Below are 72089 nucleotides of genomic sequence, written 5' to 3'. Positions count from 1 at the left end.
AAGAACAAGGCTTTTAAGCCCGACCCGAGTAAGCTAGTGGCCCATGAGGCTTGACTGAGGCTCGGCTAGGCCGGCCCGTAGGCCTAATAAAAATATTTATTTAAAATATATAAAATATAAAAACTATACTGCCTCTAGCGATGGAAATTTAGAATCGGATCTTTACTTAGAGGAACCAAAGCTTGATCGTGAAAAGTTTCAAGAGATGGATGTTGTCATGTATTGGAAGGACCATTCTAGAAAATGTCCGAATATTTCAATGACGGTGCGTGATGTACTTAGTATTCCTATTACCACTGTAGCATCGTAATCAACATTTAGCATTGGTGGGTGTGTTCTGACAAGTACAGAAGTTTCATCCATCATGAAAATGTCCAAACACTTGTTACTACTCGAAATTGGCTACACGACTTTTCCCAAAACCAAACTGGTAATATTTTTTATGTGAATTTGAATATTATTAGTTTTTAAAATTTGATTAGTCTTAATATTTAACTAATTAATATTGCATATGAATTGTAAAAGTGGATGAAAGTGAAGATGTTAAGACTACCTTGTCACAAGCGGATTCAAATAGAGATTCTCTTGAATAGTTTGTTTTGAGTTTTGACTTTTAGTGAATGAAATATAGTCTTCTCTTTTACTTTTTTAGTGTTTATTGTGATATATTGGTACAGTATAAAAAGTTATTAAGTTTTGCGAAATTTTTCTAATAAGATATTTTTTAACTTTCAAATAAAATGATAGGTCGGCCCGTGGGGGCCGCGGCCCACATAGGGCTTGGGTGGGCCCACCATTATAAGGCCCATCAAAATGATGGGCTAGCCCAGCCCAGCCCAGCCCGTCAATTACTAAAGGCCATATGGGCTTGGCTAGGCTAACCCGGCCCAGCCTATATTGACAGCTCTATCCACATGGAATACGTCGAGCCACAACGCTCACAATTAACAACCATATGCATATCAATAACAAACACGCGAAGTGCAGGACCGTGACCATGGTGAAACACAACACAATATACCATAAACAAGGAGACTATAATCAAGGCGCAATTCATCTATTCAACTCCCCAAGAGCCACCTCGCTCAAATTTCGCGACAAAACCCAAACAGAACCTCATCATGTGTGTAAATAGTCAACAGTCTCACAACTCATCGTAGCATAGAAAAGCAATTCATGGAACATATCAGAACACGAATAAGATCAACTCTAGCCGATGACACACCCCTCGAAAATAGCTGCGTAGAGTAACTAAATTCAATCCGATGTAGAATACACATTCTCATTAGGCCTACCAGTGGCCTCGAAATCAATTCTGATCCTCCCCAAATAGGAAGATAACCTCCAAAAAGTCCATAATAACATATCCATAACACATACAATAAGATGTCAACCTCAGAACATACCTTCACCGTGTGCAACAGCGGAATAATTTGCCTCTGAGAACCCTCCTACTCTTCTAATCCCTAGAATACAAATAATCTTTATGTCTGATCCCGACTCCGGTACTCAAATGACTGACTTATAATCGTCTCATGTAAAATATTTCTATAATTCTTCTGTTCCACGTAGAAAAATCTTAACAATAGCAGTTGGTTAACCAGGCAATTATCGTAATAGCAGTCAAGCATTCGTGAGTCTAAACACAGTGCGCCTTCTAAAATGCGCACCCTCCTCAGGTGATATGAGATAGTGCCACCATTCTTCTACTGAAACCGTCCAATGATGTCTAGAACTCATGACCTTTTCTTCGAACGGAACCGCAACTCATACATGCAAACCTCAATCCACACGTCGCACTGCATCTATCATGCCATCATATGAAAATACGAGAATCTCATTATCAACTCTGAATCACAAGTAGGATAGGCACCCCATCAACCAGGAACCCTTCTCACTTATCCCCATCTGGGAGAGAAATCACAACACGCAACAAACTCCCATGCCTTTCAAAACATCCCAAACCATGGTCGAAACGATCGAGAGCTCTTTGAAACCCATTAGCACAAAACCAAGCCATCAGAACTGAATCCCTCTAACTCAAACAAGTCACGCAGATCACCCAACCCAAGAGTATTGCTGCCAAAACACCTATAGAGTCTCACCACCAAAGGAACCGATCACTTCTATTACTATGTGATCCAAACCATTACCAAGCTGACCTGTTTCTTCGAACCCCTCTCGAGTTGCTTTCAAGTTAACACTTCTCGTTGCCAGTACACTATGATCCTTAATCCAAAGCTCACCCCATGAGATCCTAGCATGAAACCGCATCGTCTCAAGGCCCATAAGCTATTGTATTCCCTCTTAAGCACTCGATAGTACTGCAACCGAGATACCCACTCTGAAGATACCTTCTGTGAACTTGAAGTTGTTTTTTTAACCTCTCTGATAAAAAAATGTAGAATTACTAATGATACAGAAATACCGCAACTCTCAGCACCATCTAATCCAAATCTCAGATCTTGAAAATATACAATTCCGGGGAACCTTCAAATACTACATATGAATTTTGTAATCATTAGAACCTTCCCTAGAGTCATCCACTCTGCTCTAATCTCTGATGCATCACCAAAACGATCCAAACGACTTATTCTCCATAAGCACACAAACACCTAAAGAAGTAACCCCACTTTTCAGCAACCGAGTCAATCCCTTCTCCTAGCACACTACATCCACCATGAATTAACAACCCGAATCATTCCTAGATTTCTATATAGCCATAAAGTATAATACATCATGTATCCAGGAATTTCCTAGCTCGAATCATCCTCGAAATCAACCTCTTCAAGTTATAATCGATCCTCAAGTATGCCTCAGTCCAAAACTAATATCGCACATGAGCATGCAATCTAATCATTGATAATAGACTCCCCAACTTGGCTCGAAGCCATAGAAGATAACACCTTATAACCCACAATACCCTTACTCCATAACTGCCATGAACCCATACTACAATTCAACTAAATCCTTCATAAACTCATGCAGCGCAAATCATAAAATACTTCAATTCATCTGCTAAATGAATCTACGTTCGTGTGACAGTCATATGAACTCCTTCAAGAAATCCAAACTCAAATTGTAGCACATACACACCCCGCAGGTAGAAAGGAAACTCTTCCCAGAGACATCATAGGGATCGTACAACCTTAGAACATCCCGCAGAAGATAATCCACCTGCTTAGCCTCAAACTGACATTTCTCTACGCCCTATCCTGGTCATAACCACTATGCAATTGCTAAATCCTCCCGAGTCTGAACTCGTCAACATGACATATGAATCTACTTTATTCCACAAATAAACAACTGAAAGATCTCTAACACACTCATACTCAAGACCATACCACATATCAAGATAGAGATCAAGCATCCATAGTTCTTTCGCATCCCAAGCGATATTCTTCTCGTCACATACAAATCATCTACCCATAGTCCCCAGTCACATAATACTCATCATATCGAGATCCAACAACTCACTGAGCCATCAATCCTACTACTAGGGACACTACCAGACATATGAGTCCAAAAACACATACCCCCACAACTGAAACCACCGAGCCCAAGTTGTAGTCTGATTGTGGCCTCAAGTCCGCTAGACTGGCCTATCTCCCAACATAGGGAACACATCTCACACCTCATCCATGACATCACAAGTCATCGATGCACAGCTGATACCAAGTGCTCACATAACATATGAGTGGATGGAAGGGAATCAAAGGGATACGCTTTAGCTGAATCAATGTCGCACGATAAGGAAAGAAAGATGGGAGGTTTCTTAGATGCCTTGTAGTCTCTCGAAGATAGGTATGTACGTCATCATACCAATTCGCAAAAATCTATTAGACACTTGCTCATGACTCGTAGAACCTATGAACCTAGTGCTCTGATACTAGCTTGTCACGAACCAAAATGCACCTAGTCGTGATGGCACCTAACTATCACGACCCGGAATTCCCAACCTAGGATCGTGATAGCGCCTAACATCCACTTGCTAGGCAAGCTGACGTTAATAAAGAAATTAACCAATTTTTAACACTAAAATCAAAATAATGACATTAAATGAGAAATAAACTCCAAACACACTGAATAAAAGTAACGCGATGCCAACTACTCCCAGAAATTCGGAGTCACAAGTACATGAGCAATTAGAAGACTAAAAGCATAGGTTGAAATAAATACATTGTTCGAATACAATAAAGATAGGAAATGGAAGGGGACTTCAAGGTCTAGAACGCCAGCAAATCTACCTCAAGTCTCCAAAGTGAACGTGATAAGAGCTGACGCACCTTTAATCACTATTGGGACCAATACCAGTATCTGCACAAGAAGTGCAGAAGTGTAGCATGAGTACAACCAACCCAATGCACTTCGTAAGTGCCGAGGCTAACCTCGACGAGGTAGGGACAAGGATATGACAAGACACCTACATAAAAACCTTGTACAAATATATTTAAAGCAGCAAAATAGCAAGTAGAATGATAAAATATTAACTGGAGTGGACATGAGAAGGGGAAAATATCGTAGAAATGGAAAGTATGAAATCACCAAATAATATTTTTTGAATCAACAATATAACCAAGTAAATCACTAAAATCGAAAATCAAACAAGGCAATGAAATGAAGATGGCACGACATCACCCTTCATGCTTTTACTCTCGTCCTTACCAAGTAATATCATAAATAGAATTGCACGGCATTGCCCTTCGTACTTTTACTCTCAAATTCTCTCAATATATGATAATGAATGCAAATAAGGCACAACAACATCCTTCGTGCGTTTCACCCTTCCTCGCCAATCAACAATACAAATCCAAATAATAAAGACAAGGCGGAAAATAATTTCACTTAAATTATAGTGCCCGGATATTAAACTCAACATTCAAAAATTCTCAACATCTTCAAAATAAATAAATAATATGAGACGAATAATCAAAAGTAATAACCTAACCTAAGCACGGAGAAACAAAGGCAAATAAATAACTTAGAACAAAGAAACAACTTACACTCGCATGCTTTAACCCAATAATAACGCATATGTACTCGTCACCTTACATATACATCATTCCCACACATAATTCACGTAGCAAATGAACTAACAAGTCCTAATCCCTCAAGTCAAGGTTAACCACGACACTTACCTCACTTTGCAACCAAATCAATGCTCAACCGCGACTTTTCCTCTAGAATTAACCTCCAAATCAATCAAATCTAACCAAATATAGTTCAAATAATTCAAAATAGGCTTTAGAAACTACACACGAGTGAATTGATTTTGGAAAAAGTCAATTCACTCCCGAAAAAAGTGCTACTTCAGCCTTAACTACAACTACATTACGCAAGCCCCGCCGATACCTACCTATAGAGTAAAATTAAAATAAAAAAGTACCAGTGACAACGACTTTCTAGGTTTATGGATTCAGTCAGCTAAACTCCATCAAACTCCTACAACGGTACGCTAATCAATAAGATTAATGAAGTAGCAATTAATGCAAAAATAGCCAATTGGAAAGCAAGAGTCATGCTTTTAATCCTCCAAGCTACCAACAAATGAACTATATACTATTTGATCCCTCTATCAGCCAAAAAATATTAATTGTGATAAAATATGTCATCGAAGGATTTACTTTATCATGAATCCATTGATTCCATATGACTTATTACTACTCCCCCTTTCTCACTTTATTCGTACATGGAGTGGGGGTTATGTAATTAATTTCAAAGTCCAACCTCAATTTGAGGTCTAAATCTCAATTTCTCAAATTCCTCAATTTTTACCTAGATCTCTAATTTCTACCATGAAAAAGCATAGGTTAAAGGTTAAAAATCAATGGGTGTTTATGGAATGTAAGAAAACAAGTTAAAATAAACTAACCTATGAAAGTGGGATCAAAAATCTCTTCAAAATCACCTCTAGGACGAGCTCAAACTTGAAAATGATGAAAAATGAGAAAAACCCTAATTTTTAGAAGTTTTTAAAACTGGGCGTCAGGTGTTCTTCGAGTTCGCGAAACACCTGACGCGTTCGCGAAGGAGACTATCCATTTGGCCTACGCGTTCACTGTAAACACTTTGCGTTCACGACGGCTTATCCCCCCTTGCCTTTGCATTCGTGAGCTAAGGCCCGCGTTTGCAATGAGTTTCAGCCCAGCTTTCCCCAGAACCCCATAACCCATCACGTTCGCGTGGGTGTGTTCGCGTTCGTGAAGGGTAATCCCTCCACTGCTTTGCGTTCACGTAGAAGGAATCTTCCCCTTGCCCAATTTCCCCTTCGCGGTCGCGAAGCACAAAACACTAGATACAACTGAAACCAACTATCTCTTAAGTTAAAAAATGATCTGTAGCCTATCTGAAACTCACCCGAGCTCCTCGGGCTCCAAACCAAATATGCACACAAGTGTAATAACATGATACGAACTCACTCACGTGATAAAAACACCAAAATAACACCTAGAACTACGAACCGAACATCAAAATGTATGAAATTTTCAGAGAAACTCAAGAACTTCCAAATTCACAACCGAGCGTCCGGATCCTATCAAATCAACTCTGGTTTGCACCAAATTTTGCATACAAGTTTCAAATACCAAAATGAACCCATACCAAGTCCCACAATTGAAATTCGAACCCGGTATCCATAAAGTCAACCTACGCTCAAGCCTAAAAAATCTTTAAACCTTCAAGTTACTAGCTTTCGACAAATAAAGTCAAATAAAGTTAGGGACTTCTGAATTCAATTCCAGGCATATACCCTAGTCCATAATCACGCTAGGGCTCATCAAGATCATCAAAATACCGATCCGGGGTCGTTTACACAAAATGTTAACCGTTGTTAACTCAAGTTATTTTTAAAGCCAAAAATCATATTGTCACGACCCCAAACCACCCCGGTCATGATAGAGCCTATCGCAGTACTAGGCCAGCCGATTCAACACTTAAAACATAAAGGTCTTTTTCTTAATTCATTTAAATCACAAATCTTTCATTTTAATATTTCAAAATAAGCAGAAACAAATACGCAAAACATCAAACATTGCCGATCCCGGTGTCACTAGTCATGAGCCACTAGAATACATTCTGATACTGTCTACTCAATACAAAATGAGTCTGATAAATAAAATACTAAAAGAAGGAGAAAGGCAGGGCTGCGGACGTCGTACATCTACCTTGCTATCTCCGGAAAATACTCTGAAGGCAAGGATCAGCTCTCACTCGGATGCTCTGGCACCTAGATCTGCACACAAGGTGCAGGGAGTAACGTGAGTACACCAACTCAGTAAGTAACAATTATAAATAAAGGCTGAGTGCAGTGATGAGCATTTAAAATCATGTACATATCATAACATAAAAACCTCAGCGAGAATAACAAGATCAAATCAGTAATTAAATTTTGAACATCTAGTAAAAACTCCAGTCTCAATGAAAAGTTGTTAAAACATTTTGTTCAACATTTTCAATAGAGGCTCAGTATAAAGAAGAGTGAAAACAGTATTTTCATAAAACAAGACCCTCGGGCAAAGTATCACTTATATATATATCTAGCCCCTCAGGCAAGCCTCTCAGTCACTCGGGACTCAACTTTCACCAATCAGCACTCACGCTCAATAGGTATCTCATAATAACCGCTGCGACGTGCAGCCCGATCCATAAATACAGTCGATTGCGCTCACTGGGGGTGTGCAGACTCTGGAGGGGCTCCTACAGCCCAAGCGCTATATCACTGCGGCGTTCAGCCTATATATATATATATATATATATAATGTTGCAGCGTGCAGCCCGATCCATAACTATCCTCACGATCTGGCCCTCGGCCTCACTCACTCATAAACCTCACAAGCCACTCGGGCATCTCAGTGCAAACTCAGGGAACTCAGCCCAAAACACTTTCATAAATATTAAAATAGAGTGAGGAACAAGATTTAACAATAAACATGTATAAACCATGACTGAGGATAACACTTTCTATCAAAAACAATGTGAGGATAACAGTAAAATACCCCTGAGGGCCCAAACAGTATGGAACAAGGCCCCAAACATGGCATTCAGCCCAAGTTAACAGAATCATTTCTAAAACACATAGATATCATATGGAGTTTATCAAAATATGCAACTCTACAATTGCCACTGAACGGACCAAGTCACAATCCCTATGGGTGCACGCCCACACGCCCGTCACCTAGCATGTGCGTCACCTCATTATCAAAATAGTACGAAATTCCGAGATTTCATACCCTCAAGTATAGATTTACAATCGGTACATACCTCGAACCGGGCAAAAATCTACTCCGCAATGCCCTTGCCTCTTGAGTCGGCCTCAAATCACCCCGAATCTATCCAAAATCAGAATCATAACATCAATACATGCCAAAGGAACAAAGCGCACGCGAAAAGTATCAAGTTTAATCAAAATTCCCGAAATTGGCTAAAACCGACCCCCGTGCCCACGTCTCGGAATCCGATAAAAATCACAACACTAGAATCCTTATCCTCTCACGAGTCTATTCATACCAAAATCATCAAAATCAGACCACAAATGATCCCTCAAATCCCCAATTTAAACTCTCTAATTTCAAGCCCTAATCCCCAAATTTTCACTCTTAAATTCCACAAATTTCATGCTTAATCAACTAAAAATCACCATAGAATCGAGTTTTAGGTTCAAAAACATTACCTCAACGAGTTTCCCCTTGAATCCCTCTTCAAAACCCTCCAAAAGCTCCAAAAACCGAGTTGAAATTGTGAAGAACACCGAAAATTCGCGAAGGGTTTCTTTATATACTTTCTGCCCAGGCATCTCGCACCTGCGGCTCCCTTTCACGCTTCTGTGGAGCGCTTCTGCGGTCAAATCAACCGCACATGCAGTTTTCACTTAAAGTCCCCAAGTCCGCATCTGCGCCAAGGCACCGCACACCTCGGGATGAATTTGGGTGGCTAACGGAGAGTTTGGATTTGCGGTTCTTCTCCTGATGGCCAACTTCCGCATTTTCGGTCTCCACCACGCACCTGCGACCTCGCACCTATGGTCCCCAATCCACGGGTGCGGAAATGGCAGAAGTGTAATGACCCGACCGGTCGTTTTGAGATTTTGCACTTTGCTCGCCAGTTCTCGGGCATGACTTGCCCCGTGTAGTATATTATGACTTATATAAATTGTTGGTTTTGGTTTTCAGGGTGATCAGAATGAATTTGGAAGAACAGTTCTCAGTTTGAAGCTTGAAATTTGAAAGGTTTGACCAAGATTTGACTTGTTAGTATATGAGCTCGTATTGGAATTTTTATGATTTGGTTAGCCCCGTTAGGTGATTTGGGACTTAGGAGCGTGATCGGAATGTGTTTTGGAGGTCATGAATAGATTTAGGCTTGAATTGGCGAAATTGAGTTTTTGGCGTTTTCCGGTTGATAGGTGAGATTTTGATATAGGGGTCGGAATGGAATTTTGGAAGTCGCAGTAGCTTCGTTATATCATTTGTGACGTGTGTGCAAAATTTCAGGTCATTCGGACGTGGTTTGGTTGGGTTTTTTATCAAAAGCGTAATTTGGAAGTTCTAGAAATTCTTAGGCTTGAATCCGATGTGTTTTGGTTGATTTGATGTTGTTTGAGGTGTTTTGAAGATTGGTACAAGTTTGAATAAGGTTTTGGGATACGTTGGTGCCTTTGGTTGAGGTCCCCGGGGGCCTCGGGTGAGTTTCGGGTGGTTAAACGGATGAAATTGCATATTGAGGTGTTGCAGATTTTGCTTCAGGTCTGTTGCAGACCTTTTGTTCTATGCGATCACGTATAGAGGATTGCGATCATGTAGACTTAGTTGAGGGTTGAGGCAGAGTTGCCTTACGCGATCGCGTGGAGTGGGTTGCGATCGCGTAGGTCTGTGTGTTGTATCTTCGCGTTCGCGTGATCCCAGTTGCGATCGCATAGGTTTGAGTGCTAAGGCTTCGCGATCGCGTGCTGTTTTGTGCGATCGTGTAAGGTTAAATGGGGGAGTCAGCATTTTGTGCTTCGCAATCGCGTGGCTTTACCCCCGATCGCAGTGAAGGAAGTTTAATAGCTGGGCAGAAGGTTTTAAAAGCTCATTTCCGCGAATTTGAGGCTAAGTTCCTCCATTGTTGGTCGATCTTGAAGCTTTTTGAAGAGGATTGAAGAGGGATTCAAGGGGAATCGCCTGAAGGTAAGATTTTTGAACTCAATACTCGATTATTATGTGAATTCCACCTAGTAAATCATGGAAATTAAGCCAAAAGGTGAAGAACTAGGGCTTGGAAATTTAGATTTTTGATTGAAGATTTGATGGACCATTTGAGGTCGGATTTCTGAACTTTTGATATGTATGAACTCGTGGGGAGATGAGGAATCTATTGATGTAAAAATTATTGAATTCCGATACGTGGGCCCAGGGGTCGGATTTTGGTAATTTCGGGATTTGTGTCAATTATTGATTGTTTTCGCTTGGGCTTCATTCCCTTAGCATATTTTGACGTCCTCGTTTTGATTGTGGATAGATTCGACGCGAGTGAAGGCCGATTCGAGGGGCAAAGGCATCGCGAGCTAGAGGTTTGACTGGATCGAGGTGAGTAATGACTTTAAATGTTGTCCTGAGGGTATGAAACCCCGGATTGCACATCGTGGTGCTATATTGAGGTGATGCACACGCTAGATAACGAGCGTGGGGTCGTGAACTATTGGGGATTGTGACTTAGTACATCCCAAATAATTTTTTTACCGCGTATTTGATTGAAAACTATTTGCTATCACTAGGTTTTGGGCTGAATGCCATATTTGGGCCTTGTGCCAGCTATTTGGACCCTTAGGAAATTTTTACTGATATTTCCTTACTATTTGACTTTATTCTTGTACTCAATCATGTTATATACCACTATTTTCATAACTCAGCCATGCTTACTCTATTTAAATACATTAAATGATATTTTTAAATGATAATTAGGTTGAGCATCATGTTTTACTGTTGCCTGAGTGGCTTATGAGATTCTGACTGAGTAAGGCCGAGGGCCTGTGTGTGTGAGGATACGCTGATTTATGATTTTGAGGTCGAGGGACTAAGATATTGTGCGCCACGAGGTGGCTTGTTGATTATGAGGTCGAGGGCCTGAGATTTGTACGCCACGAGATGGTCTGTGATTGATATGAGGCCGAGAGCCTATTAATGATGCCACGAGATGGCTTGATATTGCGCTTGGACCGTAAGGGGCCCATCCCGGAGTCTGTACGCCCCCAGTGAGCGCGGGTACCCAGTGTGATGATTCTGTTTATAATGTGAGGCCGAGGGCCGGATTGATTATGCCACGAGATGGCTTGTTATTGCGCTTGGGCCGTAAGGGTCCCCTCCAGGAGTCTGTACACCCCCCAGTGAGCGCGGGTACCCATTGTTATATCAGATTTAGCCCGAGGGGCTGGTATTGTTCCATGTGTTTGCCTGAGGGGCTGGTATTGTTCCATGTGTTTGCCCGATTGTTCCATGTGGTTGCCCGAGGGGCTGTTTCTGTTGGTATTGTGCCCGAGGGGCTAATTCTGTTGATATTGTGCCCGAGGGGCGGTTCTTATGTGTTATCTTTTCTAGTTGCCTGTCATTTACTTGCTTAACTGTTAAAAAGGCATTTTGAAGAAGCTTAAATTGAACTTAAGGGACTTTACATATTTTCACTGTTTCACTGCTTTTACTGGCTTTTACTGCTTCTTTATAGCCTGTTGATGTGCCTTTACGCGATTTCTTATTACTCAGTCTGCATTTATTATTATTACTCACTGAGTTGGAAGTACTCACTTTACTCCCTGCACCTTGTGTGCAGTTTCAGGTATTTCTGAACCCGGTAGCAGGTATTGGTTGCTCAGAGGCAGAGTCATCGGAGTTTAGCAAGGTAGCTGCCCGACGTTCGCAGCACTGCTTTTCTCCCTCCTGATTTCATGAGATTGTATTTAGTGCATTTTCAGAATTTTCCGTTGTATTTAGACCTTAGTAGATGGTCGTGACTTGTGACACCCCGATGTCGGGCCATGTCTATTCCGCAATAGTATTATCTACCTTATTTTGGGATTTATTATTATGATTTAGGCTTAGTTCTATTATTTAATTGCTTAAGAATGAAGAGGGAGTGTGTCGGATGGCCTTGTCTTCACGAGAGTCGCCATCAAGACCGGGTCTGGGTTTAGGATCGTGACAAGAAGCAGTAGATTCGGCAACACCAACTCAAATCCAAACTCTCTGTCAACCACACAAATTCGTCCCGAGGCCCTCGGGACCTCAACCAAACATGCCAACAAGTCACATATCACCATTTAAACTTATACCAACCTTCGGAACACTCAAAACAACATCGACCCATCGAATTCAAGCCTAAGGATTTCCAAACTTCCAAATTCCGCAAACGATGCCAAAACCTATCAAACCTCATCCGAATGACCTAACATTTTGCACACACGTCACAAATGACACAACGGACCTACTCCAATTCCCAGAATTCCATTCCAACCCCAATATCAAGATTTCCACTACCGACCGGAAAACGCCAAACTTCCATTTTCGCCAATTCAAGCCTAAATCTACCACTGACCTCCAAATTACATTCCGAATATGCTCCTAAGTCCAAAATCACCTAACGAAGCTATCCAAACCATCAAAATCCACATCCGAGACCTTCTACTCATAAGTCAACATCCGGTTGACTTTTCCAACTTAAGCTTCTAAATAAGAGACTAAGTGTCTCATTCCACTCTAAGACTACTCCGAACACAACACAACCAACATGATATGATGAAATACCGCTGAATAATACACAAAGAAGCAGAAATGGGGGGAAACAGGGTTGTAACTCATGAAACGACCGGGTCGTTACACATATTTTCTTTAAATTTTCACATAAAATCTTTTCGGGAAAAAAGACACGAACTGCGCGCAAATCGAGAATTAAATGGAGCTAATAAAGGTCTAGGGATACAAAAATTAGGTCTAAGAACTCAAAACGACATATTGGGTCGTCACATTATCCACATCTAAAAGAAATGTTCGTCCTCGAACAGACATAAAATAATACCTGGAGTGGTGAAAACGTGAGGGTATCTACTTCTCATATCGGACTCGGACTCCCACGTAGTTGCCTCGATCGGCTGACCTCTCCACTGTAGTCTAATGGAAGGATAACTCTTAGACCTCAACTTCCGGACCTGCCGTACTAGAATAGACATCGGATCCTCCTCATAAGTCAAATCCTTGTCCAACTGGACTGAGCTGAAATCTAATACAGGGACGGATTACCGTGATACTTCCGAAGCATGGAAACATGGAAAACCGGGTGAACTGCTGATAAGCTAGGTGGCAATGCAATCTTGTAGGCCACCTCACCAACTCCCTCAAGGATCTCAAAGGGTCTGATATACCTAGGGCTCAAATTGCCTTCTTCCTAAACCTTATCACATCCTTCATGGGTGAAACCGGAGCAAAACCCTCTCTCCAACCATGAATGCAACATCACGAAATCTCTGATTGGAATAACTCTTCTGCCTAGACTGTGTCGTACGAAACTGATCCTGAAAATCATCTTGATCTTTTCCAAGGCATCTCGAACCAAATCAGTACCCAAAAATCGAGCCTCTCCCAGCTCAAACCAACCAACTGGAGAACGACACCGCCTCCTATATAAGGCCTCATAAGGATCCATCTGAATACTCGATTGGTAGCTATTGTTATAGGAAAACTCCGTAAGCGGCAAGAACTGATCCTATGAACCCCCGAAATCCATAACACAAACGCGAAGCATATCCTCAAAGATCTAAATAGTGCGCTCGGATTGCCCGTCCGTTTGAGAGTGAAATGTTGTACTCAACTCAACTCGTGTGCCTAACTCACGTTGTACGGCTCTCCAAAAATGTGATGTGAACTGCGTGTCCCGATCAAAAATAATGGACACCCGCACACCGTGAAGATAAATTATCTTGCAGATATAGATCTCAGCCAGCCGCTCTGAAGAATAGGTAGCCGCCACCGCAATGAAATACGCTGACTTGGTTAACCTATCAACAATGACCCATACTGCGTCAAATTTCTTCAAAGTCCATGGGAGCCCAATAATGAAATCCATGGTAATACGCTCCCACTTCCACTGGGGGATCTCAAGTCTCTGAATCAAACCGATAGGCCTCTGATGCTCGTACTTCACCTACTGGCAGTTAAAACACCGAGCCATATACTCTACTATATATTTCTTCATTCTACTCCACCAATAATGTTGCCTCAAATCCTGATACATCTTGGTAGCACCCGGATGAATGGAATATCGTGAACTGTGGGCCTCCTCAAGAATCAACTCACGTAACACATCCACATTGGGCATACAAATCTGACCCTGCAACCGCAGCACCCCATCCTCTCCAATTGAAACCTCCTTGGAATCACCGTGTTGCACCATGTCCTTAAGGACAAGCAAATGGGGATCGTCATACTGATGCTCTCAGATGTGCTCTTACAACGAAGACCGAGAAACTGTGCAAGCAAGAACCCCACTAGGCTCTGAAACATCTAACCTCATGAATTGATTGGCCAAGGCCTGAACATCTGATGCTAGCGGTCTCTCACCAACTAGAATATATGTAAGGCTACCCATAATCACAGCTTTTCTACTCAAGGCATCAGCCACCACACTGGCCTTCACGGGATGATACAAAATGGTGATATCATAGTCTTTTAACAGCTCTAACCACCTTTGCTGCCTCAAATTTAGATCCTTTTGCTTGAATAAGTGTTGTAAACTCGGATGATCTGTGAATACCTCACATGCAAGCCATAGAGATAATGCCCCCAAATCTTCAATGCATGAATAATGGTAGCCAACTCTAAGTCATGAACAAGGTAATCTTTCTCATGAAACGTCAACTGTCGAGATGCATAGGCAATCACCCAGCCATCCTGCATCAATACTGCACCAAGCCCAATACACAATGCATCACAATACATAGTGTAGAATCCCGAACTTGTAGGCAACATCAACACTAGAGCTATAGTCAAAACAGTCTTAAGCTTCTGAAAGCTCAACTTACACTCATTAGACCACCTGAATGGGGCACCCTTCTGGGTCAATCTAGTCCATGGGCTGCGATACATGAAAACCCCTCCATGAACTAGCGATAATAACCTTCCAAGCACTGGAAGCTCCGAATCTCTGTAGCTGAAGTAGGTCTAGGCGAGTTCTGAACTACCTTAATCTTCTTAGGATCCACTTTAATACCCTCGGAAGATACCACATGCCCCAAGAAGGAAACCGAACCCAACCAAAACTTACACTTTGAAAACTTGGCATATAACTACTATCCCTTAAGGTCTGAAGTACAATCTGAAGATATTGCTCATGCTCCTCTCGACTGCGGGAGTATACCAAACTATCAGCAATGAAGACGATCACAAAAGAATCCAGATAGGGCTTGAATACTCGGTTCATCAAACCCATAAATGTTGTTGGGACATTTGTCAAGCCATATGACATCACTAGAAACTCATAATGCCCATACCGATCCGAAAGGCTACTTAGGGACATTCGATGCCCTAATATTCAACTAGTGATGGCCAGATCTCAAATCAATCTTCGAATACATATTGGCATCCTGAAGCTGATCAAATAAGTCATCGATCCTTGGTAAAGGATACTTGTTCTTGATAATGTCTTTGTTCAACTACTGATAACCAAGACACATCCTCATCGTACCATCCTTCTTCTTCACGAGCAACACCGGTGCACCCTAGGGCGAGACACTAGGTATAATGAATCCCTTATCAAGCAAATACTGCAACTGTTCCTTCAGTTCCTTCAACTCAGCCGGGCCATACGGTATGGTGGAATAGAAATGGGCTGAGTGCCCGAAGCCAAGTCAATATAGAAATTGATATCTCTGTCAAGTGGCATCCCCGACAAATCTGCAGGAAACACCACTGGAAACTCACGCACGACTGGTACTGAATCCATGGAAGGAACCTCCGCACTAGGATCACGAATATAGGCCAAATATGATATACATCCTTTCTCGACCATATGTCGAGCCTTCACATAAGAAATAACCTTGCTAGTAGAACGGTCAGGAGTCCCTCTCCACTCTAATCAAGGAAACCCCAGCATTGCTAAGATAACATCAAAGTCCACCATATCAAGAAGTAGGAGGTCTACCCTAGTCTTAAGGCTCTCGATAGAAACCACAAACGAGCGATAAACACAATCTACAACAATAGAATCTTCCACGTGCATGGACACATATACAATAACACTCAAAGAATCACGAGGCATAACCAGATATAAAGCAACATAGGATGACACATAGGAATAAGTAGAGCCTGGATCAAATAGAACTGAAGCATCTCTATGGCAAACTGGAACAATACCTGTGATGATGGCGTTACATGACTCTGCCTCAGGTCTATCTAGAAATGCATAAAAATGGGGGTGGGCCCTACCACTCTGACCTCCGCCTCCCGAACGCCCTCTAACTGGCTGACCTCCACCTTTAATGGCCCAACCTTCACCTCTAATGGCCTGACCTCCACCTCTAGCAGCCTGACCCCTACCTCTAGCTGGTTGAGCGGGCGGTGAAGCAACTGGTGCTGGAACTATGGCAAGAGAACTCTATTGTGGCATGCCGCCCTTTGACTTAGGGTAAAATCTAGCAATGTGCCTTAGGTCTCCACAAGTATAACAAGCCCTCGACTGTTGTGACTTCTGACCCTGGAACTGGCCCTGTCGACTTGGATAACCACCCTGATAACTCTGGATCGGAGGTGCACTAATAGGAGTTGATGGTGCGGTGTAGGCTAGTTGCTCAAGATAAGACCCATAAGAACCACGACTACCCGAAGTACCGTGGGGATGCTGAAATGCTGACTGAATCAGCCTGGGAGGATAGCCTCTACCAAACGAACCTCTGCCTCCAGATGAGACACCACTGAAACCACTGAATTGACAAGGTCTCTTCTCAGATACTGTCGCTTTATCCTGACCATAAACCATCTCGATTTGTCTAGCAATCTCTACGACCCTCTAGAAAAAAAATATCATCTCCGATCTCCTTGGCCATTCGTAGCCTAATACTAAAAGTAAGTCCATCAATTAACCTCTTCACTCTCTCTTTCTCAGTATGGAGTAAGATAACTACATGGCGAGCTAGGTCCAAAAATCAGGTCTCATACTAGGTGACAATCATGCTACCCTACTGAAGGCGCTCAAACTACGGTACTCCTCTCTCAAAGTGAAAGGGATAAACTTCTCAAGAAACAACGGCAAAAACTGATCCCAAGTGTGTGGCGGTGAACTAGCTCGTACGCTCCGCACATGATCCAGCCACAATCTCTTGGTGAACCGATCATCTGAAATACTGAAAAGTCTATTTCATTGGACTTAACAATACCTATGTTACTCATCACCTCGTAGCAACGGTCTAATAATCATGTAGGTCCTCAAAAGGTGCACCACTGACGTGAATAGGAATGAGCTTTGTGAACTTATCCAACCTCAATCATCCCTCAAAAGACATCGCAGGCCTCTCCCTGGTCTGTGTAGTAACAACAGGCTCAGCTACTCCAGCTGGTTGGATTGCTGGAGTTTGATATATGGGATCCATCTACTCCGGAGTATGAGTAGTTTATGCTCCACCCCCAGCCTAATAGACAGTTGGTGCCATCGAAAATACATCAGTCTGGGCCACACTCTCCATAAGGCCCAGTAAACGAACTAGAGCATCCTGAAGCACGGGAGTGGCTATAAATCCCTTTGGGACCTGAGCGGGTCCGACTGGTGCATTCTGAGCTAGGATCTCCTCCTCATGATCAATCTGAGGCTCCATAGTGGGTGCTGCTGCACGAGCTCTAGGTTGAGCTCTGCCTCCCCCTCCTCCTCTGGCTCAACCCCGGCCTCGACTTCTACCCCAGTAGTGACTATAATAGGGGGCTTCGGCTCCTGTTCGGCTGTAGATGTTGTGTGTGTTCTCACCATCTACGAGAGAAAAAGAATGGAATGATTCAAACATCAATGATAGAATAAAATCGCACGATGGGGAAAGAAAGAAGTGAAATTTTCCTAAAACTCCATAACCTCTAGAAGATAAGTACAGACGTCTCCGCACCAATCCTCCAGACTCTAGTAAGCTTACTCATGACTCATGAGACCTAAGCAACCTAGTGCTCTGATACCAACTTGTCACGATCCGGAATTTCTTACCTCGGGACCGTGATGGCGCCTAACATCCACCTTGCTAGGCAAGCCGATGTTAATAAAGAAATTAACTAATTTTTAACAGTTAATTCAAAGTAATGACATTAAACGAGAATTATCACAGTGAATAAAAGTATCGCAATGCTAACTACTCCTAGAAATCCGGAGTCATAAGTACATGAGCAACTAGAAGACTACAAGCATAGTTTGAAATAAATACACTACTTGAATGAGATAAGCTGTAAAGATAGGAAATGGAAGGGGACTTCAAGGTGCGAACTCCAGCAGCTCAACCTCAAGTCTCCGAAGTGAATGTGATCCGAGCAGACGCGCCTCTAAGCACTGTTGGGACCAATACTAGTATCTGCACAAGAAGTGCAGAAGTGTAGCATGAGTACAACCGACCCAATATACTTTGTAAGTGCCGAGCCTATCCCTCCACTTCTTCGCGTTTGCGACCGCGTCCTCGCATTTGCGTATAAGGAAGCGATCGTGAGAGTAGCTTCGCGATCGCGAAGCATAAGATACCAGACACCAGATACAGCTGAAACCAGCTATCTCTTAAGTCCAAAAGTGATCTGTAGCCTATTCGAAACTCACTCGGGCCCTTGGGGCTCCAAACCAAATGCACACAAGTGTAATAACATCATACGAACTCGTTCGCGCGATCGAAACACCAAAATAACACCTAGAACTATGAATCGGACATCAAAATATATGAAAATTTCAAAGAAACTCAAGAACTTCCAAATTCACAACCGAGCGTCTGAATCCTATCAAATCATCTCGGTTTTGCACAAAATTTTGCAGAAAAGTTTCAAATACCAAAATGAACCTATACCATTTCCCGAAATCAAAATCTGAAATTGGTAGCTATGAAGTCAACTTACGGTCAAACCTAGGAAATCTTTAAACCTTCAAGTTACTAGCTTTCGACAAATCAAGTTAGGGACTTCCAAATTCAATTCTGGGCATAAGCCCAAGTTCAAAATTACGATACGGACCCACACGGATCGTCAAAATACCGATCTGGGGTTGTTTACAGAATTTTGGTCGTAGTCAAGTCAAGTTATTTTTAAAGCCAAAAATCATATTTTCTTTAAATTTTCACATAAAATCTTTTCGAAAAAAGATATGGATCGCACGCTAATCGAGAAGCACTAAATGGAGCTAATAGAGGTCTCAGAACACGAAAATAAGGGCTAGAACTCAAAATGACCTATCGGGTCGTCACACTAACCCAACCCGCAAGGTAAGCCAAATAACAATCAACACAGTTCTAATAAAATAAAAGTGGTCAACAAATGATATAACTAAATTCATATCCCAAGGACTGGTAGTATAGTCGCGAGCCACTAAGACTTAGATTTAGAAAGCAGTATTAAATAATACAACATATGTTTGGAATATACATAAACAAAATTTGAATCTAATACTACCAAGGACAAGTGGTAGCTAAATCCGGAAGGCATGTACATCTTCAATGTCGGCTCCCGCCATAATCAGCAGCATCAGCTCCAAAATCTACACACAAGAAGCAGAAGTGTAGTATGAGTACAACCGACCCTATGTACCCAATAAGTAATAAACCTAACATCAGGTTGAAAGCAGTGACGAGCTCAGAAGATGGTCAGAGTCCAACACCAATAGCCAATAATAACAGTAAAAATTGCGTGGGACAGCCACTTTTTAAAGTGGTATTTAGTTTTTATCCAGCATTTTTAATGCTGAGCAAAAGTAGCTACTAGTCTATTAAAATTAATATAAAAAGACAGTATTACCCTTTCATAATTTCATAAAGGTAAAGCGCAGGAAACTGCTGCGTGGAAGTTTACGTTTCCCTCGTTCAAGTGGAAGTTTTCTTCTCTCTTTTAATTTCTCACTGATTTCTTAACACAATCTTTGGTAGACTGCTCGTTGTTCATAATTGTTGCCAAGAATGTATGGTTTCCTACAGATTATAATGGATATATTCCATGACCGTCTCTAACTAGTACATAAATAACAAAAACGAGGCAGAAACATAGGTAATAGCAAACTACGATGATTCTGGATGAATTTTGTGCACTTCATTTGACATCAATCTTATATGTAAATTGCAATTATTATTATTTTTATTTTTTGCTGAAAAGATACAAATAATGTTTGGTTTTCTGCTACGTTATGGATCCTGAACTTACAGTTACAAGTTCAAAAGTTAAGGAAAATTGGTCCTGAATTTCGAATTCCAAGTTCAAAAGTTAAGGACACTTGGTCCTGAACTTAGAAATTACAAGTTCAAAAGTTAAGGACATTTGGTCCTGAACTTAGACTAACAAGCTCAAAAGTTGAGGACAATAGGTCCTGAACTTACAGTTACAAGTTCAGAAGTTAAGGACAATAGGTCCTGAAATCCTGAACTTAGACTAACAAGCTCAAAAGTTAAGGACAATAGGTCCTGAACTTAGGCTAAGAAGCCCAAAAGTTAAGGACAATAGGTCCTGAACTTACAGTTACAAGTTCAAAAGTTAAGGACAATAGGTCCTGAAGTCCTGAACTTAGACTAACAAGCTCAAAAGTTAAGGACATATAGTCCTGAAGCCCTGAACTTAGAGTTACAAGTTCAAAAGTTAAGGACATGTAGTCCTGAAGTTAAGTTCAAAAGTTAAGGACATGTAGTCCTGAAGAACTGAAGTTAAGTTCAAAAGTTAAGGACATGAGCAGAAGGGTATTTTCGTCCGGGCAGTTAAAGTTTATTAAAGCAGTGGCTAAAGACTAAAGACATTTTAAAAAGTGGCTTAAAAGTAAATACATATGTTATTAGTGTCTAACCGTGCACTTCCCCCTAATAACACGTGATAATATAATAAAGACAGTAAAAGTAAATAACTTAAAAGATATTATGCTCAACTCGTTTTCAAGTATAACAGTCAAAGTCAAAACTTGCCACTGAAATCAATTAACACAACTCATATAAGACTTTTCGTTTGCCAGTTAGCATGAGAAAAATACATCTATATGCCTACATGTCAAGTCATCAAATGTCATATTACCATCTAGAATGAGGAAAATACATCTATATGCCTACATGTTAAGTAAATAATTTCACAGTAATATCATCAGGTACACTCACTATCAACACACTTAAGGTGCATGGATCAAATTCCCCACTCCATCACACACACAATCGTTTAGCACTGTATGGGTATCTTGCCCAAAACCCCTCACCATCACACACAATCATTCAGCACTGTACGAGTTCCCAAGCGCTAATCAATAGCCAATATGGCCTGTTGCGGCGTGCAACCCGATCCAAATAACAAAATTTGCGGCATGCAACCCGATCCAAATATCACTCAAAATACGGCTCTATGACCCACAACAGTCATTAATCCGGTCAAGTTTCCATATGCCAACATCTCACAGAACATAATCCAATTACATAACATGGAATATCACAAAGTGCCACAAATTCAGCTCAAACTCGTATCATGTACAAGGACACCAATAACATGTGAGACAACATATTAGAAAAAGCACGAAAACAGAGATATATCATACATATACAACTATCATGACTGAACAGTGTGACTACGGTTATGAAAAATAGCTTAACATGGCTAAAAATAGCTCTATCATATCTCAAATAATCAAAACAGATAGCCTAGACATGATTTCTAGCATGAATGATAAGTCACGTAGTCATACAATTGGAGAAATCATGATATCAAAGAATTATGATAGCATAACAAATTATATGATAGCCTAAGAACTACCCGGATCATGAATACCCCGGTGCACGCACACACGCATGTCACCTAGCATGTGTGTCACCCCCAACACACCTCAAATATCATAGTTTTCAGGGATAAATACCCTCAATTTCAAGTTTAGATATGTTACTTACCTCGAACAAGCCAAATCAATACCGAGCAACCCAAAACAATATTCTAGAAACGTCATCCCGCACGAACCGACCTCCGAACGACTCGAAACTAGCCAAAATCAATTCAAAAACATCAAATAATGTCATGGGAATCAAAGCCAAACGATAAAGGTCGAATCTTTAATAAAATTCTCAAATTCAACCAAAACGTCAACCCAGGCCCGTACCCCTGAACCCAACAAAACTCAAAAATTCCAACAACCCATTCTGATACGAGTCTAACTATATAGATTTTATCCAAATCCGACATCAGTTTTATGTTCAAAACCCAAAATTCATTCTATTAAGTTCAAGTCAAAAAACCCCACTTTCTTCTCTTCAAATCCTTGATTTTAGGTGTAATAATCCATGAAAATATATATATATATATATAAACAAAGATAAAATTACTTACCCTCAAGATTTGGGTGTTTATCTCCTCCAAAATCGCCTTACTTGTACTCCAAGGATTCAAAAAGTGAAGAAAATAAATTCATAATCCCGAAATTTGATGCTTTAATACACTGCTAGTCGTTCTTCTTCGCGATTACTGTCACAAACCTCGCGATTGCAATCCAAAAATATCCATCACAGTTTTACCCTTCGCGATCGTGGCCTTGAAGCCCCGCGATCGTGATGAACAATGTCAATTAAATCTTCCCAAACTCTTTCCAAACATCCTGTAGTATAAAGATATTAACTTTTTGTACAAAACTCCAAATGACAAACGGTTTGATTCTCTGAAAACTGGCACAAAGGGCAACAACTTTTATTTATAAATCACCTCAAAATTCCTTATAGATTGCAAGATATAAGCTCCCGAAGTTAGCTCAGCGACAGCAAAAATTTCTTCTTCGCAAATGCGAGCCTTCCCTCTGCAAACGCGATTCACAGGTCCAATCTTGCATTTTATTCTTCGCGATCGTAGCCCAGAGCTCTGCGATCGCGATGTACACCCCTGTAGCCAAAAATTAGCAGTTGAAAAGGGCTTAAAAATGGCCCAAAACCATCCTGAAACTCACCTGAGCCCCTCGAGACCCCATCTAATCATACCAACAAGTCTATATACATAATCCAAACTTAGCCAAAAGCTCGAAACATCACAAATAACATCAAACCAAGAATCGAAGATCAAGATTATTTTCAAACCTTCAAACTTCGTCCAACGCATCTGAATCCTACTAAATCAACTCGGAATGAAATCATACTTTGCATACAAGTTCCAAATGACATATCGAACCTATTCCAACTCCTACAACAACAATCTGAACCCGATAACATCGTAGTCAACTGCCATTCAAACCTGTGAACTTTTCAAACCTTCGAATTGCTAACTTTCGCCAAATAGAGCTAGAACCTTCTAGAAACATTCAAATGCAAATCCGGGCATACGCCCAAGTCCAAAATCACCATCCATACCTAACGTAACCATAAAAACTCCGATCCAAGAAATACACAAAAGTCAAACTTGGTCAACTCTCCAACTTAAAACTTTTAAATGAGAATCATTCTTCCAAATCAATCCCGAACTCGAAAATCAAAACTAGCTATACACGCAAGTCATAAATCATAATACATCATATGAAGCTACTCACGAACTCAAAGCACCGAATGGAATGCAAATGCTCAAAACGACGGTCGGATCATCAGAATCCTCCAAATTCTTACTAAACTATGCTAGTATTGTTTTACACCAAGAATTGAAAGATGACCTAAGAAAATGAGCTAAGAATATATTTTGTAATAGTATGAAAGTCCCGACAAAAATGCCCCTACGGTGCCAAATCAAAGAGCCAAAAATAATTCGTCTCCACATTTTTGCTTCTTCAGTTTAAGTCTTGTTTCAGGTATTTTTCAAGGACTGAACTCGTGGAGCCGAAAATATTTCATCGACTGGGCAGCTTCTCGGCTCTTTTAAGTGTCCAAAATCAGTTATTTCCTTTCCTCGTTGTTCTTGAGTTTTCTAGGCCTTGATACTTAACCAAAATTCATCATTTTTTAGCCTTAAAATCGGCTCCAAATTATGATTTATGGGCACTATTCTTTTGCTTTCCTCAATCATCCAATTTTTCAATCTTTTACTCCATATTCCATCTTTTTTCATTCTTTTTTATCAATTCATTCATCAACTGTTTCATTTAGGCTCAAACATCTGAAACCAACTAAATTAAGTTAGTTAAGACTATTAAATCTTACATAAAGAACGTTAAAACTCAAGAAAATATACAAATAAGCTGGTAAAATGCTAACTTATCGCATGCCAATAATAGCTTTGGTTGAGTAGTCTCAATTTCATTAGCAAATGAATGTGGGACCAACAATCCAATAGATGCATGTCATATGTTACCTCATAGACTTTTGTCAATAAATCATGATTATTCTCACCTCATTAAATTATTTAACCATGATAAATTAATATAATAATAATAATAACAAACTCAGTAATCCCCACCTAATGAGGTTTTAGATAAGTTGATACACACCCATATAAAAATCTGATGGAGGTAAATTTTGGGGGGTTTTGCCAAGAAAGTCAACAGGTTTCCACCAGAGTAGGACTTTAAATTTAATTTACCTTTTTGAAAACTTTTTTGGACAAAAAAAAGGATAATAATTTTCCTACTGTTTTTCTATAGTTCAACCAAGATGAAACCAAACGAATTTAAAAAATTAAGTTGTCTAAGCTCATGATGTTAGATAATGAAATGTCAAGTGTATTAAACGACAACTACTTTATCCTATGCAAGCAAAAAACATCAGGTGAAAAAGATCATGTCAGAAGATCGAACTATTACGGAAGATCCACAATCAAAGCTTTTCAGGCTTTCACTGCAACCATAATGTGTATGCCCGAGGGAAAAATGAAGGAAGCTAAAGAACAGAAAAGGACTGCTTTGTGCTTGAAAAACAATTGAGTATCCACCCAATGAATTTAACAAAATACATTTACTGTTTGACAACAGCAGTATACCAATCTGTTTTACCTTTTCAAACATTTTGCCTTCTATCTAGAGGGGAAAAGAGAGATGGCCACAACAAATTCTATAGGTATATACATCTTAACAAGAGGCTATTCTATCCTAGAAAATATCCTACATAACGAGCTACAAAACATGAGCGCACTCTATCCTGAAAACGTCCTAACCAGCTACAAAATTATCTCGAACATCCTCAGATTTCCGAGCTCTGTGCACAACTCTAAGTAAGGAAAATATGATAACAGCCCAGTACCCAGCTTTTCCAGTCCTGCCAAGGGCTGATATATTTGCATACCTCCACATGCAGGACTAGGGAGTGCAGAATGCTGCGAGGTGCTCATTAGCTTTCAACACAGGAAGGGGCCAGAAGGCAAGAGCCCTACACTGCACACCCTTTTCTGTAGATTTCACTATTGAATTAGATCAATATGAGTTCAGAGATACTGACGTAAGCTTTCACCACTCATTGATTCCATCTCCTTGAGAATTTCTTGTGCAAGAGACTTGACAGGAAGCTCAACATCTTCAAGCAGTTCCCCAAGGAAGGGAATGGTCTCGGCCAATAAGACCAGATATTCTTCTTTCAGATTCTCCACCAGATATTTCACAATTCTCAACCCCAAAATCCGGGAGCGCAATTTCTCACTACGAGTTTGCATTAGCACCTGTATAAATAGTGTGAACAGTCAAAATCTCTCTGAAAAACTTTATGGTTTCTTAAGCATGCCAAAGGAGCGAATGAGTAATCAAATCAGGACAAGACAAGGTTGACAGGTTTTTTGCATAAAAGATACTCCATCCGTTTCAAATTAGATGAGGTACTTTCCTTTTTAGTTTGTTCCAAAATAAATGACACATTTCTAAATTTGGAAATACTTCAACTTTAAACTCTTCATTTTATACCCATAATGAGAAGTTTTTATAACCACACAAATGGCATGGCCCCACAAGTTTCAAAAGTCTTTTTTTTTTTAAACCCCATGCCGAGTCAAACTACCTCATCTAAATTGAAACGGAGGGAGTATGTATATAAATAAACGCCTAAAAGACTACCATTTCATGCATTTATCCGATTTAGCATGTTGTTCAGCAGGTCACTGGTAATGTCTCAGGAGCAATGAACAAGAGAATTTGATGATTAAACAGAGAATTGAGAACTTATACCCAAAAGTTGCCAGGATGAGCAGCGGACTTAACTTTTTTTTTGGGTAATTCCCGCAACAAATAAGTGTGGGTTTACAACAACAACAACAACATTCCCAGTATTATCCCACACTTTGTCCTAATGGGTTTAATTTTCCATTTTCTATTTAGTATTATTAAACACAATGAATTAACAAAACAAATGTAGAATAAGATTTTGGATGCAATTAGTTCAAAGGAGTTGCATGATAGAGAAGAAAAAAGTTGATCTCTTATTACAGCCCATACCAATAGTAACACAAATGGCAAAAGTCGACTTAGGAGGACCGCTTTAAGCATAACCAAAGAACTAATACGTAATCAACTGACATATGATACAACCCGCTTAGATCAGCAGAAGTCATTAAAAGTAGTACTGAAGGGATCTCAGATATCAGCTGGAGAGGAAAACTAGAAAGCAAACACAGAATCTATAGTTTTCTCATTCTCTTCAACAGAGGGATTCTGGGGGTCATTGTGGTAGAACCGTAGAAGCTTATACAGATAATTAACATGAAACAGAATTGATCCCAGGAAATTTTCCAATGTGGTCCCAGAACAGAAAATAGATAAATAGTAATAATAAACAGTGGTAAAAGCAAAAAATTTGTAATCACCTCATGGTTTAGCGGCTTCCAGAGTAGGTCAGAACCAGCAGTTACAGCCATCTGACCAACACATGCAACTAATAAATCATCAACAACCTCCACTGATGGCACATTTGGATTTTGCACCAGGGTAGCAGGTGGGTCTGTTACAAGCTGTGACACTATTGGTTTTAAAAGAACCTAATGAAACACGAGGAATGTCAGTCAACTGAAGGGAAACTATGAAACAACAGTCGGGAAAAATTTATGCCACTTTAGCTAGCAAGAACCTACCCTCTGCTCATATTTAGCACAACACACATTCTTTACACCTTATATTACCACACATTTTAATTAACAGTATCCAAAGCAACTTGTATTATGTTGGACGAAAATAATAATCACCACATCACCCAACTAAAGTATGTTCTCCGGCATTCAGAATATATCTCGGTTTCAGGTTAAATTTTTACCAAGCAGGCGATGATCATGAAACAGCCCCCCCCCCCCCCCCCCCCCCCCCCACACACACACAAGGGAAAAAAGGATCAAAAGTTGTAGAACCTTAAGAGAATATATGCCAAAGTTTGCACTTCTAGATTCAGTTTGCACTTCTAGATTCATTGTTAAGTAAGAAAAAAATAACAGAATATTCTGTAGTATATGTTAAGATATTACGTATTTAATTATAAAATATTTACTTAACTTATTAGGCATTGGAAATGATTCCATGCCATAATGTACGTAACATAAGACTCCTATTCATGAACATTATTAATGAAGTCAATGAGAATTCTTCTCTTCTACTTTTTCGCATGGTATCAGAACCTCTACAATCTAAGTAAAGACTGAAATAGCTTCCACCCAGCATCGGACAGACTCATGTTTTCTTCTTTCATTATCTTTTCAAGCGACCTACGTCATTCATCGCTTCGCTGACCGTTTCGGCATCATCCCACTCGATGATTGATAGAAGACATATTTATGGGCCATAGTGACTGCAAAAGCAACTAGCCTTTGATTTATTACTTAGTCTAGTAAGAGTAATCCCGGATCAATCTAGTAAGTTCCAAGCATACATACATAGCCTAGATATACCAATGCAGGCACAAATTGGAATTGGCAAACATATTGATTTGACAAAAAGGTGTCATTGACGCCTTGAAATTTTTTTGCGGAGATTCAAAACTAGCTCCATTTCTAATTTTAAGAAATGCTGGACAAGATATTAATTTAGTTATTCAGGCATAGAAAGTCAATCTGGGCATACTAAGAGGGTGTTTGGCTAAGCTTATAAGCTGGTCAAACTGGCTTATAAGCACTTTTTGGCTTATCTACGCGTTTGGTAAAATTAAAAGTACTTAAAAGTTAAGTGCTTATAAGCCAAAAGTCATAAATTGTTCTCCCCCAACTTATCAAATTTTAGCTTATAAGCACTTTAAGTTTGACCAAAATATTTACTATTCTACCCCTAAGATACTTCTTCATAAAACAGAACTCTTTGTATACCCAGTTCTTCAGCTGCTTATTATTATTTCAGCACTTTTATCCAAACACATAACTACTTATTTTTTAAATCAGCTTCAGCACTTAAAAGTGCTTTTCAGCACCTAATGCTTATCAGCTATTCTAAATCAGCTAAACCAAACGGGCTCTAAGCAAGAAACTGACAATAAAGGATGAGCTATCCATACTACCACTAAATATTTTTTTAAGAAGGATACTACCATTTACAATTAGAGCTATCCATCTTACAAATACCATACCACGGGATAATCTATCAACAATAGTGACATATATGTTAAATAAGGACGTCCTTAGCAAAAGAAAACGAACTTATTCATTGACGGTTTCCGTCCACAAATGTATGGGCAGACAATGAGATACATAAAAAATGATACTAGAAGAATATCACGTATTGTCAAAAGGAGAAAAATGAAAAACTACTTGTTTTACTAGATCAAACAGTAAATGCAAACAATGATATGGTAAGCTTCTCCAAATATACAATTAACAGAGAAAAAGGCATAAGCAGTCTAACTTACCTGAAAATTTGCAGAGTCCAGAAACTTCAGGGTCCCAGTATCATACAGGAAAGACTTATGCAGGGAGGACAAAATCAAAGCTCTTAGATGCCACACACCGATGGACAATCCACCATCCGCATCCTTCTTCCGGCTACTGGCTTCGTGAAGCTTGACCTTTTTTTTCTTGTGGCTTAGGGCCAATTTTGCATCTTCAGCATCCATGAGATGTCTTACACAGCCGTCAAGCAGATACTTGAAGTATGGTACAAACAATGATCTGAGGAGAAACATAAATATCAATACCTAATATTCTCAGAAGTATTCCAGCTAATAAGCATCACTTTACAAGAGTATTATTGCAATAATCTCAAACTTTTTCCTAGATAGTGGCAGTGTTATCAAAGGCGAAAAGCGCAAAAAAGCTCTATGGTCCGTTGGAGCTTTAAGCGCAAAGCGTAAATAAAGCATGGGCTTTAATGAAGAAAGGTGCAAATGGGAAAAAACTACAAATATGTATGTGTAATCCAAGACTAATATCTTTAAGAATGAATACAAAATATATGGACAAGGAAATTGAAGAAAATTTACGATAAAGTGAAATATCAATTGTTTAGTGCCGCCTTTTCTAGGATTACGCTCATGGCAAGAAAAAGTTTGCCTTAGAGCCTTGATGACAACACTAAAGCGCCCGCGAAGCGCTCAACATGTTTTGAGCCTCACTTCAGGGCTTAAGCGCGCTTAAAGTGCGCCTTTGATAACACTGGATAGTGGCTCAACAAGAAAAGATTCATAGTGAAGCCAAGGTGATATAACAAACAATAAGTTCCACACCTATAGCCATAATTGTCTCAAAGAGGAAACACTAGCAACGAAGGAATAGAAACATAAGAAAAGAGTAATAAAAAAATAAACAAGCTTTGGCATGGATGAAGGCCCAATAATAACGGAGCCCTCCTAAGCATCATAAGCTTGTGGTGGGCGGTCAAAAACAAACTGAACCATGTAGTCCATTAGCTAAAACTACTGTTTCAGGGACCTGGTATCAGTCACATTTTATAGAAGAAACCTCCTCTATTAATGAGTAGCAGAAATTTCTGACCGTACTACCGAAATCTCGCAAAAAAGCACCACCTTCACCCCTCAAAAAGGGGTAAAGAGAGGAGGGGGAGGGCGGGGAAAGGTAACAGCAAAGCATGGCGGCGAGTGGGGGAGGAATAGGAAGGAGTGATATGCCAAATGCATCGACTGAAAGTTGCGAAGTCACACTGTGACCTTCAGTATCTGGCCAATTTCAACCTTTCTGTCAAAGTCATCATCCACATAAGATCTAAAGCAATTAGCAGAATTGTATATGTCGCGGAACCAAATTCAATTCCATAAAGAAGTGACCATGGATCAGAAAAAATAAAAGGTGCTGATGACTCACCTATGGCTTTCAGCTAGATTGTTAACCAAGCCATAGAAGGCAATAGAGCGATCAATACTTCTGGTCCCTTCATTTTCATTTTCTTCAACAATTGACTCTGACCATTCAATACTCCTCATGAAAAGAGGTTTAAACACTTTTTCTGTAAGTTTCATGGTAAGCCTAACCAGTGTATTAATGACATTCTTCTCAACAGCATCAATATTTCTAACAGCAGCAGGGTGCTGACGTCGCAGATCAAGAGCTTGCAAGCATAAGTCGAATATCCTTACATGATAGGCATCAACGGATGATCTATCCATAGCAGCCACAAGGTTTTGTATCATTTCAAAAGCAATCGATACACTAGAATCCCCGCACGTAATTGCATCAGAATATATCCTCAACAATGGAGAAAGTAAAAGACGAACCTGCTCAATCAATGAGTATAAGAAGTTCATGGTTACCTTCTAAGTACTGCATACATGAAATCATACCATAACAAGAAATGCAGTAGATGAAACTTACAGGGACCCTTTCGGTGATTAGTTTTCGCACAGAATCAGCTTTCAACTTCAGTTTTGGTTCTGACGTGGAAGTGTACTGAGGCTTCAATAACATAAGTTCCAAAATATCACCGAGATATGGATTTAAAAAGGCACCAAGCTTGTTTACAACTGCCTCTAGGGCGAGTAGAATAGACATGGAGACAGAGTCATGCTGAATCGGTGAAACAACGGAAACATCACCATCAGTTTGCTTGGTTTCTGCTGTTAAAGCAGACAAAGCATTGCGAGATTGCCTAATCATGCCTTCCATGACAAGAGGCAGCTGATGTAGCGCCTTTGGCCCTAACACATTAATCAAGGCACCAGCTGTACGAAGACAACTAGAAGAAACAGCAGAATTGTCCGCACATATACTTTTACTAACAGAATCTAAGCACAAGCTAAACACTGAATTATCTGAAGGAAACCTGTTTGCCAAAACTTCCAATGTTGACACTGCTGCCAGTTTTAAAGAACTACTTGATTCACTCTGTGAATTAACTAATTTTAATATCTCAAGACACAAGGTGTTCAGCGATTGCAAAGAATTCGCGTCCAGATGAAACCATGATCTCCTCGCATTCAAAGCTGGACCCCTTTTTTCATGCTTTGAGTCAACTAACCCAGTATCCTTCACTGTCTCATACAAAGTTCCAAGAGCCTATTTATAGAAGACAGAGATCAGATTACATACAAGAGAAAAACAGTATCACCAAGGGAAAACTGAAACTGAACCATAATAGCTTAACAAGACAAGTTCCAACAACATCCCTTTCACAAGTCACATGCTCAAAGATATTTTATTTCAAAGAATGAGACTCAATAAATTATATTATTTCCAGCAGGAAATAGCCCCAAAGTTGAGGCCCAATGCTGAAATCATTTTAAATTTTAAACACTGAAAACCAGAAAATTTGACAAGTTTATAACTGAGAGATTGCTCAATCCACCATGTAAGACATGTAACGTGCCTAAGCTCCCAAAGATAGCAGCCATCACAAGTGTAGATAATGTTTTCTGACTGGGAATTCTTTCTTCTGAATAACAATGACAAGGATAAGTGTCTACATTACCTTCTTTCTCACACATTTGTCCACATGACCCAGCAACTGAACAATTGCTTTGAAGTATATGGAGGGTGTAAGTCGTTTCGTTACAGCACTTAAAGTGGAATTCATATATTCTTTTAGCTCCTTCCGGAAAACAGAAACAGCGCCTTTCTGCTTTCTTTTCGAGTCAACAAGTTGAAGATGACAAACAGTTTCCTTCATGATTGCCCCAATTGTCAACTGCACCAGCAATAAAAATAAATGGGTTAAGGAAAAATTTTATGCAAATGCACAAGAAAACAAGGAAATATTATCCAAACGCGCATGAAAAAACAACAGCTAAATCTGCCATGGCATTTAGGTGATCAAATCTCAGTATAAAAGGCATTCTAACTCAAAGCAACATGGCATCTAGCCAGAGGCGAAGCAAGAATTTGAAGTTTATGAGTTCTGAATTTACCACGGAACTCATAACTCATCTTATTTATTGGGTTCGCAATTAGACATTTGTACATATTTAATAAATTTCCTGGTACAAATACAATGTTTAAGCAAAAGTGACTGGGTTCGCTGAGCCCACACATAATAGGCTAGCTCTGCCTCTGCATCTAGCTACATCCACGCAGCATACACAGATCATATGCCCCACAAGTTGTGCCAATGCAATCATATATCTATAGAAAGCTAAAATTTAGTCCAATCATTTCAGAAGTTTGTAATAAAAGGCAAATCTTAAGGACCTAATTGGGGAAAGGAAAGTCAGAATATTGTAGGTAACATAAGGACAATGGCGTCCGCAAAGAAAACTCCAACTACGGAAAGCAACAAAAAGGAGCAGTCCACGTATGACACTAACCAGATACAAAAAGAAATAGCATAAGACAAGAACTTCAAGCAATTATATTACTATACAGCCAAGCGCACGTAAGAAATATTGTGGTATATAGAAAAGCTTTAAAGGCAATCCTGAAATTTCTGGATTCCTCCATGCTTTGTTGAATTTTAGATCAAGATCTCAAATAAAATTCAAAAAAAAAATTATAACATAATGACCAGTATATGAACCCAAAATATTTATTGCAAGGATATTAAAGAAAAAGAGAAGGCCATTGACAGAATAAAATACTCATCTGCATACAAACCCAAAAGATTCTATTGCATGCATACAAGAAGAAGAGGCATCATTCCATAAATTAAGAAGCAGTCATACACTTTTCATTTAGCAAGAGATCAGGAGAAATTCACAACCATTTATTGAACAGTTGGGCAACAGAAATTACAAAAGATACAAACCTGAATGTCATCTGAATCTTCCCCTGAATCAAGCTTAAAAGCAATTTCAGGATTTTGGAGTTTGTTTGAAATGAAATACACTGCAACTAGCAGCTCCGTGAAGTGTGCTGCATCACTGTCATTAACTACTATTCGCTGAAGAAGCATCAAAATTGAGGGAAGCCATACTGTGCATGAATATTTTTCCAACAATTGCACAGCGAATAAATATTCCCACTGTGTATTTATGAGTGAAATTGAGTAACTCAAAGATGGATCACTTCTGTCATGCAAGGAGGAGCAGTTTCTCGCAACTAGCGAACGAAATAGGAGGTAGAGCAATGATCCTAAACTAACACTCTCACCCAAATGCCTGCAAGAGAAGAGTATTAAAGAAAATGATGCAGCCAGAGAACTATCATAGCCAAAAATGTGAACTATGTACCTCAAAACGTGCACAATCATTGAAATCCTCCGGTGTTCAGAGACCTGCGGCAGAATATTTACAAAGATCTGGAAAAGCAAACATTCACAGAATCAGTAATAAGTTCCATGAATACAGCATCTACCAGGGGATGCTACCCATATTACCTGAAGCAATGCGTCGGCACTGTCAGTTTTAGACAACCAACACGGTACAACTGCAGATATGAGGTCCTCAAATATATGTTGAAAATTGTTGTCCCACTGTAGAAAGATAACTTAAGGATTTAAAACCGCTCGTGAGAATGACATAAATATATACACAATCAATACCATAAATCTAGTGTTCAATTTCAAAAATCTTGAGCTTCTAGTTTCAACTACAGTTTCAACATGCAGACTGTCCTGTGACTCTTGTATAACATGGTGTTCAATTTTCCAAAGTCAAATGTGATGCATAAATGCAGAACAGTTAACACAGTACAGGAGTACTGAAAAATAAAAGAGGGGCAAAAGGAAAAGGAAAAAGTTCATATGCTCAAAGAAAGACCTGAGTGACAGCAGATTCCCCAATGACGACAAGAATTTCCAAGATATGGTCTAAAACTTTTTCTGGCTTAGCTCTGGAAATAGCAGATAACAATGAGAAAATTTGATTGCGTGTGACCATACTGCTCACAGAACGGGCACAATTAACAAGTAGCTCAACGTCAAAGTTCAGAGAATTATCATCCTGACAAAACCATAAGTAGATGTGTGGATAAGGAGCCCAAATAACTCAGTAAAACACATATATACAAAAAGGGCCTTAAGTAAAACCTCAGATGTGACACTAGCAACAATGTCTTCCAAGATAAGGAGCAACTCCTGTTGGATGTGAACTGCAGCATCAGATATGCTCTGAGTGTTTTCAGATGAAGCATGATAATGTAAATCATCCTGGTTGGCAGCCAGATGAATCCACTCATTATCAATGAACGCATTGTGAAGAAGCTTGAATAAGGGACCAATGAGAGAAGCTCTACAAAATGATTAATGATACCGTCAACAGCAGTAAACAAGGGTGTCTATAAAGGTAGATAAGTCGAATTGACTAATCATGCATAAGTTAATAAGATGATAGCATGACAAGTTAACTGACCTGTTGTCCATGTCTCTCTTCAATAGCAACACATCAAGCAGAGAACCAACAAAAGCAACGACATTTCCACCTCCCGGAACAATATCAAGGCAAACATCATGGTTATTGTAGACAATTCCTTTCTTTTTTTTCTTTTCATGTCTCGACCCAATTGAACAAATTTTCTGCTCACAAATGAACTCAAGAATCCGACTAACAATCAAGCAAGTGATCTGGAAGAAGAAATAAGTCAATTCCCACAAGCTATCATTACTTTGCATTGAAAAGGAAAACTCCAGAGACTGAATTCTACAAATTTATTAGTTCTCCAATTAGTCTTACCAGGTAGTACACGATATAAAGATACCAGAGGCTCCATGGCCATATATAATCAAGTCAGACAAATAAGTAAATCTACTTGCAAAAAGGAGTCTCTATCCGGGTCTACAACCAGTATGTTATGTTGTCCATATAAAATTATTTGAAATAGAAGATGATGAAATAAAACAAAACAAAAAAAAATAAACACCTGCATCTTTTTAGTTAAATACTATTTCAAATTTTAGGCAAAAAGACAAATCACCTGCACATAGTAAAATGTCATAATTTACATTGGGTGCGGACAAAAGAAGAAAAAAGATCTAAATGTCATTGCTGAATATAGAGCGGGTGGAAGATACACTCCTTCTCTAGCAGAACTACAAGATGATTTGGCACCAACTTAACTCACGACGGTGCGACAAGGCAGATTAATAACTCTAACATGCTTAATATTCCTAACAGGGGTTGGCTTCAGTTGCTAATTACTTAAGGATATAGAACTTTGGAATTATAACACATAATGAGCCAAAATACAGGATGTTATACATCAACTATATCGTGATGGCAAATCTGACCATTGTCATCAAATTCTAATGTACAGCTTTAGAAGAAGAGAAAGTCAAAATCAACAGCAAGTACATAATTATATACACTTCCTACAAGGTACACAAATTGTCTAATCCTCAGTCAGTATAGAAATCTATCTTCATGTAGTAGTCCCCATTGCTTGTGTCACAGGGAAGCAATTTTAAGCAACAAAGATAGTCAGATAAATATTGTCTCAGATCATTCAATAGACAAAGATTGTCTTTGAACTATTCTATCCTGTCACCCATCCAGACACAACACATTTTTGTGAAAATTATACACCTCTATAACATCTTTTCTTACCCCCACCAAATCCCCAAACTTGATACAAAACTGATACTGATTAGGAATGGAACAATAACCAAATTTGCTGAAAGACATCTGCAATATTCTCTTAGCATTTTCTGATAAAGCCAAATAATTTGTGAATGTATGGGAGACGTATAAAAGAAGTATACCAAAAAAGAAGAGAGCCTGCACACAAATATGCTTGTCTACAAAGTACACCTAATGTTCTATACAAATTGGAACCTCATGGTTTGCGCTAAAAAGAAACCAAGAATAAGAGGATACTCCTCATATATACAAAATCAGTTTCTACACCATCAAGACCCCTCCTATTCTTAGCTCATGGATTGCGGTGTATATTCTTCGGTTTAGCATAAGGACAAAGGTGTTTATTATTCAAATTGACTGACAGAAACTGACTCAACCAAAAAGTTCAGTTTATCTGGTTTTTTCCGGTTTTATGTTTCTTTTCGGTTGTTTATTTATGAACATAACAGCTTTCCACTACAGGTTACCGTTAGTGTTTGCATTCTCCTCTCCATTCTGTCTGCCAATGTCTCCTTAGGTGGCATTGACTCACTAGAGAAATGAAGAATCTACTCACCATTCTGTGTTCGTTTACATATTGTTGCTTATGAAATTCTGGGAATTGGTATACTATTTTCCTTATTGATCTCAGCCTAAACACTCTTTTGCGTTTCCTACACTGGTTAACATTATTTTCTGACAATCGCATAGATGAATTCTTTTTCTTAATTTGCAGCTCAAGGTACAAAATAAGTGATTTCAGTAGTGTAATAATCATCCATAGAGTTAGTCCCTTACTCCCTTTATCACTAGCATCAGCCAACTGCTTATCTTTTGCCTTTCTCTGCACAAACATTTACATATCTGATATTGAGTAATTCAACTATCTTGTCGTTGTCTTCAGAGCCCTTTCTTGGTGTCTGATCATTTGCTTCACGCAACCCACAATATGCTCAGGCTCAGCTAATGATGCCATCTTTCTGATTTCTTGCATAATTGTTGGTTTCAATTTCATATACACGAGAAAGATACCTTTTTTATAGAGGAATGATTCCCTTGTCTGAGAACAGCATTTGTGTACTATTCCCGATTTGGAGAGCACAATGATCAAATTCTAATTTTTCCACACAAATTGAAGTATATCATTGAGGTGTACAAGATCAGGAAAGACTGGATTCTCTTTACCATAAGAGAACGACTTTATGTATTTAAAAAAAATTGTAATTTTAAACAAGACTAGTTGGGTCCCAAACTGGAAAACTGAATTGGGAAAATCAAACCGAGAAAAGAACAACTGAACGAAACACCAACAGCGACAATCAAATAAACTGGATCGAGTACTCAAAAAAAAAGAGACTGAACCAACCGATTGAACACTCCTATACATTACAATGTAGAGGACATGTAACTGAGGTTAACTACCACCCTATCACATGACACAAAATTAGGGTTAATGGACTTGTATGGTCTTCTCAATTACAATTGGTAATTGGGGTTAAGTCTACCATAAGCTAGAACGCAGAGACCATATGAAAGCCTTAAATTTTTGCAGGTTCCAAATCAAACGAAGCAAGCAATGTTCTAAGGGTTATTCGAATGTACCAAGTGCCAAACAAAAATCTACACGTGAAGACACCGACAGATTCCCAAGTCTATCGTTTATTGCCGCGAGCATTCTCACCTATGTGCTTTGTACATAACCAACTTGTCACCTATACGCTTCAGTTAAGATATAGACACACTGTACTATTAGTAAGTAATTGTGCTGGCAAGACTTCTTGCTGCAAAAGAGTGCTTTAAAGTCATAGAACACAGAGTTAGACTTTGGATTTGGGTGTTCTATAGACACATTTTTCTCATTTCAATGAGCTATATTAGTTTCACATAGACTTCTTATAAGTGAATGTTAATTGGTGCCAGATATTCTGCAAAATGAACTTGGAACATGCTTAGATAATGAATAATCACTGCAAATCAGATGAGAAGAAAGTATGGAACATACATTAATGCGAAGCAAGGCTTCTCTTGTAGCTTTTTGTATATCCCCATTGGTACTGCTAAACAAGACTACAAGATGCCGAAAGACAAGATCCTGAAAATTCAAACCATAATCAATGACATTGACAAATACAAGTTTCCAGGAAACATACTTTTTGTTAAATTAAAAAAAAAAAAAAAAAAGAGAGATTCAAGTTCATGCACTCTACCATCAGAAAGAAGAGAATAGCAGCAAAAGTAGTCAAAGAAGTCTAGACAGTATGAAGAATGAAGCATCCACATACTAAGCGACTGAGAAGAATATAATAATGGAGGAGAAACTCCTATCAGGCATGCATGCACTCAACAAACTAAAGAATATAATAGTAGCAAAAGTAGATAAAAAGAAGCCAAGACAGCATGAAATACCAAAAAGAAATGCATTACTCAATGAGAAGTATATCTTTATCAGTAAAGATTGAGAAGAGAATCTATGAGTGATGGAGAAAACTCTCTCCCACTTATAGAAGAGAGAATCTATTCCCTCTTTTTCACCAGAACAAGAGAGTGCCAGAAATGGAATTATTTCTATGGTTTCCCCTTCTTATCCTCTTTAAGGTAGCAGACTTGAAGAGGCCATCACTACATTGCCATAGACAATAAGAAAACGTGCTGCATTATAAACTTATGCTGGCTGGTCAGTAGACCTACAGAAACACAAAGGCAGTTAACCTAACAACAGGCTTAAAATGCATTTACCACATGTAAACCCTTAAAATACTAGACTCGGTGAAAATTCTCAGATGGTTTTTTTTTTTTTTGATAAGGTAAATTGTATTAATCAAAAGGGAGAAGAAACTCCCGCATACAAGAAGTATACCAAAAAGTAGAGAATTTACATCAAAACATGATTCTCTACAAAAGAAGCCCAGTCTTCTATACAAGTAGGGGCTATATGAGTGCACCAAAAAGCGACCAAAGATAAAAGACTATTCTTAAGATGTGAAAAAGGAGACTCAATCCCCTCAAAAGCTCTCCTATTTCTCTCCCCCCAAACTATCCACATGAGAGCTAACGGGGCGAACTTCCACGCCTTTTGCTTTCTTCTTCTACGGAAACCGGCCCAGCTATATAACATTTCCTTTTACAGTGCTTGGCATCACCCATTGAACACCAACAAAATTCTCAGATTGTTTACATGGCATAATTCTGCCCTGAATCCAATTCAAGCAGCGCAAGTACTTTATTAGGTACTCCTTCCGTTCCGTTTTACTTGGCATGTTTGCCTTATGCACGCCCTCAAGAAAACGTCAATTAAAAGGAGAATTTGACTAAATTACCCTTATTTATTCTTTCAGCTCAATTATTACTTGCCTTCCTTTCCCTACATCAATATACTCCCCATTTATTAGAGTAAGGGTAAAGGTGGAAAAAATAATTAATTCTTTCTTGATTTCTAAAATGACAAGTATTTTGGAACAACTATTTTAGTAAACATGACAACTAAATGGAATGGGGAGTATATATCAGGCAATGGACACATAGAAATAACCAAAAGAACAGCTTCATATATGCAAAATAGCCAAATAAGAAAAGAATACACACATACACACACACACACACACACACACACACGCACGCACATATATATAGCCAAAGTAATAGAAAACATATTATTGAGCAAGTACTGGAGCACTAGCATGCGTCAATCAGCTCTCTTTTTTTTCTTAACATGAACATCCTTTGGCTCGCTAAGATGAAAAATCCATGAGAAAAAATGAGGAGAAAACTGCTTCAAATCCGTCTTTGCATATAGAGCAAAGGTGATAAATGTGCAATCATTAACCTGAGTGCCAGTCTTCAGATTTGCGAAGAAGGAATTGCTAAGAACCCCCAGGACAGTCATACAAGGCTTCAGAACAGCAGGGTCTACGGACGACACGTTGCTGACCTAGGGCCAGAAAGTATGGCATATTATCAGTCAGAAGATACTTGGAAGGTTAAGCTTCATCAAAGTACAAAAATCTACAAAGGTACATGCCCAAAAGGTGGGAGGGTAAGGATAAAGGTCAGCTAACCTGCAAGGCCTTTAATATTGGGTCCAAGAAGCCAAGGTCACCAACAGTAGTAGTAGAAGGCATTATACACATCTATGAACAACGACAATCCAAGTCAAACTTGTGAGAAGCTTAGATCAACATAATAGGAGCTAATAGAAGGGCTGTAGATATTTTACAACTTTACCTCCAGTAGAAGACAAAGAATAGTGACTTCAACTTGTGACAGCTTATGGCATGACTTGTCAAACCGAATATGACATTTCTGGCGTCTATCAAGAAGAGCAAGCATTAATGACTCAACACCATGAACACGTATAACCCTATCTCCAACGCCTTTAAGCAACGACAAAATCTTCAGCTGCAATACAGGTTGTCAAGAGTTGTAGACTATGTCAAAATAAAATAAAGCAGAACATTGCATGTATAAACATATTATCAAGGCCAACCTTAGCATACGCAGAATATCTAAGGGCAGAACCTATCAAGAAAGCCAGGATTTCATCTTTAGTAGTCTGATCAAATCTGCAAAAGGAAAAATAAGCAACCTCCATTAATGCAAGGTGATTGTACATAAGATGATGTTGACATCTGACAAGACTCTAAGAATAAGCCTTTCAACAAGCCCCAAGTTTAACAACCATTAATAAAAACCATTACGAATCAACAAAAAGCCAACCATCATTAATAACAGATTCTAATAGACAAATAAATAGACAAAGCTCAAGCTACAGCGATTATGGTTATTTATACATAAAACTGTCTTCTGCGGAAGATTTTTCAAAAGCGTTACAAAAAAATTTAAAAAAAAACCACAACAGGGTCTGTTAGGTTTGTTCTCCTTCACCAGAAATATTGACCTTTTATTAACTGCAAAGTACACACAGCTACATGCTTTAGAACAAGTGGTAATATAACTCCTCTAAAAGTTACAGAGAAATGTAGAAATAAGTTAACAACTATGACTGACTAAGCATGTCCGAAAGGGGAAAGATCGCTCGAGATGGTCACAGCAATACTAAGATACAACTAAGCAAAAAGGTTTGCCAACTTCGAGAGATAAAAGCAAAAGTTAACATAGACCCAGCCGCTACAGGCCTGAGAAAAGTGGGAAGGCAATCTTTTAGAAAAAGTTAAATTGTAAGGATCTACAGAAATCTCCACAAAGCTTTTCAGAGTGACACCACAATGACAAAACAATCAATTATCCCACTACTCACATTCAACCAAAAAATATATCAATGCTGCAACTTCAACAGATAAAAAATTTTAACAGTGGCATGCGATCCAGCTTGCATGTAACTCGACTCCTTCACCGGGTACCTGCTACCTCCCACCAACATAGGTACCGGGTAACTTTGCCCACCAAGACAAAAGAGAAAAATCACTGGTCGTTTTTTATCTCCATTTGGGTTTGAACGACCACCCATGGTTTCTAGCTGCTTCATTGACCACTAGGGCACACGCTTGCATGCAAGTTCAACAAATACATCAACAAATCTAGATATTACTAATTCTATAATAAATGCTCAGATTTCCTAGGCTTTGGTCGTGCAGTAACTTGCCAAAGAAATGCAACAGAAATATGTCCGATATTAGCAAAGAATGCAACATTTACTGCAAAAAGTGATGGGTCTTAATGGAGCACAGAGCCAACCTCTTTCCAATATTGTGTTGCACTAAGAGAGAGTCGTTGGACGAGCCCAGCAATGATGAAAACAATGATGAGAGGACATTTTTGTCCGATATTAGCAATCTCTTCTGCTGAACTATTAAGCCCAATAGTTCTCCCAAAAAATGAACCCAGACAGCGTGCAGACCTGTCATTTTGCATAATGTTAATGCCATATGGAAGAGAAAGACATCATGAGAGAACCTTTATTTTTTCCTGGGGTAAAGAACTAATATGTTGATGTGGGAAAAATGCCCCACACAAGAGTGGTACACAAAAAATAGAGGAGAGTTGACTGACTTATGACTGAGGAATACCATTTTTAGATCTGGATGAATTAACACGCGACCACAAGGAGAGAAGTCCTTCAATGGTGTTCATTGCAGCTGTGCGCACATCCTATATATAGAAAGAATAGTATGTCGTTTACATACGTGAAACAGAACACCATCAAAAGCATAGGCAACAAAATGTTTCCTCTTTCCTCTGATAAAAAGACAAGCTAAAATGTGTCCCTTTTTACAAAAAGAGGTCAACCTGAAAATTTACTAGGAGAACAGTCTTGAGTTGTTTTGCTGAAACATTCTAGATCTAAGAAATAAATGCAAAACCTGGTTATCACTTGATAGCGGAACTAGGATCGAAGGAAATTCAGCAAAGAGTTGAAAAGTGAGACTCTCATCCGGACGAGCGCAAAGAGATGTGCAAGCATGAAGACTTCCAATAAGGACAGAGGCAGAAACTCCTGCAGGATCAAAACAATCAACAATATAGTAAAACAGAATAACACAAATCCTCAAGGAAGATCACAACAGACCAGTGAATGAAAAATTCCATACAGTTAACTGGACCAGAATGGCCATCCTCACCAATTTCATAAACATCAAGGAAGCATCTCTGCCATTATAACAATCTATTATTCAAGCAACTGTCATGGGCCCCCTTTTCTGAAACAACCCTTTCTTAAACTTCAGCAGACCTACCACTATTGGCAAAACTAGGAAGTTCAATCACTTTCAAAAGTTACCCTAAAGTGTATCTTTGCCGTCCATCAATTTTGTTCCCTTGATGTGCAGAGTTCATAATTCACAAGTATACTTGAGAGACCATACAAGATACGCATAGTATATCCATACAAGCCCGCAAATCCAGTATGAATGTACTCTTCAGAGCAATATTCCCCAATTACTAATCATGAACTCACTAAAAAGATTGACAAGGTTCATTTCTTTCTCAGAGAAAGAGAAAGTTAACAACGAAATCAATTTTTGCTGGAGAAAAGGTAAGGCGATGGACTGATTGCCCAGAGAGACAAATTGACAAGGTTCTTCTCCAGAGAACTTGTACGAACATTAAATTTTTTAATAGCACATTTACTAGCTTCACTTCTTAACTAAATTTCACATATTATAGATGAGGTTGAATGTAGTTTCAACATGCTTGTATTCTACGGATGCTTTTAGATGCTAATGTTCTTTAAGAGCTTGCATAGCAACCATTTCATTTGAGCAGAAAAACTTGTAATTCAAAGGACCTTAATCTCAGAAGAAACTACCAATCAGAATAGGGAAGTGTATATGCAAACTTGAACAAAAATGTTCCACCATTACTGAACGCAATGGTTTCAGTAGTGGACAGGTCAGTGCCTATCCAGGAATTGATAAGCTAAGCATCAACAATTGATGAATGACAACTGCATGAAAGGAACTTTTTGCAATCGTTAACTAAAAGAGAGGAATATTAAAAAGGATTGACGGTAAAATTAGTGATAGCAACACAGGTTACCAAATAAACAAGAATGTAAAGGAAACATTGTCAAAACCTCCCTCAGTAAAGAATTTTGAGAGAAAAGTAAATTTACAACTAGGAAAAACAATATGTCACCATGGGTTATTAACAGCAAATGTAAGGCAGGAGCCTTTCCAGGAATTCATATTATCAAGTGTCAAGATAGGACAGCTTAAAAAGGACGGATGACAATTACAAGGAACATAAAAAATGAGTCCGCAATAACAACACTCAAACAGAATGATGAAGAAGTTAAAGGATCTGTCTCAAAACCTTCATCAGTAAAGAACTCTGAGAGGAAGTGCGATGTCTGGATCTTGCATTTTGCAACAACATTACACAGATGCTTCTTGAAAACATGGTTCGTGCTGGATACAATAAGAACAAACAGTTCCCGAAAGCAGCATAACCAGCTCTCTTTCTTATCCTGCAAATGGAGACAGGAAACGCATCAGGTGACCAAAAAGCAGGAAAAAAATAGATAGTAAAAACAAAAAAAGGGTCACCAACCAAAGGTCCTGTTTCAGCAGCCACTTTATTAAATGATCCAAGCAGCCTCCAAAACAAGCTAGTAAGAATTTCACCGTTGAGTACTTTCGGGTTGGTAGCATCCATATGTTCAATAAGTCCAGCAATGTCTCCCTCCCATAATCCAGGGTTGAACTGTGATTGTGTAAGGTAGGTAATTAGCAAAAGATGGCGCCAAAAACCAAGCAACATTTATTTGCTGCTGTGAATGGCAAAAAATCACAGCATAGCAGCTACCTCTTCTGAAATATTCCCTGAAGACTCAAGCAACTCCCACTCCATTCGGAGGATCGGAAAGCAAGTGGCAAAGAAGGTTGAAAATCGAGCATCTCCTAACAATGAAGGGGAGGAGTCAAAAGTAAAAAACACAACATTTTCCAAAAGAAAGTTGCACTGATCTAACATTAGAATTCTAACAGTAAAGAGCAAAAGTATCTCTTCAACTCACTCTACACCTTTGTCAAATATTAAAAATTAGCTTGTACAGTCCTGAGTTTTGAAATTTGAATCAGTAGCAGAGTCTCTAATAAGGAGATTGAAGAAAATGCAAGAAGGCAACACCATAGTCAAGAATGAAAGACGAGGATAGAGTGCGAGCACTAGCGCATCAAATCATAGTCATAAAATTACCTGTTTCGAGCAGCGTGAAAGATTGCAACAACACCAACAAGAACAAGGTTTTTGACAGTTCCAAGGTTTTGCAGCATTCTACCAGCCAAGGAAAGTATTCCTCGGGATGTGTTGACAATGCTTTTGCTAACACATTAATGTTTTCCACGTTCATTGAGGATATTTTCCCAGAATCTAATTTCTGAATATAAATATAAAAAAACGCAAGATTAGTTCAATGATCGTTCATTTTCTTTTACCAAGTTCAAAAGAAGAACAAAAGGTTCGGTTTAAGATTTTTCACGATAAAGTCTTTTCTTAACAGTTGGGGCATTCCAGTCAACCTCCCATTGCCCCCAAAGGTAAAGGAAAGAGAAAGATTTAATTTGTAAATGGAATAGGCTTCTGCAATCATTTATTTGCTAGCTCACTAAAAGCAAGTCCAGAAATTGATTTCTGCTAACATTATGTTATGCACACATATTTTTACATCCGAATATAAAGAAAGAAATAAACCAAAATACTCATTGCAAAATTAAATAGCAGTTGGAGTTTGTGACTACCTAGATTACTATGTTCAGATTCTACAGAACAATTACAGCGGCCGGTAAAACATGCTATGCGACAAACTGAGCACAACTGGAAATTCTTAAAACTTAAAAGACTTATTTATGGTTTCAAATCAAGACTGGCAATCTTATCATTATCGGATGAACTGCTATACGATAATAAACAAGAGATACATGGCAATATAATAATAACCATTACCTTATCCAGTAGAGAAACACTGACCAGATTCTCATAGAAAGGCCACTTCATTTGCTTGGCCATTTCAACCGCTTTCAAATTTAATCTTTGGGTCTGTATTAAGCATCAAAAAAAAATAAAGTAATCAGCAAGCTAATTATGCAAGATCTGCGGCTAAAAGGGAACAAGTGAAACTCTTAAATGAAACCTTTGGAATTATTATAACAAAGGGAAAAACTAATGCCGCCACCATCTTCACATATTCATCCTCATCTAGCACTGTAGCATGCTGGAGGCAAGACAGAGCAACGTCAACCGCCACTGAGGCACCACGAGATGCACCTGTAATTTTGAGGAGTTAATGCAAAAATGCTAGTATATAAAGGTCCAATTTTGGACAAAATTCACCAAATGCAAAATTCAACATACTTGATGCTAATATCAAGATGCATCTTTGGAGCACATTCTTGAATGCATCAATACGAAGTGGAGCACTTATTATTTCGGGCAATGCCTCTAGATTTAAAGCTGCCTGAACAACAGTCAAATCTTCATCATAGAGCCGGCATAGTATAGCATCTTGAATGGTGCCAAATCTCTGAATGAAAGAGCAGATATTAGGGAAATGTAGTGGAAAGAGATTCATCAATAGACTAATTCAATGCACCTCATAAAATATTGATGCAGAATATATGAGCACCAAATTCTAGATAAGCTCGCATACCAAATAAAATAAACCACCAAATTACAATTATTTGAAAAGACACAGCTGCACGCAACAACCAATTAATATTGCAAAGTCATGTTCCAGTAAAACTTTTAAAGCACAAGTCCTTCAACCATTTCGAATGGTGCCAAGTAACACAACCACCAAAATGAAGACTAGAGCTTCCCAAACATAGTACAAAGGCATTTTCTTCCCCATTACAGTACAAAGCCATGTCTTGTAATCCGTAAACGTCCCAACTGAGGAAGTTAGCATTCAGCAACCAAAAACTTGGGAGCATGCTTGATGTTCAATAAGCTACATAAATAGCTGAACGTCAGAAAGAAAATCATCAAGAATCACATCAGTATAAGCTAAACTTTTACTGCAACCCTGCGGTCTTCAACATATTATCTCATTTCGCTTATGGTAAAAATGGCCCAAAGATGAAGTCACCGCAGAAAAGTTATATCAATTATTCATGTTAATAGTTTGATAGGAGTATATCTAATACACAAAAACTGAAGATCTGCTCAATGCCTTGGTAATTCAGAATACAGCTCAATTGCCAGAGCTTTGCAGACACTATCACATAAAGAAGAGTAACAATACCAATTTTGCTTATGATCTTATTGGAGCATCAATTTCTCTCCCCACCAAATCAAGGAACGACAGTAAAGGACAAATAGTTGAGAAAGGGAGTACAACATATCTTAGATTAATGGAATGAAGCATTACCTGAGAGTCAGCTGCTTCAACATTTAACATACCACGGACATCCAGACCCAGAAGCGCAGATCGTCGAACCTCTGCCTGCCAGTAAAAGACAAACAAATGCATAAAAAATAATAGTTTGTACCAAAAACAACTGAATTTGATCTCAGAAGTTCTTTAAAACAACAAGTAAAAGTACAGACTCATAATGATCTATTATTTAAAACAAAAGTTACACAAAGTACAGACTCATGATGATCTATTCTTTAAAACAACATTTACAAAGTACAGAATCATTTTATATTGAAAAATGACTGCACTTCTTCAAACGCCAATATCACTAGGTTCATCAGTTGAAGAACTCATTCATACTGGTGAAGTTTCTTAAAGATGGGTGACTGCATTTTCCTGGCTAACTTTTTAACTCAAAATACCAACTGGAATGCAACACGGATGCTATCTTTCTGACTGTTTTAATTTTTTATGAACTTAGGCTGCTTTTCTTGCAGCTAGAAAACTAGCAATGGGGGCGAATCTGCACCCATTCCGGTCAATTTAGTGGAAAATATCATATTACCGCCAACAAAGTGCTGCTGCTTTGAAGATTGCTCCCAATTATCAGGGGGAAAAATCAAGGTTGCTCCCAATCATGCAGTCATGCTCATGTCTTTCATGTATTTGAAGATGTGAAGTGCAAAATTTCTTTTTTTTTTGGGTAAAATATCTTTTTACTTTATCTTCTAGCAACACAGCGCTTACACGGAAAAAGATAAGAGGAAAGTAGCCAGCCCAAAAGGTAAAGCCATCAAGTAGAAATATATAATATGGAAAAGTAAACAAATATACCTTTGGATGTTCCAAGGCAAACCAAACTTTTGAACCAGATATTTCATGTGAAAGATCCAAATTACAGTTCAACATCCTGATAACTATTTCATAGTCATTTTTGGACCGCAGTTTAACATCCTGCATGCAAAGAAGAAGAAAGATAGTTTACACCGAACCACACAATTACCCCATAAATAAGAAAGGATCAAAAACATCAGAGGATATGGAGATTGGAGAGGCAAGCAACAAACACGAACCTCGATATATCTGTTAACAGCTTCACGTGACTCAAACAGATATTTCTTAAGGAGAGAAACCAATATCAGATTGCACCGGCTCCCTGACAATTATAAGCATAGAATGATATGAGAAAGAAATACAGGCGAGCAAAAGCAGAAAGAGGAATATTATTCAAGAACTACAGGATCTGAGAAGCCTGTGCTTATTCAGATATGCAGGTACAGAACATCAAGAATCAACATCATTAAGGCTGAGCAAAGTAGTAGTGTAATACTTGCATGTTTCTTCCCATAATACCCCCTTAACCACTACAAAGTAAAAAGGCACCACCTAACAGAATGAGAGTTTATTTCATTTCCACTCTGACACTTATTCCCCTTTCTCCCCCTCCCCTTCTCTTGCTTCTTTTCTTTGTAGCCAAATTTATTTTTTTCCCTTTTATCAACATTTAATAGATATTGAAGCACAGATCTCAGACAGTGTATGACTTAACTAGTTATACCATATATGAGTTTTATGTACATCATGTTGCAACATCAATAAAAGTATTCTAAATGTAATAGGATGAATAGATGGTGGGCAAGCTAATCTTAAAACAAAGTAGAGCTGTATCTGCAGCTGCTGAATCATTATCCTTCAATATTCTCAAAGATGTGTTAAGAAGCTTTGAGATCATATGAGCAAAAAGTCTAGAATAAGTATTTAGTTACAGAGCATCAAGAACCTATCACTAAGGGTGAGCAAAGCACTTACATGTTTCTTCCCATAATACCCCTTCAACCACTACAAAGTAAAAAGGTCACCACTTAACAGAATGGGAGTTTATTTCATTTCATTTCCAATCTGCCACTTAACCCCCGCCTCTTGCTTCTTTTCTTAGTACCCAAATATATCTTTTTCCTTTTATCAACATTTAATAGAACTTAATTTAAGCAGTCATTCAGACAGTGTGTGCCTACTTAACTAGTTATAGCATATGGGACAATTATGCACATCATGTTGCCAAATCAATGAAAGTCTTTAAAATGCAATAGGATGAATAGATGGCGGGCATGTCAATCTTTAAAAATGGTAGACCTGTATCTGCAGCTGCTGATTCATTGTCCTTCAATATTCTCAAAGATGTGTTAAGCAGCTTTGAGACTATATGAGCTATGAAGTCTTTTAAAGGAACCATCTCTACTACAGACAATAAAGTCCCATGGCATAGATCATCGTAACAACTACAAAACATAAAACATTAAAGTCAAAGGTGCCAGCAAATAGAGAAACTCCTCAGCAGGTAAAGCAGCCATTCCCACCTGTACTCGACAAGAGAGTCCAAAAACAAGGCCAGAAATTTCTCTGTGTTGAACTCCTCTGCCAATTCACTTAGAAGTCCCGAAATATCCCTTTAGACAAACAGCGAGAAACAGGATTCAGAGGCTAGTTATAAATTTCCGACCAAGGCAACATGGGTCTAGTATGTTTGGTACATGAGCAGGGTACAACATAATACCTGATGTCCTTAAGTATATCAATGATCTTCTTGGGGAAAATTTCAACAGATTGCAACTGCACAAAATGATTTTAAACAGAAGTAAGAAGTTAGAGACATAGTCACAATTCCTAAAACTCTTACGAAATTCAACCAGCATGCCAATTGCCAACATTGTAAAAGAAAAGGATATGTTCCTATTTTAAAAAATATACAAATATTTTTAAACAGTGTGTTTAAGTTCTATAAAAATTTACAAGGTATAAATCCGTTATGTGCTTCCGCAAGTATTCATCAATTGTTATTCCGGTACTTGTGCTTGATAAAAACAAAATGATACTCTCCGTTCCAATTTATGTGAACCTATTTCCTTTTTGGTCCATTCCAAAAAGAATGACCCCTTTCTAAATATGGAAACAATTTAGCTTAAACTTACAATTCTACCCTTAATAAGAAGCTTTTATAACCACACTAATACTCTCGGGCCCTTTTTAACTTGTTTAGGACCACAAATTCTAAAAGTCTTTATTTTTTCTTAAAATCCGTGCCCAGTCAAACAGGTTCACATAAATTGGAACGGAGGGAGTACAAAACAATTGCCTCTGGAACAATTATGTTTGGGTTACTTTGTTTAACATTGATAGGTCGGATTTGTGTGATTAGAACATAAATACATCAATTATCATGTAAAGGAGCTTAAGTGGCCTTTATTTTGACGGATGTGTTAAAAATAATTTCGTAAAGTTTTCCAAAAAACAAAATTTAAGTTTGTAAAACTGAAAAACGTCTTCGAAATTTTTTAAAGTTTTGCAAAAATTGAAATTAATGTGCTTGCTCTATAAAATATTAATAGAAAAATCAGTTTATGGAGAACTTGGAAAAAATCAAAATATAATCTTTTTCACCTACAGTGAGAACGAATGCCACCTTATTTTGATAAACAACGGAAATTTAATTAAAACCACATCACTTCACTACTGATTTTCCTTTTTTCCAGTTTTGATATTACTTGCCTCTTACAAACTGTAATATTACATAATTTAAAAAAGGAAAGGATTTAAAAGGTATTTAATATTAGAAATTCCTACATATTTAAAAGAAAGGAGGATTTAGTGCACAAAATTTAGTTGATTTAGAACTCCTAAATTTTAGGGAAAACTCAATTGATGATTTTGTCCTATGCAAAATTTTATTTTTGAAGGGCAAAAAGGTCGGTCAACATTCAGCCAAGAGCTTTTGTGTTTTTAATATGGCATAGATAGATGAAGGTCCAAGATAGATGTGCATGCAACAACACTATTATTAACTTATAAAGAAAAATAGACAAGTTATCCTTCACAAAAGAACAAGTTATCCCCAAAAAGAAAAAAGACAAGTCATAAAGCAAAGTGATGCATGCATGCAGATAACTCTTTTACCTTTTATCTTAAATCTCAATTGTATCCAAAACTCTTATCAGGAACCATGCGTCAGAGGGAAATACATAAGATACAAGATATCGTTATATTAATAGACAAGGATACTCTCCAACAAGTTATGTCGAAACTAATCCTGTTAAGCCATGTAATTCCAGATCTCATGATTTACGAAGCTTTCTGGAAGAAGGTGATAGATGCAAAACATGGGAAAAGAGACAACTGGAGCACTAAAATTGCAAATGCCCCTTCTGGAGTTGGTCCCTGAAAGTATATTAGCAAAATTGAGTAATGAATTTTTTCAGAAGATCCACTCCAAACCTGGTAATGGAGAGCACATCAGATTTTGAAAGGACATATGGCTGAATAACACAGCATCATGGATGAATATCCTAACATTTTCCAAATTGCCATGGACAAGAACTCATCTGAGAAGGTTTGTCCAAGAATGGGAGATGGAAAGTTTGATGGAAATGCTAGCAAGAGTTGAAAGCTACAATGTTGTTGAAGATCTTTCAGACACCATGTGTTGGGGTAGCAAGGGCATCCTCACAGTCAAAGATTGTTACAAACAAATCTGCACTCAAAATCAAGTGCTTGATGCACGGCCATGGAAATTGATATGGAGGACCAAATTACCTATTAAGGTTATATGCTTCAATTTATAAGAGGCAAAGCTAGCAATTACGGCGGCCAAGACTGCAGCTTTTAGTTGTTTGTATGAGGAACTCGAGGGCCGAGGTGGGGATAAGAGGTTGTTCAGGTTAGCCAAGGCGCGAGAAAGGAACGCGCGTAACTTGGACCAAGTGAAGCGCATCAAGGACAAAGAATGTAGAGTTTTGTTGGATGAGGGGCTTATACGTCGGAGATGGCAGACCTACTTTCATAGTCCCTTTAACGAGGAGGGGGAGAGGAACATTGTACTGGGTGATTTGGAACTCTCCTGGAGCCGTTGTGACTTTGGGTATTGTAGCGGATTAGAGTTGATGAAGTTGAGGGGGCTATGCATAAGATGAGCAAGGGCAAAGCGACCGGGCCGGATGAAATCCCTGTGGAGTTTTGGAAGAGTGAGGGCAAGGCAGGCTTAGAGTGGCTCACTAAGTTATCTAATGTCATTTTTAGAACGAAGAAGATGCCCGAAAAGTGGAAGTGGAGCACGATGGTTCCTGTATACAAGAACAAGGGTGATATCCAAAATTGCAATAACTATCGGGGTATCAAGCTGCTTAGCCATACTATGAAAGTCTGGGAGAGAGTGGTAGAGCTAAAGGTGAGGAGGAGTGTCTATTTCCGAGAACCAGTTTGGGTTATGCCGGGGCGTTCGACAACAGAAGCCATCCACCTTGTTAGGAGATTGATGGAGCAGTATAAGGAGAGAAAGAAGGACTTGCATATGGTGTTCATCGACTTAGAAAAGGCGTACGATCAAAGTTCCGAGGGAGATTTTGTGGAGATGTTTGGAGGCTAGAGGTGTACATGTTGCCTATGTTAGGTTGATTAACGACATGTATGATGGAGTAAAGACCCGAGTGAGGACGATGGTAGGGACTCGGACCATTTTCCGGTTATGATGGGGTTGCATCAGGGGTCGGCACTCGGCCCTTTTTTGTTTGCTCTGGCGATAGACGTACTGACGCGCCACATCCAAGGGGAGGTGCCGTGGTGCATTGCTATTTGCAGATGATATTGTATTGATTGACGAGATGCGAGACGGTGTGAACGCGCAATTAGAGGTATGGAGGCAGACCCTAGAATCTGAAGGTTTCAAGTTGAGCAGGACCAAGACAGAATACTCGGAGTGTAAGTTCAATGGCGAGACTCGAGGAAGGGAGAGGGAGGTGAGGCTGGACTCGTAGGTCATCCCTAGGAGAGGTAGTTTTAAGTACCTTGGGTCTATTATTCAGGGGGGTGGGGAGATTGATAAAGATGTCACACATCGTATTGGGGCGGGATGGATGAAAAGATGCCACCGAAACTTAAGGGTAAGTTCTACAGAGTGGCGGTCTGACCAACGATGCTGTATGGGGCCGAGTGTTGGCCAGTCAAGATCGCTCATGTCTAGAAGATGAAGATAGCAGAGATGAGGATGTTGAGATGGATGTTCGGGCACACCAGGTTAGATAGGATCAGAAATGAGGTTATTCGCGACAAGGTAGGTGTGGCCCCTATTAAGGACAAGATGCAAGAAGCGCGGCTTAGGTGGTTTGGTCATGTTAGGAGGAGGAGCACAAACGACCCGGTGAGGAGGTGTGAGAGGTTGACATTGGAGGGCCCACGGAAAGGTAGAGGTAGGCCAAAGAAGAGGTGGCGTGAGGTGATTTGGCAAGACATGGCGCAGCTTCAGTTGACCGAGGAAATGACCCTTGATAGGAAGGTGCGGAGGTCGAGGATTAGGGCAGTAGAGTAGATAGTCTAGAGTGTTCATAACAGTAGTATTGGCACACAGTCACCCTTTCTGTTAGTAGTAGGTTTTTATGATTAACCGTTGTTTTCTTTCATTGTTGATCACCTTACTATCTTGTTGTTTTTATTCTGCTTTTATATGGCTTTTTGGTATTGTCCCTTCTTGTCTATATTTTCATTAATGTTGTGCTTATATTTTCCTGAGCCGGGGGTCTATTGGAAACAGCCTCTCTATCCTCACAAGGTAGGGGTAAGGTCAGTGTACACACTACCCTCCCCAGACCCCACAGTGTGGGATAATACTGGGCATGTTGTTGTTATGCTTCAATTGGATTGCTATATGAAGCTTGTCTAACACAAGACAACCTTAACACGAGAGAATTGCTATCTATGTAGGAGGAATCGGGAATTGTCATTCATTTGTTCCTGCACTGCCCAGTTGCCACTGATATATGGAAAATGTACTACAGTATTTTTGGCCTGAGCTGGGTTATGCCACAGAATATGAGACAGGCAGACATTAGTTAGAGTTTGTGGAAAGTTGATTAGGCCATCACGAAAATCTGGTTGATGATTCCTGCAGCCATTTTTTGGTGTTCATGGACATAGAGGAATAGAAGATGTCTTGATGGCATCTCAACTCCAAATCACTCTCTTAAGGCAAAATGCCTACTTTAACTTTTTTGCTGGACAAAACTGTCCTCAGTAATTAGTACTGCACATTTTTTGGACTTTGTTAGTACTCTTGTCCTAGATTGACACTTTGTATAGGGCCTACTTCTCTCTTTTGTTCTTCTCTTTTGTAACTAGGCCTACTGTAACTATGTACTACGTATCTTCTTGATGCTTTTCTTAATGAAACACCTTACTTTATCAAAAAAAAAAAAGGAAATATTTCTGTAAGCCGATACAGAAAATTTCTCTTTTTTAAATTCAACGTAATTTTCTATCAGCAACAAAATGGTGTCAACGATAATATAGTAATAGACTAACAGAAAGACACCATTTACCCCCTGGAACCAACCCAATAACAAATAAGGAAGCTTTCAATTGCCCATTTGCAATCAAACAAGGAAGCTTATTAGTAACCACCACTCCGCTACTTAGACTGGTCAAGCCCTCCCTTCCTCGAAACCGAGTGGGCCCCCCAAAAAACTCTACATGTGATGCTCCGAAAACATAAACATGTGATTTAGTAAATTATAACCCATTGTGGGGTTGTTGGGCTAAGCTTTTAGAAATTGTTGATAGTAAAAAGAGAATCATAATTCACAGGCGCTCTTGAGCTCACTTAACACTGTCTAATATCCGTTTGGATATCTAGCTGTCATAAAATGTATACAAGTAGTTAATTCTTGGTTAATTCTTGGTTGATTCTTTAGCATCAATGACCATACGAACAATAACTTTTTAAGGTAACTCAGTGATAAAGAGCCAAATAAAAAATACAAAACTATCACAATGATCGGGTGAAGAAATCAGTCCTTTAAGTCCAGAATGCTTTCCAGTAGGACACAACATGATTTGCATTGACAGTATATCAGAAAGCACCGCAAACTACCATCCTTCTAATCAAAATCAGAGGGAACACATACTGAAAACACTTCTATGCATTGCAGCTTCACGAGTTCACTGACAAAACTATTTTGTTCAAGATCCTGGACACGGGCAGTACTAAAATTCTAGTTCACCTCTGATACCAAATTGAATGAAACACACTGATACCTGGACAAGATTGATTAGGGCCATCAAAGACATACGACACCACTGCAAGTCAGTAGAATCTCTTGCATCTGCTCGAGCAATTTCAGCAAGGGAACGCATCAAGCTTTTGACAACCTTAGGGGACAGAGCTACCTTATCAGCTAGTAAGCTTACGATCATCAATGCACCAGCCTACAAAAGCCGAATCCCAACCACAAGATCAATGAATGTTCTATGGATTGAAGCCTCTAGAATGTCTGAATATAATGATATAGCTTCACCGATACAGAACATGTTTCACATTTTAATCAAATAGATAAAAGAGGAAGCTACAAGAAAGACTCTAGAAATGTAAGTTAACATGAACGGAATGCAAAAAAACACATCAAATATGACTGTATTTCCACAGTCTCATTTTACAACATGCATAAATGTCTGTTAGGGTAGCACTAACAACCAAACAGAACTTGTACATTACAGCATCCATATCAATAAATTACAGGTCAAGCTAGCCAACCTCTAATCTAGAATATCAAACAACGCCTGACATCTTTACACTAAGGAGCCTTTGGTGACAAGATGCAAAAGGAAAAGAATGTCAAGAAGCGATTATAACGTAAAATAACTATCACATACGAAGCCACTAAGCTAACCTTTTGATCGGCTCCTCCTCTGGCGGCTGGTTGAAGTCCAAATTCCACAAAAGGTAGGACTCTCCTCACTACGTCACTGTCTATAGTAGTGAGTGATCCTAAGACCTCAAAAATTACAGCTGTACAAAAACCAGTGACAGGCCTTGATGGCTGAACCTTCTTTGAAGTTGACACCTAAATATTTCCACTCATAAAATTTGTAAAACATCAAAACAAAATACAAAAAAAAAACATCAAAATGACCATCACGTATACATACATAATTGCACAAAACATCTAAGATCCCCAAATCACGTATACTTTGTTGCACAATAATCTTCCTGGGGAGTGGTGCACCGGAAGCCTTAACCCCTTCAAGAAATTTCCATTTGCTATTCCTGAAACAGGCAGAAGGTATTATATTCTTCTATCTCATCACCTCTTCCACTGCATAACAAACATTAACATTCTTACCCAGTGTCTATTAGTTGCACAACCCGAACGAATACATGCGTGTCATGGTAAGGCAAGGCACACAAAATTAATTCCTCTATATTATACATGTGAATTCTGTAGGGAAAAAAAATCAATGAAATAGTTAGTTATAGAACAAATGTAACTAGCATTTGCTTTTGGAAGCGCCAATAAAGAGTGCGTGCACAAAATTGAATTAGCTTACTTGTATCTACGAATCAAGTACTCTAATGTCTTTAGGGCTGCTGATAACTCGAAATATCCTGATAACAAATGCAAGTAGGAACTGATTGATGCATTAATTCGGTTGTTTTCGTCAATGCCCATCAAATCTCTATCCAACTCTCTACTCCCGTAACTAAACAAGTCATTTTTGTACTTGTTAAATTTTTCTTCTATGCTTATTAACACCTCCAAACCTGAATTGCATGTAAGAAACACCAGCAAAAGCTTCATTTAGATGATGTTCAATACAAATGAATTATATTATTATTATTATTATTATTAATAATAACAACAACAAAAGCAATAGAAGTCCAGCTAATTATTGAATATTTTAAAAGGTGGCTTGGGACCTGAGAGAGCAATGTTGAGAATGGCGTCGAGCTCAATATCAGCGGCTTCTTTAGGGTCAAACAAGATTGAAGGTCGAGTGAATGGCCGTTTACGCGGCTGCTCAGAATCCGGGACAGCTAACCGCTGCAGTTGAGCAACCAACGAAGTCGCCATCCTTAAACCTAGCTGTAAACTCTCTTCTGCAACGGCGTGCGTAGTATTGACGGTTTTCTAAAGGAGAGAGTCTCTTCTTTAGTTTTAAGCCTTTTTGTTAACCTGAGACTTAGACTGAGAGAAAAGGGGGATGGTTTTTGGGGTTTAGGGTTTTAGAATCAACCCATTCTATAATAGAGTTGGTCTTTTTCTTTTTCTTTTTCTTTTTTTCTTTTGGCTGAAATAAATAACTAGTCTGATATAATACAGTATTATTTTTTACTATGTTACAATTGGTTTACTACAAGAGTATCTCCGACCATAAGTTGTACCAAAATAGTCAAATGACAATTGTCAGAAAAGGAGGGATATCGTAATGAAATGAATCTCCCTTCCTGCAAAAAATTATACAGTAACTTAAAAAAGTTTCTTAAAAATGTGTTTCATAGAAATTAATAAAATTCCAACAAAAAAAATCACAAGTTCTCTTGTATCTTAAAGATAAGCATCAATGAATCCAGACACTTATTAGCCTGTAGTAGTTTTGCTCTCACATGATGGTTGTTTACCTTGAAAATAGTAATTACAATTAGATTTGATTTTGTGGTTCTAAAAATACGTGATTTATTCTTATGCTAGTTGTTAGACAGTAGATGCTAAGTGTGAGATTAGAAAAAAAGACAAGAGCTTGAAGGTAGTGTGTCAAGCAAACCGAGTAACTGAGAATCAGGGCCTCGGGGTCGAGCTAAGCGTTAGGCTGTGGACAGCCGATGAGGGACTAACAGTTCTAAGAGCTTTAATGAAGGCTCTTTATGATCAATGATGAGTAATAAATGAAGAACAATCAATGAAACGTAATAAATATAAGCGATGTAATAAATATAAGCTATAAAATCAAAGGAGAATATGTTTAAGTTAGAGAGCAGAGAATGTTCTTGTTCTTGTATTGAATGTTATGATTAAGGTTGTATTGTGGTCCGGTCCCGGGCCTAAATGGGCTAAACGGGCCGGGCCAAACGGTCTCGGGCTCTGGTTGGCCGGGCTCAAGCGGTCCCGGGCCAAACGGTCCCGGACTTAACGGTCCTGGAGGGTGAAATCAGCCCGCTGTGGTCCTAAGCCCACATGGTCCCGGGCCAAATGGGTCGGGCCCACGGGCCTAAACGGGCCTAAGTGTTCCGGGTTATTTTTTTTTTGAATTTTTTTTTATCTAAGGCAATTTCTTATAAATTATATTATATAATGAAAGAATTACAAGAAAATACACATGACTTCACACCATAACAAAAAATGGCCCATATTTTTAAGTTTTACCCCACCTAGCCCACGTTATAAATGTTTTGAAAACTGAAACGGTATTTTAAATTCTTAAGCATTATGACCTTTCCATATCTATGTAGCGGTTACATATCCTCTCCAGGAAGAGGTCTTCTAAAAGCTTCTTCTTTGCTGCTCGTATTTTTCAATTACAATTGCTTAAAATTAGAGTGTCAATTGTTATTACTCCCTTCGTCCTATTTTTATTGATTTTAGTTGGAAATATTGTGCTTTTGAAATCACTAGTAAATTCAAATTTTGTGTTCTTACAGCCATTGCTTCTAAAAGTTATGGAGTTAAATCTATGTTCTCACAACCATTGCTTTCACTCTCTCTTCTTCTCACATCTTCTACATATGCTTCAAGGGACCGTGTATTTTCTGCTTCTCCTCTTGTGTCACCTGCTTGCAATGCAAGAAAATTGAAGAGTAGAAGTTCACCATTGGAGACCATTCAAAGCTTTGCTTTTGAAAATGGGTTTTTTTGAATTTGTAAGTTGTTTGGATTGGGTGTTGTTCCAATTGATTAAAAATATCAAAAAGAGTTCAAAATTTAAATTTGAAGTGATTTGGAGTAGATTTGAGCAAGATTTGAGTTAAATTTCAGAAAAGACGCAAGGAAGAAGACGAAGTCAGTTTTTTGTATAATTATGTATAATCTTGTATAATAGTGTATATGAGTGTACACTATTATACACTTTTATACACCTTTATACAAGCGTCTGTAGACGAACTTCTTCCACGATTTTCAGTTGCAATTCTTGTTCAAAACCAGTCCAAATCTCCATTAAATGACTTCAAATTTTATATACAACCTCCTTATACTATTTCTAACAAGTCTAAATAACACCCACTCCAAATTTCTCATAAAATCAAATTCAGAATTTAAACCCACATATTTAAGCTTGTTAAAAATCTAATTTTCACCACCCAAATGAATTTGGTTTGTTGAATTAATATTTGAGTCACATTTAGTTACTGATTCGAAAATAAATTTAAAAGCGTGAGGAATCTTTTTTAAAAATTAAATAGTAATTTTGAGAATCTATAGAAGTTGGATATTGAATCTTAGCCTATTATTTTTGGGCTAGTTGATTGTAAATTAAAATATGGGCTATAAAATTGAAAAATAGGGAGCCCAATTGTTCTAACGTGAAATTTTCCCTTATATAATTGTGACTTAAATCTTCTAATTCAAATTTAAACACAAAAAAATTGTAAAGAAATATTAAAGAAAATGCTTTATAATTTTTATTATTACGACATTAACAAAAAATGGCAATATCTTTCTTAGTCTTCCTCCCCCCAATGGAATGAGCACAACAAGGCGCGAATACCACCATTAAAAGGAAAAAAAACTAATGAAGATGTGCCAAAATACAAGTTACATATTAGTCTACATATAATCTCTAACAAATTTCATAAATCCTTCAAGGTTCGGAGGAATTTCCGTTGGTGGTGGCGGAAAAGAAGCTTGTTCATCAACCCTTCCGGGCGAAGCAGCATCCTCCGCAAGTTCCGCAGCATTTCTTCATAAGCTTCGTCTATCTCCGGTTGTGATTCAGCAAGTCCAAAATTTCTTTTTTCCGAACGGATCCAATCTGTGAAGAGTACTGATTTTTTAAGCTCTCCCTCATAGACGCTCTATGATCACCGTTTGAAGTCTCACTTGACTGAAAGCGCTCTCCGATGCCATTGTTGAAGCTTGAACACTTAAAATATCTCAAGCCATCCTTGAAAGAACTGGATAGTGTTTTTCTTTGTCCTTCCACCATTCCAAAACATCAAAGGAGCCGTCGGGATTCTCTGGTTCAAGTCCCCGCGACAAATAAACTTGAAGCTCATTTAGTTGTGAAGTATCACCAATATTATCACCTTGAGAACCCCTGAACTCCGTCCAAGAAGCATTAAACGTTGCGTTTATTGGGTTTCTATATCCATATGCAGCAACTAAACTTTCATACATGTAATTCCATATAGTCGGACAAGCTTTAGGAACTTTTCTTTCTCTAAGGCCAAATTCATCATATTTTTTAAAATATTCTCTAAGTCTACTTCTAAGGTTTGAATAAAAAAGCCAATTAAGAGCCATTTTAACCTTTTCAATTTCCACATTTAAAATTTCATACCATCACCGACGATTAAATGGTAAATATGACAAATACATCTAACATGAAAAATATTACTAAATGCAGGATTTAGTGTAGTTGTAAGCAAGCCTATAGCATTAGTGTTACTAGAAGCATTATCCATTGAAAAGTGACATTATTTTATCTCTAATGCTAAAATATCTACAAATATCTGCAACTGTGTTAGCAATAAACTTACCTGTGTGACGTGAATTAATTATTCTATAAGCAATAATGCGCTTTTTCATTTTCCATTCCTCACAATGAGTGGTTACAGTAAGATAATCACAGTCATTACCACTTCTACCAATACCAGTAGTAATAGCAATGCGACAATCTATATGAGTAAATAAATAGCGCAAATATTGTTCATATTCATGTTTATATTTATAAATATCGCTCTTTACGATTGCGCGAGGCCATCCATTATAAGTAGGATTAAAAACTTTTCTAATATAATGCGCAAAGTGAGGGTTAGAAGGAAAACTATAGAGTAAGCACATAACAGTAACCATTTTTGCCAATTCTTCACGATCTTTATTTGGATCGTAATATAAAATGCCACCGGTAACAATGTTAATTCCCGGTTGAACTAGATTTGACCCAGTACTAGGGTTAACTTGAGTACCTACACTTGTCCCTTCTTGCGCAGCTTTCATTTGAAGAAATCTAGCTTTATCTTTAGGGTGTGTCTTTATATGTCTAGTCAAAGTACCCGTACCGCTATGGTCTCCAGTAAATTTATGAGCCATCAAAGTCCCACAAGTTTTACACTTAGCCTTAATTTGATTTCTTAGTTGAGTAGAAAAGTGCCAAACAAGAGATGTTTCTTGCCGTTTAGAAGGTTGTCTATTAAAAGTAGGGGTTACTTAAGGAGGGTCAGGCGGGGCATCATTTGGATTATTATCAGTTGGGTTAACAACAGGACTAGTAGGTGTATCATCTAAATCCGGTTGCATTTCATCTAAATCATCATTTTCATCGATAGTTGTATTATTATAAAGTGCATTCATATATTCATCATTTAATTGTTGACCTAGTGCAATATCAGGCAAAATTGACCGGGGGAGGAGTTGTAGCTTGGCCACTAGATTCACCAATTTTAGATTTTCCCTTACCACCAAATATTTTTTTCAAAGAAAAGGTCATATTAATTATAATTGTACAAACTAAAACAAACAAAACTATAATATTAAAACTTAAGAGTTGGAACGAGTTTACCGAATTGACGAAAAACTTCTTGAAAATTGTATATCGTTGAAGACTTGAATACTTCAATTCACCAACTTCACAAATTTTCACATATTACAATAATAAAGTAAGCAATTGTAGAAGAAAATTAGAGAGAGATTGATGATTTTGTGAGTAAAAATGAAAGAATGAGGGGGTATTTATAGTTGAGAATAGGGAAAAAGTGTAATTATAAAAAGTTTGGGGTTAAAACAAAGTTTGGGGGCCAAATGGCTAGTTTTTAAAAAGCCAAACGGCTAAATTGGCAGGCCAACGGCTAGTTTTTAAACTTCCAACCGTTGGCCAATTTATTAAAAAAAAATTGAAAAATAGCTGTTGGGCCCGTTAGGCCCGATTGAACCGGCCCAGGCCCGCCAGCCGGTCCCGGGCTAAACGGTCCCGGGCTCGCGGTCTCAACATGGAGGACCGGCCCACAGTGGGCTCCTAGGACCGCTTAGGACCGGACTGTTTGGACCGGCCCGTTTAGCCCGTGGTCTCGCGATCCTGAGCCGGTCCTGGGCTGGGCCCGGACCACAATATAGCCTTAGTTATGATGATCTTACAAAATGACAAGGATCCCCTTTATATAGGAGGGGGAGGGATCCCGATATAGTACATATGCATTTATTACAAGGATATGAGGCTGGTACAGCCATTTAATGCTACGGTACGAGCTTGTACTAGCCTAATAGACTTGGTCAGCTTTAACCACGTGCCTTAGGAACTTCCCGTTTGTTCATCATAGTCATCGATTTGCATTGCTTCGAGGTCGAACATTGAGAACCCTCGGGTCGAACCTCGAGCTAAACCTCGAGCCTTCTGGGGATGGTCTTACGAAGTGCCATAATGACCATAAAATCGGACTCTCCGATTTTAGCCGTATATAGATAGTCCCCGCAGTTCTTAGAATAGAATGATACAAAACGACTTTGACATCGACTTCCTCAAGCCTCTCGCGATGGCGTCATGCTTATGACGTAAGCTTTTGTTATGACTGAAACATCCCACCAGTTCATCTTCCCATAAGCGTTTAATGCACTGTCGGTTTATTTTCCCAAAAAACGGTGATATCGCCGCCGATCCGTTTCCCAAAAAAACATTGATTATGCTTGTTGATACGTTTCTCAAAGGCATTGATTGCGCCGTCGGTTACGTTACTACTTTTCTATAAATGGGAGGTTACCTGAACCAAACTTTCACCCAGTCATTCTTCAACAGCCTTTAACCCTTTTCTTCTCTTCATCCTCATTCAAACTCTTATTTCCATGGTTCAAGCCTGTGACCGTAAGGTCACACGGCAGCGGTGTTGCCAGTTGTGCCATGACTCTTTTTCAGAGCTTTTACCTACTGGGTGGGATCGTACTGGCTTGTTGTTGTTGTTGGCCTGAAATAATGAGAGAGGGGCTTCAAATTATCTCCGTATCAAAGGATATGTGGATCGTGAACTGCTGCTCATCTCTCTTAACTTCAACCTAGTGTGGCACCTTATTCCTTTTGCTTTCCATGGAGTGAGGTGTCATTATCTACTAACTTTTGCATCCCACACCGGTGAATTGTCTCAAGAAGTGACTTCACAATAGTAGTGCTGACGAGACCCGTACTCGCCAAACTTTTCACCAAGCCACAATTTGCCCTGCTTTAAAAGCTTTTGCTCTTTGATAGGCTATAGCTGTCTCGGAGGAGTCTCTCGAAGGTATTGCTCTGAAGATCGACATGGGGTCCTCGAAAGAATGGCTTTCGCAGATGTTGCGTCCGAAGATGTACCCTCGAGAATATTTTAGATTATTTAGCTGTTGTTTTTTGCTTCTTTATTTCTGTGTAAGGACCCTCGTGGGCTTTGGTAATCGCTGCTTATTAATACAATAGTTTCTTAAATTTGCTTTTGTCTTGTGCCGGATTCCCTTTTGCCCGTGTTTGCGAAAAATCCAACCGTGTGACTTTATCGATTAGTCCGAATAATGGACTTAGACATAGGAATTCCTTCGATTCTCGATTGGTTAACATGATATCCCCTGAAACACTTTGCCATTCCTTGGACTAAATATGGATTGATCCGATATAAACTTAGGTCGTTGGGACTTCCGAGCTCGAATTGAATGAGGGCGGGGCCTCGAATTTCTTCAAAATAAAGCTCGGCCCTTCAGGCACCGTTGATAGTCCCGAGGGATGAGTTTGCTTGAGCTCGGGTGGCTCCCAATCGAGCTAAAAATTGTTTTGAACTTAAAATATGAGGATAGCCTTAAGGCGTTACAGATTGTCCCTGAGTGAGAGTTTGCTTGATCGTCTGAAAATAAAGATAGCCTTGAGAATTTCACGAATAGTCCCCGAGTGAGGGTTTGTTTGAACTCGGGCGGCCTCAAAAACTTGCTTTGAACTTAAGATGAGGATAGCCCTAAGGCGTTATTGATAGCCCTCGAGTGGAAACTGACTCAGACCACCATCTCGAGGCTAGGTTTATGTGGATGGCTCTTTGGAGCCCATCGTCAACAGAGATCCTCGAGATCAGGCACCATCTCGAGGTTAGGTTGATAGGGGAATCTTTTAACCCTTCGAACGTAATACGACAACGCCGTTCGTATGACACGGCCAAGAAGTGACCGAGGTGATCCCGCCGGTACGCTTCCCCGGAAGTGATAATGGCCTAGTTAGAATTAATTGTCTTTTTAGGGTAGGCGGACAGTCGCCGCTTGCTCTATATATGAGTTTGCTTTCCTCTTATTTGAGGATTCCGCTTCTTTGAGCAGCTATCCTTCCTGCGTCAGCTCTTTCACCATTTTAATTCGAAGCTTTCGCCTAAGCTCTCATTTCCCTTTTCTTGTTTCACCATAGTTATGGTTGCTATGCCCAAGATCATTCATCACGAAGAAGAGAGTTCCTCCTCTGCTTCCCGCTCGGTCGGTGGTACACCGCCGGCGTCCGGCGAGCCAACCTCGAGATGTTTTGTTTTGAGGAGGGACTTTACGTTAGAGAGACCTCCTAATGTTTAGGGCCATTGGGAGCCTACATCGAGGTCCATTTCATTAATAGGAGAGGAACACCTCGAGGCAGTGAGAAGAGACTGCGGATGGGGAGAAAAGGTGGTACTGCAGGTACCTTCCTCGGAAGAGGGCATCATGGCCCATGTAGATGGGTTTTTGAACGTATATACATACCCTTTTACGTTGGGCCCTCTTGATAGGGTCGTGCTTGACTTCTGTCGAAGATATCGGGCTACCTTGGCACAAGTTCACCCGTCATTTTAGAGGATAGCATTGATGATGAGGTTCTTTGCTGGAGGAAGCCGGGCTTGAGTTCACCCTTAGCCATCTTATCAGATTGTACCGGCCCTTTCATTATCGAGGCCTGATAACTTTACGATGCTGATACACCAGGCCCTTTGTTGCCGATGATGAAGAAGATGGGGACCGGGGATGGATGAGTTGATTTGTCCGAGTACGGGATGTCGATATTATCCCCGTGGAGTTCCTGCCATTTCCTGAGAAATGGAATTTCACACGTAAGTAGTACACTTAGTGTTTTTGTCATTTTTGTTCATGGTGAAGGCGAACTCCGTAAAGATATTTTCCCTTTTTTTATTACAACAATCCCGTGGATTCCATACGAGGTACCCGACCTGGCGGATTGGACTTGGAAGCTGGCAGCTCGCTCGACCTACGATGGGCGTAGGTGGCGAGACCTACCAAAGGGCAGATGGGAGGCAAAACACCACGGTGAGTACCGTGTGATTCTTCCATTTAAAGAATATTTCCTTTGTGTTTCCTAACTTTTTTACTGCAGGCGTCGGAGAATTCTCCGAGATGAGGCTGTGCCCTCTTGGAAAGGAGGGAGGATCATCGGCCTTGGGGATGAAGAGTGATAACAAGCGTAAAGAATCCTTGATGGGCGAGGAGATTTGTAGTGAAGCAGGGTCAGCCCGGAGGCGAAAAGGAGATGCGCCCGTTGAGGTTGATCGTGTACTTGAAGGTCGTTGTGCGAACATTGGCGCAGCAGAAGGGAGCGGCCACTCATCGATGGCTCGAGCCAAGGGACATCCTGGGACAGCTGAGCCTGCAATACCCGAGATTTATAGCCTCGCGGAGGTGACTCCTTCTTTGCCACCGTCTTCTTCCCTGGTCGAAGGTACTTCGAGGGACAAGGCTCTTCTGCCGCTATCTTCCCTTCCCGTCGAAGGTAGTTCGAGGGATACAGGTATTCTGCCACCGTCTTCCTCTCCCGCGAAGGTACTTCGAGGGATGCTCGAGGCTAGGGGTCGCCTATTTCAAGTGGGGTCTCGAATGATCACATTCTTATTGGGAGTTGTTCTTTTGGGGCCGATGAGACAAGGCCAGTAGATGTGCGCTCAACTTTTGAGGAGGCTCAACGGCTCTGTTCTGCGGTGAGTTTTGTTCGATTGTATTGGTTTTTTAGTTTTGCACTTTCATTTTCTTACTGAGCTTCTTTTTCATAGGCCTTTGACAAGCTCAAGTCCGAGCTACTCCGCCGTGAAGCCGGGTTGCGAAAAGCCTTGAACGGGGAGAAATCCCTCAAGTTTCTTTATGAAAAAAGGGCAGAGGAGTTGGTATACCTGCGGTATGAGGCGAGTCAAAGCCGGGATTACGAGAGCTACCTCGAGGGACAGGTAACCTTTATTTCGAGGGGACGCACGTTTCTTCTCTTTCCCTCGGAGATTAACATTTTGATACTTCAGTTGCAGAGGAAGATGGAAGACCTGGAACGCCTTTGCGGTGAAGTTGGTTAGGCCAAGCATGAGTGTACTGAGCTAAAGGCTCAGGCAGATGCCTAAGTTGCGGCCAAGAAGAATGCTTTGGCCAAGGCTTCTGCCCTCGAAGTGCAACTCCGGAATGTTTGTGAAAATAGCTCGGTCCAAACGAGCATGATTGCAAGGCTCGAGTCTGAGCTTTTGAAGATGAAGGCCGAGGTCGTGGATGCCCGTGCTGAAGCTGAAGAGATTCGAGCTAAGGCTGATAAGAAAGTGGTCGTCTATTTAAAAGACGCTGCTGACGCTCGAGCTGAGCTGAGAGGGGCTACTGATCGAGAGAGCAGAAAAAATGAATATGCCCGGTGCAAATCTCGGAGGGTAACCCTCGAGGAGATCCAAGCAAAGACGGATGAATATGACGCCAAGTTCCTCTTGTCCGATGCCAAGATAGCGAGGAAGAGGCCGACGGGACACTGTCCCCGAGGGGAACGTAGGCTAGGCCTTTCTTTTTTGATTCTGCGTATAATGCTCTTATATAACATTGTAAATGGAGCTTTGTATTTTTCGTATATACTTATAAAAGGAAGACTTTCGGTTTCATTTTTCATGAATTTCCCTTTGCTTGTGTATGTCTTTCTTTGCTTTGAATTTTTACGTTTGTCAACGATTAGCCAGATGAACTGGACTTTGGGGTAAAACCCTTAGGTTTACAAATCGGCCCTGAGGCTTGTTGGCCTGGCTCGTGGCTCTTACGCATTTGCCCTTAGGCGCTTTTTAGTTAACTGTTACGGGCTCAGTCTTCGAGTGGGATTTCGACTCGAGCTCATTGACCCTTAAGTTTTCAAATTATAAGCTGGCTCTTAGGCTCTTATGTGTTAGGTCGTACGACCTCTAATGTAGGCTGGCGTCTAGGCTCTTACGCGTTGAGTTGGTACAACCTCTAATGTAGGCTGGCGTCTGGGCTCTTACGCGTTGGGTCGATATGACCTCTAATATAGGCTTTATTTTTCCCTCATTAAAGACTTTTTGAAGTTTTGTGTTCGCCCGGCTCTTCGATGGTTCGACAGGAACCTCGATTGTGAGTCGTTATATAGCGATAAATGAGCACCTCGGGAGGTTTCGCTCGACGGTTGAATTGTTTCGAAGCCTGTTATTTGGAGCTGATATGATTGCAGCTCTTTTGCTTATGTCGAGGGTAGCCTGATTAACCGGTTCTTTTCAAAGTATTTTCAAAGTAATCTGAAGGCCTGTGATTTTATGGCAATGGTCGGGCGTCCCCGAGTCGCATTAGTTTGGTTGGTACAGCCTTGTGACCGTAGTCATTGTATTTGGCCGTAGCCTTTTAGTCCCCGAGTGAGGTATCCTTGGCGTCTATATCGAGGGTATGCCTTTTTAGGGGTCTTACGAGTTCGGATATAGCTTTGACTTTAAGATCGGGATTATGCCTTTTGTAAGGTCTTATAAATTTGATCATGCCTTGTTTGAGGTCTTACAGATAGGTTACTTGGCCTAAGTATAATTCATGCCTTGCGTGAGGTCTTACAGATAGGTTACTTGGCACAAGTATAATTCATGCCTTGCGTGAGGTCTTACAGATTTTATATTGGGAGGTCTTTTGAGTTCGAGGTTGCCCGCATGGGGTCTTATAGCTTGGAGTTTTTGGCAGCTCAATGGGGTGACAATCGGCGTTAGTCCCCGAGATATCGAGGACCTTTTGGCTCTGAAGCCGTTCTTTGTAAACTTGGTATTGCCTCATCGAGGGCTTAGGAGTTTGAAGTTTCCGACCCGGAGGTTATACGGCTTTGAGTTTTTGACGTCAGTCCCCGAGTGTCCGGGGAATTTCCGACCGTGGGACTATTTCTTGCAAAGATAGCGAACCTCTTTGAAGCGCAAAGTGTTTTGATGGAAAAATATTCCTTGATTACTTGGTACAGTATACATGTTTTCGTCGTCAAGGGTTTGATTATTCTATGCGGACACGGTTCATTCGACCGTTTGGCCCGATACATCATTTTCCTATCGAGACCCTTTTTGGCTCATCTTGACTTCTTCTAGGGGTTGTTCTCCCGGGGGGATGCCCCCCCCCCCCCCAGTATTCGAGGTTGATTGAAGAGAAGCCTTGAATACTTGTTAAGTTCTCCTTAGGTAGCATATAAATGTTGCCTCGTTAAAAACCTTGCTGGTAAAACCCTTCTTAGATAAACTCCGATCGAAGGAAGAGAGTGCAACGCATGATTTAAAACCTATGGTCTTCAAGATGGAAATGCTTTGATTTGTTCTAACCGGACTCCTGCACACGGGTTAGTGTAAGATGTAAAATAAAAAGGGAGACGGTTATACCTTAGTGGAGATGGCGCTTCGAGCCTCGATATGTTTCAACCGCTTGCTCCGAGGATGCGGTACAATCCTTTGATCATTTATTCGGGTGTAGCCGAGAGTGTAGCTTGTGATTGCTACTTCACTATTTGCTTATCTTTTGGTTCCTTCGATGTAGGAGACGTCGATGTTAGTGCCACATCGTTCACCACGAATATCTCCCTTGTTGCGTGCTGTTCCCCGTACAGAGTTTTTATTCTGTCCTTTGTCGGAAACTTCATCATTTGATGAAGGGTTGATGGTACTGCTCTCATGCAGTGAATCCATGGCCTTCCGAGTAACGCATTGTACCTCATGTCTCCTTCGACGACATGAAACTTGACATTTTGGGTTGTGCCGACCACGTTGACCGGGAGGGTGATTTCCCCTTTCGTTGTTTCGCTCGCCATGTTGAATCCGTTGAGGACTCGAGAAGCGGGCACGATCTAGTCGAGCAGTCCGAGCTGCTCCACCATCCTCGATGTGATAATGTTGGCCGAGCTACCTGGATCCACAAGTACACGCTTAATTTGAAATGTATTTACGAGGAAAGAAATTACCAGTGCGTCGTTATGAGGCTGAGACAAGGTCTCGATGTCCTCATCGCTGAATGTGAGGGCATCTTCGGGTATGTAACCTCGAGTTCGCTTCTCTTTGGTGATGGATATCTTTGTTCTTTTGACAATGGGTTCCTGCGGGATGTCGATTCCTCCAACGATCATGTGGATGACATGTTGCGGCTCATCTATTTCATTCTTCCAGTTTTCCTCTCTTTCGCAGAACTGATTTTTGGCTCGGCCGCTGAGGAACTCTCGAAGGTGTCCTTTGCTGATTAGTCGGGCTACTTCTTCTCGGAGCTGTCTGCAATCTTCGGTCCTATGACCGTATGTGCCGTGAAATTTGCACACCAAGTTAGGGTTCCTTTGCGACGGATCTGATTGTACTGGTTTTGGCCATCTAGTGTCTCTGATTTTATCGATGGTGGATAAGATGTCCGAAACATCAATGTTGAATTTGTATTCAGACAATCGGGGTCCCTCCGTCAGTCCCGTATGCCTGTCAAATCTAGCTCTGCTCACGAGTCCCCAAGGTTTCTGACCTCGATTTATCCTTCGGTCATTTTGGGGTATGTTACGCCTTGGGGCGTTTGTTCTATCTTCAGTGTATGGTTGGTACCTTTCCTTGTTTGGCCTTGGTTCCTTTGCCACAAGCCTGCTAGGATATACCGAGCTCGAGGGGGCTCCTAGTTGGTCGTCCTCGACCTTAATCTTCGATTGATATCGGTTGTGGACATCTGACCAAGTTACGGCGAGATATTCAACCAAGTTCTGCTACAGCTGCTTACCGAGCTTCGTTCGTTCAAACCTTGAGTAAAGGCATGTAGTCATTTGAGACCGGCGGTAATTCTATTCGCTCCATTTGAAAGCGAGATACAAACTCCTGCAGCATCTCGTTTTCCCTCTGTTTTATTTTGAAGATGTCGGATTTCCTTGTAGCAACCTTAATGGCACCGACATGTGCCTTTATAAAAGAATCTGCCAGCATGGCAAACGAGTCTATCGAATTCGGGCTAGGTTGTGATACCACATCATGGCCCCTTTTGAAAGTGTTTCTCTGAACTTTTTTAGCAGGACGAATTCAATCTCGTCGTCCTTCAGGTTGTTGCCTTCACCGCACAAGTGTAAGCAGTGACGTGCTCGTTGGGTCCGAGGTTCCGTTGTACTTCGGAAGATCGGGCGTTCTGAATTTCTTCGGGATGGGCTGTGGAGCGGCATTTTGTGGGAATGGCTTTTGTACGAACTTCTTCGTATCTACACCCTTCAGGATCGGGGGTGTGCCCGGAATTTGATCGACCCTAGAATTGTAGGTCTCCGCCTTTTTGTCATTGGCTTCTATCTTCTTTTCGCCCGATTCAATCCTCTTTGTGAGGTCCTCGAGCATAATTATGATGGCGGGATCAGCTGCTGACCTGTTGTTGCTTGATTTTTCTGGTACCTGTTCGGCTTGAGGAGCCATTTTCGGCGCTGCTGTGCTTGGAGTTTTTTGGTGGCTTTGCAGTTGAGCAATCTCCAGCTGCTGTGCCTCCGTCGGCCCTGTGTGCCTATCGAATCCAGCTCTGTTAACAAGTCCCTAAGGGTTCTGACCTCGATCCAGCCTTCGATCGTGGCGGGGTTTGTTGCGCCTCGGGGCGTTTCTTCTATCTTCAGTGTATGGTTGGTATCTTTCTTTGTTTGGCTTTGGCACCTTTGTCAGAAGCCTGCTAGGATATACCGAGCCCGAGGGGGCTCCTAGTTGGTCGTCTTCGACCCTGATCTTTGATTGGTACCGGTAGTGGACGTCCGACCAGGTCACAACGGGATATTCGACTAAGTTTTGCTTCAGCTGTTTTGAAGCAACCGAGCTTCGCTCGTTTAAACCTTGAGTGAAGGCCTGCACTGCCCAGTCGTCAGAAACTGGTGGTAGTTCCATTCGTTCCATCTGAAAGCGATATACGAACTATCGCAGCATCTCGTTCTCCCTTTGCTTGATTTTGAAGACGCCAGATTTCCTTGTAGCTACCTTGATGGCACCAACATGCGCCTTTATGAAGGAATCTGCCAGCATGGCGAATGAATCTATTGAGTTCGGAGCAAGGTTGTGATACCACATCATGGCCCCTTTTGAAAGTGTTTCTCCGAATTTTTTGAGCAGGACAAACTCGATCTCGTCGTCCTTCAGGTCATTGCCTTTTACTACACAAGTGTAGGTAGTGACGTGCTCGTTGGGGTCCGAGGTTCCGTTGTATTTCAGAAGGTCTAACATTCTGAACTTCTTTGGGATGGGTTTTGGGGCCGCTTCCTGCGGGAATGGCTTTTGTACGAACTTCATTGAATCTACACCCTTCAAGATCGGAGGTGCACCCGGAATTCGATCGACCCTAGAATTGTAGGTCTCCACCTTCTTGTCGTTGGCTTCTATCTTCTTCTTGACCGATTCGATCCTCTTTGTGAGGTCCTCGAGCATCTTTATGATGGCAGGATCAGCTGCCGACCCGTTGTTGCTTGATCTTTCTGGTACCTGCTCGGCTCGGGGAGCCGTTTCCGGTGCTACCGTACTGGGAGTTTTCTGGCGGCTTTGCAGCTGAGCAATCGCAAGCTGTTGTGCTTGTAACATCTCGAAGATGACGTGAAGGCTAACCCCTTGTTCTTCCTGAGCCGGGGTATTTTGAGCTTCTTATTGATCTCCTTGGTGTATGCTCCTGTTGGTGTGGGAGCTTATCCCGACGTGTTGAGCGTCGCGCGAGACTGCGTCTATGGGAATTGGTTCTTGCACATCCTCAGGGTTTCGTGGTGGTACACCAACACCTGGAACAACTACACCATTTTCACCATGGTCCTCAAGATTGTTGTTTTCGTGTGCATTTACTGAGTTGGATAGTTTGACCTGAAATCCAAAGATCTTGGACAAGAAAAAGTGTGAAAGATAACTTGCGTTATGTAGTGAACTAGCAAGAAAATAATCACTATTATTTTTAGACCCACGGTGGGCGCCAAACTATTTGGTAATAACATTTAGACTTGATTTTGTGGTTCTAAAAATATGTGATCTATTTTTATGCTAGTTGTTAGGCAATAGATGTTAAGTGACAAGGTTAGAAAATAAGATAAGAGCTTATAGATAGCTTAGTAACCAAACCGAACAATTGAAGATCGGGGCCTTGAGCTAGCGCGTGCAGGGCCTCGAGGTCGAGTTAGATGCCCGATTTGGGGGGTCGATGGAGAATTAATAGTTAT

General features: G+C 39.8%; 1 protein-coding gene across 2 annotated transcripts; it reads right to left on the bottom strand.

The window, feature by feature from the left end:
• On the bottom strand, positions 24969-56769 carry LOC109224079 (uncharacterized protein At3g06530). Of its 2 annotated transcripts, none has more exons than XM_019388641.1 (39): positions 56458-56769; positions 56088-56301; positions 55883-55978; positions 55689-55806; positions 55430-55603; positions 54798-54968; positions 49276-49331; positions 49079-49168; positions 48855-49000; positions 47795-47877; positions 47556-47675; positions 46734-46808; positions 45719-45887; positions 45498-45631; positions 45311-45403; positions 44564-44744; positions 44171-44265; positions 43916-44068; positions 43679-43832; positions 42229-42362; positions 41935-42016; positions 41603-41765; positions 40395-40470; positions 40133-40306; positions 39967-40038; positions 39735-39839; positions 37914-38003; positions 34709-34920; positions 34387-34588; positions 34118-34300; positions 33736-33831; positions 33590-33657; positions 33166-33517; positions 31897-32112; positions 30804-31484; positions 30297-30706; positions 28889-29147; positions 26874-27044; positions 24969-25739 (listed from the first exon to the last, which is right to left on the bottom strand). In XM_019388641.1, exons 1-39 carry the CDS (start codon positions 56609-56611, stop codon positions 25509-25511), a joined length of 6453 nt encoding a protein of 2150 aa, XP_019244186.1. In that variant the 5' UTR covers positions 56612-56769; the 3' UTR covers positions 24969-25508. The 2 variants fall into 2 exon arrangements, with proteins under 2 accessions (XP_019244186.1, XP_019244188.1); XM_019388643.1 differs by having other exon boundaries at positions 44171-44262.

This window comes from Nicotiana attenuata, chromosome 3 (assembly GCF_001879085.1).
Source record: "Nicotiana attenuata strain UT chromosome 3, NIATTr2, whole genome shotgun sequence".
Lineage (NCBI taxonomy): Eukaryota > Viridiplantae > Streptophyta > Magnoliopsida > Solanales > Solanaceae > Nicotiana > Nicotiana attenuata.
The sequence above is the reverse complement of the archived record's forward strand: the minus strand, read 5'-3'. Positions and strand labels throughout refer to the sequence as shown.

Bases quoted from the DNA above. Each gene is read 5' to 3' on its own strand.
- LOC109224079 (XM_019388641.1), bottom strand. From the start codon at position 56,611: ATGGCGACTTCGTTGGTTGCTCAACTGCAGCGGTTAGCTGTCCCGGAT. The intron at 55,979-56,087 runs GTAAGCTAATTC...TTTTCCCTACAG, and splicing joins TACTTGATTCGTAGATACAA to AATTCACATGTATAATATAG. The intron at 38,004-39,734 runs GTTAATGATTGC...TTGAATTTTCAG, and splicing joins ATCTGAAGACTGGCACTCAG to GATCTTGTCTTTCGGCATCT.